General features: G+C 39.2%; 2 protein-coding genes across 7 annotated transcripts; one reads left to right on the forward strand and one right to left on the reverse strand.

Annotated features, from left to right (window-relative positions):
• Positions 1-16,840: 16,840 nt before the first annotated feature.
• Positions 16,841-26,467, forward strand: HNRNPA3 (heterogeneous nuclear ribonucleoprotein A3). 3 transcript variants are annotated; one of them, XM_063091792.1, is made up of 11 exons: positions 16,841-16,966; positions 18,993-19,115; positions 19,210-19,356; positions 19,432-19,642; positions 19,973-20,062; positions 20,146-20,241; positions 20,332-20,412; positions 20,873-21,016; positions 21,961-22,083; positions 22,174-22,241; positions 25,012-26,467. In XM_063091792.1, the coding sequence occupies exons 1-10, from the start codon at positions 16,895-16,897 to the stop codon at positions 22,224-22,226; spliced, it is 1,140 nt and encodes a 379-aa protein (XP_062947862.1). In that variant the 5' UTR covers positions 16,841-16,894; the 3' UTR covers positions 22,227-22,241; positions 25,012-26,467. The 3 variants fall into 3 exon arrangements, with proteins under 3 accessions (XP_062947862.1, XP_062947854.1, XP_062947868.1); XM_063091784.1 differs by lacking the exon at positions 25,012-26,467 and adding an exon at positions 22,334-24,280; XM_063091798.1 differs by lacking the exon at positions 25,012-26,467 and adding an exon at positions 22,334-24,280 and having other exon boundaries at positions 20,332-20,406.
• A 4,901-nt stretch (positions 26,468-31,368) lies between these two features.
• NFE2L2 (NFE2 like bZIP transcription factor 2) lies at positions 31,369-59,635 on the reverse strand. Of its 4 annotated transcripts, none has more exons than XM_063107573.1 (5): positions 59,411-59,635; positions 35,030-35,296; positions 34,472-34,561; positions 33,511-33,699; positions 31,369-33,080 (listed from the first exon to the last, which is right to left on the reverse strand). In XM_063107573.1, exons 1-5 carry the CDS (start codon positions 59,453-59,455, stop codon positions 31,851-31,853), a joined length of 1,821 nt encoding a protein of 606 aa, XP_062963643.1. In that variant the 5' UTR covers positions 59,456-59,635; the 3' UTR covers positions 31,369-31,850. The 4 variants fall into 4 exon arrangements, with proteins under 4 accessions (XP_062963643.1, XP_062963662.1, XP_062963653.1 ...); XM_063107592.1 differs by lacking the exon at positions 59,411-59,635 and adding an exon at positions 59,240-59,366; XM_063107583.1 differs by lacking the exon at positions 59,411-59,635 and adding an exon at positions 58,724-58,884.
• Positions 59,636-72,089: the final 12,454 nt, after the last annotated feature.

A 72,089-nucleotide genomic window follows, 5' to 3' on the forward strand; every position in this document is an offset into this window, starting at 1 on the left:
AGGCAAATTACTTAGCTTCCCTAAACCCATAGCGTCCTGGTCTGAGATGGAGATAATAAACCTACGCTATGGTCAATAAAAGGATTAATTGAAACAATGCATGTAAACACTTTTGACAACTAGTGGGCTCAATCTATCTAAATTTCTACACAACCTCCTGCCTTTTACTTTTGGGGGGAAGCAGGTGTGGCTGGTGGGTACGGGGATCCGAACCCATGACATTTTTGTTCTAAGTTTGCTCTAACCAACTGAGCTAACCGGCCAGCCCCTCTGCCTTTTAAATATAGGTGGAAATGGGAAGCCACACTGTTCCTACCTTATAATCTTTGTTGCCTAGAAATTCACAGTCACAGCACGGGAAATAGCATAGAATCTAATTGTCAGAGAGTTGGAATTGTCAGAGAGCCCAGAATGGGAAGATGGCTGTACTGTTCTTATCTGAGAATTGCTTAACAACAGCAAAACAGGTTCTCAAAGGAATGAGAAAGAATTATTTTATTTTTTATTTTTTGGCAGTTGGCCAGTACAGGGATCCGAACCCTTGACCTCAGTGTTATCAACACTATGCTCTAACCAACTGAGAAACCAGCCATCCAAGAATTTTTTTTTTTAATTTTAGATATCTATTTTTTACTATTTAGGAATTCAACTTGTTTAACACTTTTTAGAAATACTCTTCATTCCACATATTAAGGGATTCTTTAATGATACCCTAAGATTTGGCTCATACTATCATGTAAAAAAAATGCATTGGCTAGAATGAGATGTTCTTGGCAACTAAAAATAGACTTGTTTCTGTACTTTCCATGACTATGCTGAAAGACTTCTTTCAGTTCTCAAAGGTGTGTGGTCACTAAAACATGAACAAAACGGAAGCGTTTGACCTAGAACTTTAGCTAGAGGACTTTAGAACACATATTTCTTATAGTTGTGATGGTGTTTTGTTCATGACAGCACTGTATTTAATGAATACACTATAAAAATATCAAACAGCATAAAGAATGTTCAAAACTTAGTGTAAAAATTAAGATTTTTCTACAAGAGAAAAATCTCAACATCAATGATATATTTAACATCTACGTATATTTGATGCTCTACTAATTATGAATATGACACTCACCTAAAAGTTGGTTTTATTTTTGTGATAGAAATCATAAACATATCCACCTTATTTCATATATGTGAATATTATGATTCAAGTATGCAAATTAAAACAAAAATCTATCCTGCATAAATATTCAGGTAATAATTATGATGTAAATGAATAAAGCTTCGTTAAGATAAGTTTCATTCCATCTCCAAAAAATGCTTCATTTCATGTAGTCCCAGATTTTTCTTATTCCTTTTTGCCATGTCAGTAGTATGTTATATCAATAATTATAAGAACAAAATATGGTATAAATTAATGAGAGAGTTGGACTACATAATTTCTAATGTTTCTTCCAGATTTAATATTCTAAATTCTATTATAATAAAATTTCATAAATAATATAAAGAGAATTAGAGGAGAAAAACATCGTCATAGCAACAATGAACTAATTGAAATACCAGAGATATAGAATTCTTTCTGGTAATCCAATCAGGCAATTCTTCTTTGATGGGTTTGAATCTACATGGACCTTCATTTTTGCAGAGGGAATTATGGTAATGCAAAAAGAACTTAGGTCCCTAGAGAGTAAGCAATACATACCAATTATTACATGTCAATCTAGTGAAAATTTGCATATATCAAGAGAGAAAAAATCTTTCAATAACCTTAGATTTTATTTGTCCCTTCTATTAATGTGAGCTGTTTTGCTAAGTAATGTTTTTGAGAAATATGTGAACTTAGAAGTACAGTGACAGAAAGTGGAGTCCAGCTCCATTTCCAACGAGCTGTGTGGGCTTGCGTCACTAACTTCCCTTGTCTGTTCCTCCATTTACTCGTCTGTAAAATTATTTGAATTGAACTAAATGAGCTGTAAAGCCCCTTCCTGCTCTAAAATGCTATAATCACCACTAATGAGGGTTGGATCCTTTTGAAAGTTCTAAATATTTTCAAAAGTTTTGGTTTATCAAATGCCTCTAGCAGATCGGAGGAATTCAGTGTTTACATTTGGTTGAGTAAAAATAAAATGAAGAAATTAGGAATTCAGTTTATATTTGGTTGAGTAAAAATAAAATGAAGAAAAAGACATACAAGGGAACAGATACATAGTATGAGAAAGTGACAGTCCATTCCCCAACTCCATCCACACTGCAACATTGCTCCTACAAATTATTTTAAGCTCTTGCCAACTGAATATTATAAAATCTAGCTAACATACTAAGAGAAAATGTCAGGGAGTATGAAAATGGAGTAATTGTTACTATTTCCAAATACCATTAATCTTCCTGTTTGTTGGTTTTGCTTTTATTTTCCATTTTCTTTGTTGTTGATGAACAAGATTGATCTTTAACACCTTGCAGCCCTACTACCAAGGTTGACTGGATAAGATGGACACCTGAGCTAAAACTAGTCCATCCATTGACTTTCCTGTATCAAATTATATTCATTCACTGTCACTCTCTCTCTCGAAGACTTTAAACAGACACCTAAAGCCTGAAGGTAGCTATGCTAAAAGGTCATATAGACTTGAAGTCTGTATGACATTTTGGGAACAGTACATTAATCTCCAGCTAAATCAAAGAGGAATATGGACTAGATGTGCTAAGAGAAAGGAAGGGAGACACCACTTGGCTCCAGTGAGACAGAAAAAGGGAGAATGTAGATTCATTGGTCCCTGACAACTTCATACTCATGAAGCCTCATTTCCCACGAAGCTTGACTGTGTTTGATTTTATGAGATCTTTATTACCACACATCTCCATCCCCTTTACTTAAACTAATTTGAGTAGATTTCTGTTCCTTACTTACAAAAAGAGCTGAGGCTAAAATGGCTGGGAATATACTCCAGGTACTGTCTGTTGAGCTGGAATGATCTATGGTAGCCAGTGAATAGAAAGCAGCACTTGAAAGAACTTGATGGAAATGTCTAAGGTCTTGGTTCACAAGGCTCTGTGTTGCTAGTTTACTAGGAACAATGATATGAGTGCCTAGCTTGGACTTGATTGACCGAAAATGCTCCCTGAAAGGAAGACTGGAGACCCGAGGAGACTGATGGATCTAGTGCAGCAGTGAACACCCACCACCTGAAGGAGTGCTTACCTGCCCCATCAGCCACACCATGTAACATTGTTTTGTCCTTCAGTAAAGAGCAGCATTCATTGAAGGGGAATCCGTTTTCTAAATTTTAGAAACATCCCAGATTAAATGTCTGATATATGAGGAGGCTTCAAAAAGTTCATGGAAAGATTTGTGTTATCTTTCAATTCCATTTTTCCACAAACTTTTTGAAGTACCCTCATTGCGCTTATTTCAGCAGTTACCCCAGTACATGGTCAGTTTGTTACTTATTCACTTTAGATTAAGGACTGTGTAATTTCAGGGCTGGCTAGTTAGCTCAGTTGGTTAGAGCATGGTGTTGTAACACCAAAGTCAAGAGTTCAGATCCCTGTACTGGCCAGCTGCAAAACAAACAAAAACAAACAAGGAATTTGCAATCAAGGAAGGTCATTTTTTTAGCCAAAAGAAGAAAAAACTCAAAATTGTTTCAAGCATGGTTCCATTTCTGTTGCTTATAACAAAATACCTGAAACTGGGTGATTTATATAGAAAACAAAATTATTGCTTACAGCTTCTGAGGCTGGAAGTCTAAAGTCCATCTGGTGGTGGCAACAGTGATCCAGGGGTCTCACGTTGCAAGATGGTGGAAGCAGAGAGAGCAGAGAGAGAGTAACCTAATTCACTCTCTTTTTAAACCACTCAGAACTGGGGCCAGCCCCTGGCTCACTCGGGAGAGTGTGGAGCTGATAACACCAAGGCCACGGGTTCGGATCCCATATAGGGATGGCCAGTTAGCTCACTGGGTGAGCATGGTGCTGACAACACCAAGTCAAGGGTTAAGACCCCCTTACCGGTCATCTTTTAAAAACAAAACAAAAAACCACTCAGAACCATGCCCATGACCATCATTTTTAATCCATTCACTATGGCATGGTCCACAATCTAATCACCTCTTTCAAGGTTCTTATGCGTTTCTCAGAACACAATTTTTGTTTTAATTGGCAGAGGGGTTGATCTGGCTGGCAGAACTGGGAAATTAGAATTTGAAATGGAAAGGATGCAAAAAAAGCTACATGACATTCAGCTTCTGAAAGCAAAATAGTACTATGAATGTCAACAGCTGAGTTTTTATCTTAAGAGAGGATGATTCTTCCAAATTTCTTTTCCCCCTTTAATATATCATTGGCTAAATCAGGATGGACAAATTCATAAAGTTCTGTGGTATAGAGAGGATATTCTTCTGTTTATGCTAGCAAAGACACAAGTCTTGCTGCTCAGTAATAGAAAGAGGATAAGGGCCGCCCCGTGGCTTACTCGGGAGAGTGTGGTGCTGATAACACCAAGGCCACGGGTTCGGATCCTATATAGGGATGGCCAGTTGGCTCACTGGCTGAGCGTGGTGCTGACAACACCAAGCCAAGGGTTGAGATTCCCTTACCGGTCATCTTAAAAAAAAAAAAAGAAGAAGAAAAGAAAAGAAAGAGGATGAATAGTTAGATTAGGTTTGTTTGCAAGCAACAAAAATACTCCAGATAATAGTAGCTTAACAAGGTAGAAGTTTGTTTCTCTGTCATATTCCAGAAGTCTTTTTAGTCTATGAGGTTGTCAGTCCAAGTCTGGTATGGCATTCCATGGTGTTAGAGACTTAGGTTCCTTGTATCTTGCTGTCTGCTGTGCTTCACACCAGAGATTAAATCTACATTCCAGCCAGCAGGAAGGAGAAAGGGGGAAAGAAGGGTACATCACCTTCCTTTAAGGATACATCTTGTAAACTGTATTACAATGTATTATAGGGGAGAAAAGATTTCTTTCCTTACCCATTGCTTGCTTCATGAGTGAGGAACCTATCACAAAAGACAGATTAACAAGAGAAAAGAATGCAAATCTTTTTAACAAAAGTTTTATGTGACACAGGAGCCTTCATAAAGAAATAAAGACCAAAGAAACAGGTAAACTTGGGTATTTTTATGCTTAGGTTTGATGAACAGGTGGTTAGTTGTAGAGAAGAATGATTGGACAAAGAGAGTATAATCTAATGGTAATAAATTGGGGGGAACTTAGCAAGGCCTGCTTGTTCAGAATCTGCTCTGTGTCTTCAGACGTAAGAATGCTCCTTTTTTTCTGAGTATAGGGAAGGTACCTCTCAGATGAGGGTCTTATGATCTGCTTCAGGGGAGAGGGGCAGGAGATGAGAAGGACCTTCCTGCTTCCACTGTTTTCTCAAATGCTAAGGTGCTATATCGTACCAAATGGAGATTGTTTGCCTATATCCTACAAAAAAAAAAAAAAAAAGACATTTAGGTTTCTATCTCCTTTGTCCCTACAGCCCTGTAGGCTGTCTCTCTTATTATGTCAGATTTCTAGCTAGTGGTTCTGTTTTGTTTTGTTTTGTTTTGTTTTGGTTTTGCTTTGTTTTTTACAAAGTTTTTATAAGGTTCTTATAAAGATTAATTACAACATGACACAGTAAAAACTAAAGTTAGCTATTATATATTAATATTATTATTATGACTCATAGAACAAAATGTAGAAAATGACTAAAAAAAATGGAAATATAAAGAGTCTACTTAGGCTCAGAAAATAGGCATTTACTGATCTTTGTAGATATAGATGTAGCATGATATGGATAGTGATAACCTATAATCCTTTCAAAAGTGAATAGATGAATAAATACTCCTGGCTTTCAGTTGTGTTATCAATTCATGCAATGAAAATAACCTTAAATTTATAGGAAATAACAGACAAAAATGGGGTGAAGGCTGAGTTAATGAATTATTTTAATGGTTGAGCAATACTAAATCCAAACAATTCTGTTGTTTATATGCTTTTGGTTAATTCCTTGCAGCAATTATGACGATAACAAAACTACAAGTAGACACAAAGTGCAATTCAGATTGTTCTTAGGAGTTAACATATGAGAACAAAGCAGGACCACTGGACCACTAGTAAGAAATCTGACATAAGAGGGACAATATAAAGGGTTATAGGGACAAAGTAGATTTGTTTGTTTTTGAAAGATACAGGCAAACAATCTCTGTTTGGTAGGATTAACCATGTTAAATTTACAATGGTAATACATTACTAGCCTTGTTCATATCCTATGTAGCTTATTCATAGAGCATGCTAACTAGCATGTGCTGTATGTTTACTTCAAGCTTACAATATCACTGTGAATTCAGTTCAGTCCAATTCTACCATGGTCCTTTAAAGATGTAGTTACAGTACCTTTTTTTTTTTAACTGCTGCAGTCAACAAGACTGAAATAGGCCAAAAGAAAGGGGTAACAGGTCCCGAACAAGTCTGAAACGCAGCACTACAGGCATCAAATCTCAAACCTGGTAAATCATAGATCTTGACTCCATGTTTGGCATTCTCCACACACTGGCATGGGAGATGGGTCCCCAAGTCCTTGGGCAGCTCTGCTCCGGTGGCTTTCCTGGTCTCAGACCATGCCTCAGCTCCTGTAGGCTGGTGTTATATGCTGATAGCTTCACAATTCTGGGGTTTCCATGGCAGTCCCGCTCCCACAGCTCCACTAGGTATGGCCTTGAAGGGGATTCTCTGCTGCAACCTCAACCTCACATTTCTGCTTGGCATTGCTTTAGTGAAGGTCATCTGTGGTGACTCTGCCCCTGAGACAGATCTCTTCCTGGGCCCCCAGGCTTTTCCATACATTCTTTGAAATCCAGGTGGAGGCTGCTAAGCCTTCACAGCTCTGTCATTCTTTGAGCCTGCAAACTTAACACCATGTGGATGCCACCAAGGCTTTTCGCTTGTATCTTCCAAAGCTGTGGGTCCAGTCATACTTGGGCCAATTTAGCCATAACTGGAGCAACTGGGATGCAGGGTAGAAGCAACCGGGTCTATCCCTGTGAACAATTTGGTCTTTCTAGGCCTCTGGGCCTCTAATGGGAGGGGAGACCTGGAAGACTTGTGAAATGCCTTCAAGGCTTTTTCCCTGTTGTCTTGGCTATTAGCTCATGGCTACCTCATAGCTATGCTAATCTCTCTAGCAACAAATCCCTGTGCTGTACCCTTGAACTTTTCTCCTGAAAATGTTCTCTCATTCTCTACCACAGGGTCAGGCTGATAATTCTCTAATTTTTTGCCCTCTGGCTTCTTTTGACTTATAAATTCTGGCTTTCTGTCAAGCCTTTTCTGCCATAACTCAGGGTAAGCTGTTGCAAGGACCCATGCAGCTTCCTGAATGCTTTGCTGCCTAGAAATTTCTTCCACCAGATACCCTGGTTGAACACCTTTAAGTTCCACATTCCATAAAACTTTTGGGCAGGAACAGAATGTAGCCAAATTCCTTGTAAGCTCATAGCAAGGGTGATCTTTGCCCCACTTTCCAAAAAACTTGTTTCTATCTGAGACATCCTTAGAATGGTCTTTACAGTCCATATATCAACATTCTGGTCACCCCCATTTAACCAGTCCCGAAGACACTCCAAACCTTCCTTGGTTTTCTTGTCTTCTAAACTCTCACCAAGGGCCGGCCCGAGGCTCACTTGGGAGAGTGTGGTGCTGCTAACACCAAGGCCACGGGTTCAGATCCCTATATAGGAATGGCCAGTTAGCTCACTTGGGAGAGGGTGGTGCTGACAACACCAAGTCAAGGGTTAAGATCCCCTTACCAGTCATCTTTTAAAAAATAAAAATAAAGATAAATAAATAAACTCCTACCAGCAGCTAGGCTTTTTCTAGCCTGTTCCTCCAAATTTCCAGCCTCTCCCCAATACCCAGTTCCAAAGACACTTACACATTTTTCAACTATTTGTTATAAGCAACATCACACTTCTCTGGTACCAATTTTCTGTATTATTTGCTTTCTGTTGCTTATAACAAAGTACTTGGAACTAGGTAATTTGTAGAGAAACAATATTTATTGCTTACAGTTTCAGAGGCTGGGAAGTCCAAAGTCCAGGGAACACATGTGGTGAGAGCCTTTTCTTGGTGGTAACACTACAGTTACGCAGTTATGGCAAAATGGCAAAAACATAGAGAGCTAACTCCTTGCTCCTTCTCCTTTTAAAGGCCTTAAAACCATATCCATGACCACCATTAAACCATCAATGGATTAATCCATTTACTTGGGCATGTTCCTCACCTCATCAAAGCCCCACCTTTCAATTAACATAATAGGATTTCCCACCTTCTTAACACTGTCACAATGGGGGTTAAGTTTCTAATACATGGACTTTGGGTGACACAATTCAATCCACAGCAACACAGATCTCCCTGGTAGAGCTAAGACAACCCAAAGCTCTGGGATTCATTTGTCAATGTGAGCTCAGAAGGGCATGAAAGAACAAGGCACAGGACAGCAAAGTTTCTGTGTGTAGAGGGCCCCATGGGTCTGCTGTCTCCCGTACCTTAGTCACTATACACATTAATGAGTTTTCCTTATTTAATATCCCATATTGCTCCTCATGAGTATTTATTTTTAATTTGATTAATTATATTTGGATAACAGTTATGTTCACTCTTCCTACACAGATAAGCAGGCAGTATCTAATTTACAAACAAGCCAAACATTCATACAGTAATTTTGGCTTCCCATTGCCAATATGTTGTGGAAAACAATGGAGCTTCTGGTGAAGGTGGGGCTCAAAAGTGAAGAAAGAGAAGACTCCCCAGGTCAAGATGACCCCAAGAACAATCCGGCTGGCAATGATAGCCTACCCATACTGAGTTTGCTCTCCTCATCTCAAATCTTTTCCATATATTGTTCCACCGTGAGAGAGAATTCAAAAGGACACAGAAGCCAAATTTGGGGCAATTTAAATATCAAAAGGAATAATGACTGCACTTGATTATAACAAAATGAATTAAAACCCATGAATAGTAATACCCAAACAGAGAGAAAGAGAAAGCAAGAGACAGAGAAAGAGAAAGAAGCTAATTTGCCACCACTAAAGGTGACTATTACACTATAACTTCATACTATGAAAATTGGAAATTAAAGCATTTACCCTGCCTTTTGAAGAGGAAGTGTAGTTTATTACCAGGTGGTGAGGGAAAATTGTTTTTCGTTCTATACTCACAAATGATAGCTAATAACTGTAGAAGGAATGACATAATTATATAGACAAAAGCACCACCCCACAAATTACTTGCTACTTACAAGGAGACCTTTGCCAATAGAGATGTGGCAGTCACCACCTTAACTAAGTTATTAAATTCAGCATTGCAAGTAGTGGGACAATCTGATATTGTGTGCCTCCTAATGAGATGCAATCTGAAGTACACATCACCACCTCTCATATTCTTGCCAAACATGTTTAATTTCAATCCAACCAAGCTTTTGAATTTACCTTTCAGTTTGTAGGAAATGCAGAACACAGAGATTCAAATTAAATGGCACCTGGAGAAAATAGTCAAACAATCCCAAAACGGAGAACACTCTAATTTATTTGGCCTGATCTCTTCAAAAGGTCAATTTTGAAGAGGAAAAAAAAGTGGGGACTGTTCTAGGTTAAAAAGGGTTGAAGAGACATAACAAATTCTGTTTGTAACTCTTATATGGATCCTGGATTAATCAGTTATAAAAGAAATTTGGGGTATGATTGGGGAACTTTAAGTATGGACTGAATGAATATTATATAATATTAGGAAAATATTGTTAATTTGCTCAGGAGTGATAATGGTAATGTGATTATGTCAGAAAATGCCCTTATTTTTAGGTTATGCAGGCTATTATGTACTAGGGAGAAAGTGTCAAGATGTTTGCAATGTATTTCCATACAGAAAGATAAAATATATATGGTAAATAGTTGTCAATTGTTGAATCTAGTTAGTGGGTATAAAGGTAATTCTTACACAATTCTTTCAACTTTTCTGTATTTTAAAAAAATTCTAAGGGCTGGCCTGTTAGCTCAGTTGGTTAGACTGCTGTGTTATAACACTAGGGTCAAGAGTTTGGACCCCACACAGCCAGGTGCAAAAAAATAAAATAGAAAAATTCTATAATAAACATATGGAAAAAAATACCCCTTAACAAGATTAAAGGTCTCTCAATTAATTTAGATATTAGTCTAATTTATATTCCTATCAGGTTACTTTCTTCCTTACTATAGCTGAGACCAACTGTATTGACAGCCACCTCTACCAAAATTCTTTTTCTTTATACTCTTATATTTCATATTCTTTTTTTTTTTTTTTTTTTTAAAGATGACCGGTAAGGGGATCTCAACCCTTGGCTTGGTGTTGTCAGCACCACGCTCAGCCAGTGAGCAAACCGGCCATCCCTATATAGGATCCGAACCCGTGGCCTTGGTGTTATCAGCACCGCACTCTACTGAGTGAGCCACGGGCCGGCCCTATATTTCATATTCTTTTCATACACTGTGTGCACTAATCTTTCTCAGCCACACAGAAGACAGGTTGCTGCATTATGTCATCACCAATGTAAAAGTAAATCAAAATAAGGGTGATGGGAATAGTGCTAGTGGTAGTGGAAAACCATGGTTGAGAAATGAAGATAAAACTAAGAGCTAGTTAATGAGAACTACCTCCACCTGAACTATATGGTCTAAGAAAGAGGAGAAGTACATGGTTCCATATGAAAATCAAGAGCACAATTACTATAAGGAAACTATGCTAAACAGGCAAAATCATAGTTATGCATCCCAAAAAGTGTAACTAGGGAAATACAGGGAAGTCATTTGTAAGGAACTTAATATAAATATGAGGGTCTTTGCAGTGGATTGAATTATGTCCCCCCCAAAACTCATTGAAGCTTAGCCTCCACTGTGACTGTTAAGGTGGTGGGAAATCCTACTAAGGTAATTGAAAGGTGGAGCCTTGATGAGGTGATTGGATTGTAGGACTGTGCAGTAGTGAATGGATTAAAAATGGTGGTCAGGGGTGTGGTTCTGAGAGCTTTAAAAGAAGAGGAGAGTCTGTCTTGCTCTCTCTGCTTCCACTATCTTGCAGTGTGAGACCGCTGGGTCACTGTCACCACCACCACATGGACTTTGGACTTCCCAGCCTCAGAAACTGTAAGCAATAAATTTTGTTTTCTTTATAAATTACCCAGTTTGAGGTTATTTTGTTAGAAGCAACAAAAACAGACTAATACAATCTTCAAAAAAGTTCAGGGAAAGATTTGTATAATCTTTTAATTCCATTTTTCCATGAACTTTTTGAAGTGCCCTCATATTTTAGCCTTTTCAGACTTCCAAGTTGGAACCTGTCCGAAAAAGAGCATAGTCATTGTGAATGATTTATCAATACTTCCAGTATCAAATTACTTCCTCATCCTCTAAATCACCCACCCATGGAGTGTGTGTGTTGGGAGGAGACAGTGACATATCTCATTATCTCAACACACCAATCAGACTTAACCACCACTTCAGCCTTGTGGGAAGCATGTACAAATTCCCTGAGGTTTCTCAGGTGTGAATGCTACTTCACACCTTCTTTCCCAGGATACACAAATGGCTGCATTTCACAAAGTCCCTCAGGAAATTCCATACCTCAGTGTTACAAAACCTGTGGAATCAGACTGTGGAGGAAATGAAAGAGGTTAGGATTCAGAAGGAAGCAGAGACAACACTGAAGGGGAGAATCAATGTCCTCAATAAAGAGAAGGAAGTCATCATAAAGGAGGAATATGCAGTAATGTTAATCTCTGGGTTAGGGAGGATTAACACTAAGAATAGAGAAAGTAATTTGATAGATAATCATTTGTGACATTGGAGAAAAAATGCCCATAGCCTGGGGCAGAAACCAAGTTATGAACACTTAAGAAATGAGTGGCTGATGAGGGAGTGGAGGTAAATCACTAAATGATAAACAAATGAATTGCTCAAAAGAGACCAAGAGCCTGCTCTAGACACAGCACTATACTGGGCTCTGGGCTGGCTTCATGGGCATTTGCAATCACACAGGGCCTCACACTCAGAAAGGTCCTTGCTTGGCTTAATGCTCTGCTGTCACTTCTGTGAAATTCTTAATGATTTTTGAACAAGGGGCCCTGCATTTTTACTTTGTACTAGGCCCCACAAATTAAGCAGTGGGTCCTGCAGGACACTGAAGGGGACCCAAAATATTTCATTCACTGTTCATTCACTTACTTATTATTGAATAAGTAGAATTATTGAATAAATACAACTGCCTACTATGGGGCCAGGCACTGTAGCAGTCTCTGGGGACATGATAAAAAAGGCAGTGAACGAGACAAACGGACATGAAAGAAAATCTTTTAAGAAAATGTTGTTACTCTCAAGAATATTAAAATATAAATACAGCTATGACCTGACAGTCTACTTCAGTGCCTTCATCATAAGGCCAAATGACCTTGGTCAATTTATTCAACTTCCCTAAGCCCTAGTTTACTTTAAAAAAGAATAATAGGGCTGGCCAGTTAGCTTAGAGGACAGTGTTGTAACACCAAGGTCAGGAGTTTGGATCCCCATACTGGCAAGCCATCAAAAAAAACACAGGAAATGAGAATAATAATAGGACCTACCTAAGGTTGTTAGGTAAATTAAATGAGATCAAGAACATAACGTGCTTAGCACAGTACAAGGTACGTGGTAAGTGTTCAATAATGAGGGACAGTGATAAATTTCCAGCACCTAGCAGTGCTTGGTACATAGTAAGAGTTCCACAGATGACTTTAAGTGGGAGCAATAGGAAAATTTCAGATCAATCTTAATAGTTAGACATACTTTTGCAAAAATGAAACATATACTTTTGTAAAAATGAAACAATATTTGTTTCATATAAATGAAACATACAAATATGTCTGTTCGTTTCATATTTACTTAAAGCATTGATTAAGCCATTAAGAAAATGTAAAAGGATATACTAGGTCGTTGACTGTGGTCAAATCTGTGTAATAGGATTTTGGGGAGAGATTTTTGTTTTGTGTTTTACTTTATATACTCCTCTTTTAAAAACCAAGCTTTCTAAAAAATGAAGCTATTGGCATGTTCTGAATATAGTGGCAGATAACAGAGCTTATAGTTTATTAAAATCCTCCCCTTCTAAGAATTACCTTTTTCCTGTACAAAATATTTTCATTCCATTTCCATTCTACTTCAGTTGTGACTCTACCATAATTTGCTATTAATCTTGGAAAAATCAACTCCTTACTCTGCATAACAGCTTCATCATTCATAAAACGAGGTGCACACAATCCAGACAGTGCTTCCCAACTGGCAGACCTTGGCATGCTAGTGTGCTGAACGGCAGTGCTCCTTCCTGCAATGGGGCAGCCAGAGCCCCTTGGGCCAGTACCGCTGGTCATGAGCAGTCTTATTTAGGGCTCCTCAGGGCAGCCTGTACAGAGTGGTCTGGGGTGTACGCCAAGCAAGCAGCAAGCACTGTGGACAACTGCATTTGCAGTTCTACTGTGCGTGACCAAGGAGATGACTGCCACATAGGCAATTATACACAAAGCACGCCACTGCCCATCATGGACCAGAGACTCTGGAGCCAATGTATGAGTTTGTGATCCAAGTGCCAAGGGATACAGCACACGGCCCCATGGATAGTCTGTCAGGGAGTGAGAGAGGAGCCTGGCCAGAGTGGTGTTCCTGATGGGATAAGCTCCAGGCAATGCCCTTTACATCTGTCTTAAATTAGAGTGGCTGTTTCTATCCCTTTGCAGCCAATGCCCTTTTAATGGCATCCAGGCTATCTATTGACAGTGCATGCATGTTCTGAAAGCTAGAGTTTCAATGTGGAAATCTTGATATTAAAATGTACTACTAAGTTTGAAATCTATTTGCATTATCACATGAAATTTCAACATTACATTTGTCAATAAAAGAAGAGTTGTTAGATTCTTCAAGTATAATTACAATTGTAAATTTTAAACTGTTGTATAAAATGGTTTTAAATATTTTATTACCCACTTTTTTTTTTTTTTTTTTTTTAAAAGATGACCGGTAAGGGGATCTTAACCCTTGACTTGGTGTTGTGAGCACCACGCTCAGCCAGTGAGCGAACGGGCCATCCGTATATGGGATCCGAACCCGAGGCCTTGGTGTTCTCAGCACCGTACTCTCCTGAGTGAGCCACGGGCCGGCCCTTTATTACCCACTTATGTGAGCAGAGTCCCTCAATGATAATGCCTATTCAGAATATGAGGAGTTCATGATTAAAAAGTCTGGATCAGAAACTGCATAAAGCCAGGCCGGCCTGTGGCTCACTTGGGAGAGCGTGGTGCTGATAACACCAAGTCAAGGGTTAAGATCCCCTTACCGGTCATCTTTAAAAAAGAAACTGCATAAAGCCATTTCAACCGTAAAACCTAATATCAAAATATATTCACAGGAACAAGTTCAAGTCAATCATTAAAAAACAAGGAAAATTATTTGAAAGTTTTGTGCAAACTTAATATTTAATATGTTCTCTAATACTTTTCATTTTATTTTTTATCAAAATTATATACTTTTAAAAAGTTACAATTTTTTTAAACCATCATTTAGATGCCTCCAAATCTCTTCCAGTTTAACCTAGTGTGTGGAAAAAATTATCTTTTTCTGTGTGTCATGATATGAAAGAAATTGAGAGGCACTGATAAAGTCTATCTGCCACCCATCCCACCCTTGGACCCCTGTTCCCTCCTTCCCACCTATTCTGTCTCTCTCTCTCTCTCTTTCTCTCTCTCATTTCAAAGAGAGTCAGTGCTGGAAGAGTAGACAGCAGCCAGAGTTCAAGTCTGTGTCCCACATGGTCAAGAACTGAAGCAGTGATGTTTGTATCTGAGATACCACGTCTAAACTTAGACAAAAAGAGGTAATGTCTAAAAACCACATACAGGCAGGATGAATACCAAATCCATACAAATCCAGAGGGAGGAATCCACATTTTACTGAAAGACAGAAAGACCTGAATAAATGGACTGACATATCATGTTCCTGGATGAAAGAATTCAATACCCCATCCCACACTGTTTCTCAAATTAACATAAAAATTTAATACAATTCAAAGAAAGAAATAATAACAGTCAGTGATTAGAAGTACCTTGATTAGAAAACACCTGCACAAACACGCTGTAAAGTGAAGCCAAGTGATCACTCTTCATCACCTTTGCAATGTCTCATAGGATACCTTGGTGTACATACGTTCTTCCCAGGGTCTTTAACTTTGCGTTTTTCTAAGTACCCAGAATTGATCAAGTTATCAGGACTATTTCATAGTAATCAGACTCACAAAATCTTTACAGTAACCAGATAGTAAGACCATAAATGTTTCTTATGTCTCAAGTCTGTTGTTAGCTGTTAGAACTACCTGATAAGCAGAATATATAAACAAAAGTTTACTTGTAATAATAGAATCAGCATCAGGAGGAAGCTAGTTTGGAGCCTGCTTTCTGCCTCACAAGAGTTTCCTTGTTCATGTTTCCCAAATATAAGGTCTGTCCTCTTGCCCAGTGCTAGATAAGTAACGAATTCTTACTTTCTGTGCCCCAGCTTTTCCAAACCCCAAGCCGACCAATCCTCATTTGCTAACACAAACGTTTTTTCAGACAATTTACAACATAATTTTTTAGATTTCTAACCTCTGCAAGGAAAGGCCAGATGAATTTTAAAGGAGTTGGTCGTACGGATTGCTAAATTAAAATACTAGGAATTTCCTAGCAGGTAACGGAGGCTTGTCGATTGTGGTCATTTTTATCAGTAACTTTGCTTAAATACGGATCCATAAATTATTCATTCACGTCTGTCATGGGTTCTGGGAGCGTATCTAATTCCATCCCCCATTTGCATTAAAAAAAAACTAAACCATAGCTAAGGTCAATGATTTAAAGTCACTTGACTAGGCCAAGAAAGGACTAGATTTGTAGTCTTCTAACGCTTTAATTCATCCCCTTCATTGTACTTCACAACACAATTGGAAACAGGTTATCGCATTAAGGTAAAAATCACTCGCGTATATCTGGCGACCCTGGTTTTTAACAAATCTTGTAAACCACTGAATTCCTAAAATTCCATCCCCTAGAACAGATTCTTCAGCTCTTTTCATACTAACTAAAAGAGCATTTAAAATAACAGTCCTGACATATTCCTTGACATCAGTAAGTAACTGACCTCCACTAGCCCTGCTTCAGGTCGTTAAGGATAAAAATTCAGTATGTCAGCCGCGTTTTGAGGCCTGTCCAAGGTGCCCATGATTCACACATGTCAGTGTCGCAGGGATTTTCAACACGGGTCCTCAGGTGGGCGCTGCACTCACAGACATTTGTCACTGGCATTCGGAAACGGGAAAGGTGATCCAAGGGACCAAAAGGGCTTTCTTACGACCTTAAAGTACAAGAAAGAAAAGTGTAGTTTTATTTCGGACACGGGAACGAAATGAATTCGGTAATGGAGACCGAGAAGCCTGCGTGGGTGAAGACGAAAAGGCGCGAGAAGAAAGGAAAAATCCTTTCTCTCCGCTGACGCGCGGTCACGAGGTGTTCTCCCGACGTGGGCGCTCGCCATTGGCGGATCCGGAGCCGACGTCCTGGCAGCCGCCCTGGCGCGATCGGCGGCAAGGCCTGCGCTGCGCTAGAAGTTGGCGAGGCGCGCTCGCTCCCGCGGCTCTCCACGCCTCCGCCCTCCGCCCTCCGCCCGCCAATCCGCTCGTCCAGTCCCTCTTCGCGACCGCTTGGCCCCGCCCCTTTCCCGGACAGCCCCTCCCCCACTAGGCCGACGGCGCGCGGAAATCACGTCACGTGACGGCTAGCCCCGCCTCTTCCTCTCGGTCCCATATTGAACTCGAGTTGGAAGAGGCGAGTCCGGTCTCAAAATGGAGGTAAAACCGCCGCCTGGTCGCCCCCAGCCCGACTCCGGCCGCCGCCGCCGCCGCCGGGGGGAGGAGGTATTAGGGGGAGAGTGGGGGATTGGTGGGTAGTGGCCGGAGTGGGGGGCCTGGCTCGGTGGGTGCGGGGAGGCCGGGTGGACTGGGTCGGCCATCCCGCGCTCTGCGTTGAAACGGGTGGTTGGAGGGGGAGGGGAGCAGGTCTCGGAGGCCTCCTGGGGGCCCTTCACCCGCCTCACCTTTATCTTCGGCCCCACAGGTGGCCCGTCTGAGGCACGGCGTGGCTGGGGAGGTTTCAGGAGGGGAGCCGGCCCGCCGGCCGCGCGGCCTCGGATGCGAGGCCGAGGGTGGCATGGCGGGCCTCGGCGGGAGCGGTTGGGAGGAGGCGGTGGGGGAGGGGACGAGCAGGCACATCCGGGCGAGCGAGCAGGCGGGCGGCGGCCACATTGACATTGATCCGCTGCCGCGTTACGAAATGGCGCATTGGTCCGCAATGGCCGACGCCTCGCTCCGCCGCCGGGCAAGCGAGCGCGGGATTGGAGGGAAGAACGAGGAGGCGGCCCGGCAGAAAATGCCGCAAATGGCCTCGAAGCTCGGGGCGTAGTGCTTTCGCTGAAGGTCTGCCGGCGCGTTTCTAGGCCTTTACAGATCCTCTTCGGCGACAAATGTTCTTTAATTCTCTGGCCTGTTCTTTTCTTCGCAGCACCCAGTTGGAAATACGAGGTTTTTCAAAAGTTTGCTGCTCTAAAATACTTCCTAATCTGCTATTCTTGCTAAAGCACTTAGAATTATACTTCTCAAATCGCCATGTGGGTGAAGTACTCTTACTATTTTAGAATTTGAGGGTAGATGTTAAGTAGGTACTCCAAAATATTTTTGATCTCCATGTTTTCCCATTCTTTGGGTCGGCTCCGGTTATAGTTTCGTGGGGTTTTGTTTTAGAGAACTGCATCCACAGTTGAAATTTTCACGTGTGCGATAATTTTTTGTGGGTTGTAACTCTTGTTGACTTAGTGTATTAATCAAATGCATCTATCCAAAACTTGAAAAATTGACACTAAGTAAATTAATGCTTTAATTAAAGCTGTTATTCATTTAACATTTTTTTCTAGCATGTGACAGTCTCTTCACATTAAATGCCTTAATATCTCTACTTCTAGAAGACAAGGAAGAAATTAGAATGTAAATGTGAGCCGCTTTATTTAAGGATTTTGCATGAACAAAATTTTAATGCATGCATTAAATGGCAGTTCATGTAATTTATTTGTAAAGTATAAAACAATTTCAGGCCACATCTAACTTTTTTTTAGAAAACTGAATTTGTGTCCTGTTGTGCTCCATTCTTCTGGTCAGGCAACATTTACTAATTTAAGTCCGACTTGCCAGTTTGTCTTGACTTTTAAAACGTGTTGTTTTCGAAGTTGCTAGTCATGTGATACAAATGCAAATAGGTAATTTTTGCAGTATATAACAAAAATTTGTTACAGAAAGCTATCTAATATTTGTATTTGGTGTTTTTTTGTTTTAGGATTTTGGGGGGGAGATGCTGGCTTAGCTTAAGAATGCCTAGTTTGACATTGATTTGCTTGAAACAGATGGATATCTCTAAATTTACCGGTCAAAACTTAGGTTATATACTTCAGTTTTGTGGTTTAAAATTAAATGCTTGTTGAGGTGTAGACTGTCTAGAGAAAACTTGAGATGGCATGGATGGAACACCGTCTGCAACACTTTGGTTTCTCAGAAAATGACTTCTCATTAACGACTTCTAAAATAACCCCACCAGATACTTTTAGTTGTAGCTTTAAGAAATTAAGGGATTTTTGATTCTGGAATTTTCTTGGACTTAAGTGTAATTAAAGTGATGTTGGCACTTGAAAAGCTGGTTATAAGTATTTTTGGCACCATTTTAGTTCCTTTGATGTTAACAGTTGAAGTTTATAATCTTAGTCAAATTTTTAACTGGACACTGTCAATATTACAGAAATATGTTGATTTTATTTTTTGTAGTAGATTAAAGGTTCTTACATCTTTCTTAGCAGTTCATCTATTATAAGAAATAAAATGTATTGCTTCTTTTTCTCAGGGCCATGATCCAAAGGAACCAGAGCAGTTGAGAAAACTGTTTATTGGTGGACTGAGCTTTGAAACTACAGATGATAGTTTAAGAGAACATTTTGAGAAATGGGGCACACTCACAGACTGTGTGGTAAGTTACTGAGGAAACAAAAACGTTCTTAGGAAGGGGTAGAAGACCTATGGAGGGAGGTATGTTTTAATGCTGTAAAATTTCTATTTTGTAGGTAATGAGAGACCCTCAGACAAAGCGTTCCAGGGGCTTTGGTTTTGTGACTTATTCTTGTGTTGAAGAGGTGGATGCAGCAATGTGTGCTCGACCTCACAAGGTTGATGGGCGTGTAGTGGAACCAAAGAGAGCTGTTTCTAGAGAGGTACTTTAAAAATATGTTGTATAATATGTGAAACTGTTGTGAGCGTTTGTTTTACTTACTATGTTTTATTTGTAGGATTCGGTAAAGCCTGGTGCCCATCTAACAGTGAAGAAAATTTTTGTTGGTGGTATTAAAGAAGATACAGAAGAATATAATTTGAGAGACTACTTTGAAAAATATGGCAAGATTGAAACCATAGAAGTTATGGAAGACAGGCAGAGTGGAAAAAAGAGGGGATTTGCTTTTGTAACTTTTGATGATCATGATACAGTTGATAAAATTGTTGGTAAGTAGCAATTTATTGGAACTTGAATAAGGAAGCAGAAATGGCTTCTCTGTTTTGAACTAGATTTGATAAGTTGCTTGTAATTTTGTGTTGTGCATCATGAATGTATGAAGTGTATAGTTTGGTTTTCATAAAGCAGTTATACCTATGTAACCAACACCTAGATCAAGAAAGAAACATTAACATCCCAGAACACTCCCTTATCCCCACCCACTCAGTCACTACCTGATAATGTTTTAACGGGTTACATAATGACAGAGGATATCATTTATATGTGCTTTTCCAAACATAAAATAACTTTGTTTTGTTTGTTTGATTAAAAAATTTTAGTTCAGAAATACCACACTATTAATGGGCATAATTGTGAAGTGAAAAAAGCTCTTTCTAAACAAGAGATGCAGTCTGCTGGATCACAAAGAGGTAAGTAGGACCATACACCAATGTACAATGTATGTGTGTGGTGTTTGTAATGTTCTTAAAAATCTTTCTTTCCTGCATTTAAGGTCGTGGAGGTGGAGCTGGCAACTTTATGGGTCGTGGAGGAAATTTTGGAGGTGGTGGAGGTAATTTTGGCCGTGGTGGAAACTTTGGTGGAAGAGGTAGGATATTCTATCTCTAAGTATGTGCGTACCGACAATTTAATGGTGAGTTGAATGTGTAATTTTAATTTATATCTTATTTTTACTTAGGAGGCTATGGTGGTGGAGGTGGTGGCAGCCGAGGTAGTTATGGAGGAGGTGATGGTGGATATAATGGATTTGGAGGTGAGGGTAAGTGTTTTTAGTCAAAACTTGAGTGGCTTGATGGTTTAAAGTATAGTTCTAAAATAGTTCCAAGGAAGGGTAGATCTTTTTTCTCCTAGAGATTTAACATTATCTAGTCTTTTTGGATCAGTGAGATTTATTGTACTAGTAGTTGAGCTACAATCGTTTTAAGTCTGAGGCTGTATTTTCCATAGTGAAGTATTTAAAAGTGAAAACAATGACTTTCCCGTTCATATCAAGAGATAGTTAAACAAACTCATCTTAATCTTATTAGCAGATTCTTGCTGTTCTAGTAACCAAATATACCAAGCTTCAACATGTTAACTTACTGGCTTATTTGCCAATGGTTTAAATGTAATATAAAATCAGAATTCGGTATCTTGACCTGCTATATGTTTATGATGTTTTTGTGTGGGCTCATGGTTTTTTTGTGGGGGGGGTTGTTTTTGTTTGTTTGTTTTTTTAGGTGGCAACTATGGAGGTGGTCCTGGTTATAGTAGTAGAGGGGGCTATGGTGGTGGTGGACCAGGATATGGAAACCAAGGTGGTGGATATGGTGGCGGTGGTGGAGGATATGACGGTTACAATGAAGGAGGAAATTTTGGCGGTGGTAAGCTTTCACTTGTACTTAAGTGTAGTAAATACTTAGTGTTTGTAATTCCATTACAGATGTTTGAAAAAAAATTAAAAGTTAGCATCTGATGGAATTTTATATAGTATAATAGAAAATACTCAATGGTGGGTAAACTGAATTTTTTTTAACTTTGCTCACTATATAGTAAATTGGTAAAATGTACTCAAATCTTTTGTGTAATTAGAAATTTATTATGTAATAGATGTTTTTACATGTAAGAAATTAGTAATGTATTTAGTGTCAGAATTTTACTTAATTCTTGGGCACTTTAAAACTGGACAAATGGAAACTAAATTGTTAGAGGTTGAAGTACTTAGACTTATCAAAATGAATATGGTACTGTATGGGGTCTAGGTTAACAAAAGTACTTTGGGTCACAGGTGCATTGCAGACTGTAAGCAGGTCTGAGTCATTTCACCATGATACTATAAGGAGCTTTGTTGTGAACTCACTGTTTTGCTGGACCTTATTATTAACATCAGTGACAAATGAGGTTTTTCTTAACAATTGAGAATACCTTCCCTGTTACTGTTTTAAAAATTACACTGCATCAGAATCAGTGAATCAAACACTGTTCATTTTAATGCTATTAGTGGTATGAAGGAGAGAACATGTGTTGTCTAGGTTATTGAATCTAATATAAACAAAATATTGATGTTCATCTAATATTCTGACTTCTGGGTTATCTAGAAACATGCCCTTCTGGCTATCTTCCACTCCTTTGTTTTCTCCTCTCCTACTTATACTTCTGCTTCTGGTGGAGGGAGTTTGAAAGTAGCTCTGTAAAATCTGTTTTCAAAGATTGAATGTAAGTATGGTAGAGCATGCTACCATAACTGTTAAGAAGATAATAGTTACATACATTAAAAGGGGGAAATAATTATGTAGTTAAACCACAAATAAAACCTTTCTGATTTCAGGTAACTATGGTGGTGGTGGGAACTATAATGATTTTGGAAATTATAGTGGACAACAGCAATCAAATTATGGACCCATGAAAGGGGGTAGTTTTGGTGGAAGAAGCTCGGGCAGTCCCTATGGTGGTAAGTTTTTTTCCATCAAAATTCCTCAGAACATTTTTAATTTAAAAACTTGAATGCATATTTCTTTTAAAACTATATGTATATTTTCAGGTGGTTATGGATCTGGTGGTGGAAGTGGTGGATATGGTAGCAGAAGGTTCTAAAAACAGCAGAAAAGGGTAGGTATCTTTAAGTTTTTATCATGATGATAAAGAACATGTGGAACTGTTCACTGAGTGTAATAATTTTTTTATCCTGTATTATTCAACAGGCTACAGTTCTTAGCAGGAGAGAGAGCGAGGAGTTGTCAGGAAAGCTGCAGGTTACTTTGAGACAGTCGTCCCAAATGCATTAGAGGAACTGTAAAAATCTGCCACAGAAGGAACGATGATCCATAGTCAGAAAAGTTACTGCAGCTTAAACAGGAAACCCTTCTTGTTCAGGACTGTCATAGCCACAGTTTGCAAAAAGTGCAGCTATTGATTAATGCAATGTAGTGTCAATTAGATGTACATTCCTGAGGTCTTTTATCTGTTGTAGCTTTGTCTTTTTCTTTTTCTTTTCATTACATCAGGTATATTGCCCTGTAAATTGTGGTAGTGGTACCAGGAATAAAAAATTAAGGAATTTTTAACTTTTCAATATTTGTGTAGTTCAGTTTTTCTACATTTTAGTACAGAAACTTTAACAAAATGCAGTTTTGAAGGTGTTTCCTTGTGAGTTAACAAGTAAAGAAGATCATTGTTAATTACTATTTTGTATGAATTTTGCTAAAGTTAACTGTAAAGAAACACCTGCTGACTTGCAGTTTAAGGGGAATCTATTCTCCCCATTTCCAAACCATGATATGAATGGGCGCTGACATGTGGAGAGAATAGATATTTGTATGTTTGCAATGTGTGTTTTAGATAAATAGGATTGGGTATTTAAATTAGCATATTTGTGAATTTAATAGCGTTAAGATTACCTTCAAATGAAAAATTTCAAAATTCCTACTTGGTTTTTGTGCATTTTCTTTCAAAATGTAATCATGATTTTAGTGTGTTAGATTTGCTGAGTCCTAGCTGTGTTTAGAACATCTCCATTCTGCATTTACTTTGTTCACATTTGAATTGCTGCCATAGTTACTGAGTGTAAAGAATACCCTCTATGTAAATTCTGAAAAAGGGTAGTGGATGTTTTCCCTTTCTCCCTACCTTAAAAACTCTTCAAAATACAGGACCACTAAGTCCTGTATTTGAGCAAATTAGTGGATACCTTTTTTTTTTTTCTTTTTCTTTTTTTTTTTTTTCTTTCTTTTTTGAGCACAGGAGGCCCATAAATCTTCAGTTATTTTCCTTGGTTTAATTTTTTTTTAGATATATATAAGCTCTCAAAGCAAGAGAATAAAAAATCATGCATATTGAACCCTTAACTGGCTGGCATGCTTTCCTGTTTGTACCCTATACATTTTGCTGGATGAAACCAAGGATGATCTAGGTATAATTGTCCAGAATAACTTACTGCAGCTGAAATGTAGCACATTTGCTTAGTACAAGCTTCTCACTTCTCAAAGACCTGAATTCAAATTTAGATAGGCTGAATTCTTAAATTTCCAAAAGACACATTGTTATTCCTTGTGTATATTTCAACATAAATCATGTTGGTGTGATTTATCAATTTGTTCAGAAGACCCTGGTTCAGAAGAGTTTTAGATAATGTCATATTTATAAAAACCAATGTCTACTGTTTGCGCCAGCTAGTGCTTACAATTTCATTTGAGCCCTAAGTATGTGCCCTGCTGTTATTCTTTCATTGGCAGTTGAACGTCGAATTCAAGATGATTTTTGTTTTAAGAAGTACTAAGCAAAACAAGCAATAAAAAGGGGGGTGGGGCGTGCTAGTGTTTGAATATGCTCTCTTGTTGCTCTAATTCTGTGCCTCTGTGCATTATTAATATTTGGATGCATGCAATGCCAGCATGGAAATCGGTCTTCACAGATAACTGCAGTTTTCCAGAAAACACTCACAAATCAATAAATGTAACAGACAACATTCCATTTGTCAATGGGCATATGTGAATAAGCAGTGTAGAAAATAGGCTAATATTAGAAAATGGTTAAGTCCTTAACAATTTCAACTGTGGTTATATAAGTGGACACTGTCAATGTTCATAACTTAAACCTGGGTACCTGGTCAAAATAATGCTTGGGAAACATTAAAATTGAGCTAAATTGTCTCAAGTTCTTTTATTCATATAATAAAGGTTGAAGGAATGGGGAGATTAACTATATTTCCTGTTTTTTATGTTTGTGAAATTGTTTGATACAACCTTGACAGTATCCTTTAATGGCATATGAGGTTAATTGTACTGTTAACCAACTTTTCTGTGTTCTGGAATTAGTTTAATAGTGAAAACATTTTCAGTAAGTTGATGTTTGCAACCTATAAGCAGGTGAAATCTGTATGTTACCTGTTTATAAGTTGTATTAGCTTAGCTCTTGTGAACAGTGTGGAAAAGTAAGCCATGAGGAGAGCGATTTAACCAGCTTTAAAGGACCTAAGATGCTTTTTAAGCACAGTGTGGATCAAAGGAAACTCACTAAGACAGGACTTCAGCAGCCTTTTGAGTATGGACAAGTCAGCATAAATAAAGAATGACAAGGCAGCAGCAAGAGCTTCAACTACAGAGAAGTGAAGGCATAAGATACTATGATGATAGTGAGCAACTTTCCAAAAGCTAGTTAAATCTGCTAATTACAACTGAAATATCGAAGAAAGTCTAGCAGGAAGGAGCTCTTCGCCTTTTGGAACATCAATGAGGGATAGTTGCTACAGTCACTAGGTCTAGCATTTAGACCTGCAAGGAAGGGCAATAAGCATTTAGGTAAGGCTCGAATTTGAATTTTTTCACTAATTAAAGAGTAATTTTTTGTAAAGCAAGGTAAGAGTAATCTTTTTGATTTGCAGGTTGAATGAGAACACTACTTGCCTAAATGAGGAATGTCTTTCCTACCATCTTAAATACGAAGGTTTCTGGCTGGGTAAGGTTTGTAGCTCACAGTAAAACCTGATCACAATTTGTTTCCCTACAAATCTATATTACATATCTTAAAACTTCATCCCTCTCTAGTAGGTACATTGACAAAATTCTTCAGCTGTAAACTTTATCTTGGAACCACATCCAGCACGTTTTAAAGCTTAGACAGTTTTAAAAATTCCCCTGCAATATCCATGAGTGTTATAACAAGCTTGACTTAGAACAGATACGAGATTGCCAATCATGGTTCTAGGAAAAACACCTTCAAATGAACTTTCAAAATTATCAGATGATACAGATTTTAAAAAGGTCTGAATTAAAGCAGCTTCATAAGTTTGTGTATAAATTTAGGTACTTACTTGGGACAGTTGTTTTAGTTAACATGTTAACCAGAAGCAGTGGGGGCATAACTACACTAATGCTCATTTTTAAAAAGACACCTTTTTCCAAAGAATAATTACTCGGTTACTATTCACATCAGTTGGTGATTGTTCATAAGGGCTATTTTTGCTACCCCAAAAGGGCTTGTTAAAAATTGAGGTTTCATGTTAATTCACTTTTAAAAAACACTTTTGGGGGGGACACATGTTCAAAATAGACAAACTAGTTTCTTAATTAAGAATAAATTTCCTCCATGAATAGGAATAGTCAGTTTGTCATTTTCAGAAAATGACTGGTTGGCTCTATCTAAATCAGGACTGAATTTCTACACAGCTTAGAATGAAGGGTTGAGTAATAAGGTAGCCTTTTAATTAAAACTTTCCTTCACTGTTTTAGTGAAGCAAATTTCCTAAGATAGGAAACATTTTTCTTTTTTAAAAGGCATTGTTCTTTCCACCTTTCATTTCTTTATGAAATAAAATGATTTTATTCAAATGTAGTTCCATTGTCATTTCTGAAAAATACAATGTTCTCTTAAACTGTAGCATCAGTAAACCAAGGAAAATCATTATGTAAGGGAGAAATGCAACTTGTATGTTCCTGCTTCCACTATTAAACTTTTCTTAAAAAGCTGAATTTACACTCATGTCCTAAAGGAGAATGTGTGTGGTAATAAAATATTTTGGTAAGGAACTTAATGAAACACACTTGGTTTTAAGAGTTCCAGTATGTCACAATTCGAAACATTTCTAATCAATGACAGTATCTAGGAGTTTCAGTAATGTCACAGAGTTAGTAAATAAGCATGCTAAATAATGTGCAGGGGTAATGTAAGGATTGTTAGCCAATCTAAATATTCACAATTACCTTTAAAACTTTGATATGTTTTATTCTGATTTTTGAGACTTCAGAGGTGGTCTGTAATGGATTTAAATGTTTCATTTGTAGTACAATGGAATGTTTACAGAAAGATAACTTTTTCATTAAAATATTTTTAGAAATGTGTGTGTGGTTTTGTCACTTCACGATATTCATGACTTAAATCCTATAGGTGATGAATAGTACAACTTCACTACTAAGTAATAAAATAATAAGAAACTTGAAGTGAGTTTATTATACTAGTTATGTGTATTCTATTAAATGGAAAACAACAGCCATGGGAAATAGGCATCGAAGAAAAACTTTAAAATGGTAAAAGTTTATTGTCACATATTTTGTTGCTTAAAAGCACTTCAGTCTTGAAGGACAATGCAATGAGGTACTTGGGTAATATCTAAGGAATCTATGAGCTCTTGTGAAAAAAAAGAATAGGCAAGTGTATTAGTGAAAAGAAAACCTGGAAGAAAGATGAAGGGGGTTCCAGATGTTGGAAGAATCTGGGTTTCTTGTGAGTGGACTGGTTGAACAAAATTTTATAGTGAGGATGAGTTGGGATAAATATTCATGAAAGTAACTTTAATCTACACTGGTGCAGTTTAACTCAAGTAAAAAACTATTTGTGGGATGGGGTTTTGATAATTTAAACGTGTGCTTTAAAAAATTTTTGTAGCATGTGTTTTTGGATTTCTATCTTTAACATTTTAAAAATATATTTTCAAGTGAAATACTTTGTGAATTGAAGCCAGGTGAGGATTCTAGCTTTTATTAACAGGATTGCAACATATTTTGCTTGTGTTCAAACGCTAGTTTTATTGTTTATGCAGTTTCTTATCCTATGCAGTTAATCTTAAAGGCTTGCCTTATGATTTCATTTTAATACTTGAGTCCTGAGAGAATTCAGGACAACAGTGGGCTTTTCCAACAAAATATGCTCACCTTCACTTTCTCAAAATGAAAATGCATTGTAACAAACTGCAAAATATTTAGGAAACGATAAAATTCTCATGTACCTATTACAGACAGCTATTAAGTTTTCTAAGGTTAGTGTTCTTTTGCCAAAGTGGTATCTTGTTATACTTTAGGTTGATTTGAATTGAATATACAGTGCCAAGGTTTGGGAGAAGTAAAGTAACAGGTAAAATGCACCATTTCTGTTTATCACATGGAACTGTACATTCATGTAAATGGACAGTTCTGAAAGCTAGTTAGGAAATCAGCTTACAGAATTTATTGGTAAAGAAATAGTAAATGTGGATGACTACTGTTATGCACGAGAGTGTTGACAGCTTTAAAGTATTTTAAAAGATATGGTTAAATTATATCCATGTATATAGCCATTAATAGGTAAATATGTTTAAAATATTCACAGATGAAGGAATATCAAATGTTAACCAGCTTTATCTGGAGGGTGCAATACAAGTAATTTTCATTTTTAATTGTATTATTCCATGTATTCTGTAAATGGAAATGTTGAGTAAGCTTACATCTTTTAAAATATACACTTATACCAAAAGAATTCTGGTTGGTTTTCTGTTTGGAGTTAACTGTCTTATGCCTTCATTGAGTAGGTACTGGAAGAAAATGGAATTAATAGGGTTTTATTAGTCTGATTTTTTTGCCTATCAATAAGAAATTAAAAATACAAAACGTAGTTATGTTCCCCTTGACAGACTGGTAATGCCAATGGACCCCTTAGTGTTGAGGATTTTAAATACATGAAGTTTGTAGAGTCAAAGTTACCAAGATACTAAGCTTGTGAATAGGTAATATGTGCTTTAAATATTAAATGAGCTCTAGGGGTGGGTCTGACATCTGACTGAAGTTGTGACATGTAAGTGATATTTTGAGATTTGCAACAGTAATCTTATTAAACTTGTAATTTGGGACTGGCCAGTTAGCTCAAGTTGGTTAGAGCGAGGTATGCTGATAACACCAAGGTCGCAGGTGTGATCCCTGTACCGGCCAGCCCTCCCCCCCAAAAAATTGATTTAAACTAATAAAGTCACAAACACTGTAAATACCATTGTGTTTTGTTGCTTAGAATACTGGGGGAAATGTTAACTTTCATTAAATGTTAGCAAAAACAACTTTCTCCCATCACACTTAGACCTAAATTCTATCCAAGTTAAAAACTCTTTAACCTACATTTTTCATAGAATGAAGATAAATAATATCCACAATTCAATAAATATGGAAGTTAAAACATGATAATGGGGGTTAAGAACTTAACCTAGAACCTACCTCATGATCCCTAAGGATAGTAATATTGGTAATAAATGGGTGACAAGGTAGTTAATGCCAATGTCTAGTGTTTTTACTCACATAGAATTGAAGTTTTATAGTCTTTAGATTATTTCCCCAGTTCACAAGTAATAGTAAATACTATCGACTGGAAAACTGGCCTGATAAATGTCTTTAAAGTAGGAATGAGAATTTTGTGTATATTCTAAGGCTTAGTCAGAAATATGAGTATGGCAAGTACGTCTGAGCTGCCAGCCCTCCCTTCTCTCAAGAACATGGGCTTGAGAAATTCTGGCAAGAAAATGGGTTTTTATATAAACAGGTTGTCATGCAGTTGAGATTTGTAATACGCTTGGCACTAGCACCTCAATGTACAACATAAATGTATACATTTTAAACTACATAACTGAATTTGTAGGAACTGAATTCAAGTAAGGTTAATAGCCAAATCTAATCAGGATTGTCAGGTATAAAGCTCTAGTATTTTAAATGCAGATCGAGAAAATTTTTTTAAGTCATGGTAAAGTTAGGATTTGGTACATTTGAAATTTATAATTCTGCATAATGGCAATATGTTTATTACTTCAATGTAGTGTTTTAGGTACTGTAAGGTTCTATGGTCAGTTATGTGAACTAGGCAAAATATTTTGAAATTTGACTAACTCAAAAGAGAGCAGATGACTGAAGTCTGTTTTGGTCTGCCCAGCAGTGCTCTTCACCTTTCCAGCAAAGTATCGGTCAATTCCAGGTGCTTCCAGGTGGGGCTGCTGCTGAGATTATTGCCACCATCCCCACTCAGTATTGTCGGTGGGGGGCACTTTATTTAAAGAGCTGAGATTGTGTTCTGAGGTGAGGTTGAAAAGTGATTTTTCTTCCATTACCACCAGTGGAAATTCCTTGACAACATGAGAAAAATATTCAGGACACAGTCTTCACGTTTGAGTCCCTGGATCCATTAGTCCAAGCTTCCCAGTTATCTGAGCCAAATTCTCTTACTTAGATAATTTGTTTTCTTTTCACTTGTAACCAAAAAAGCATCCCAACAGAACGCCAAAGAGAATGGACAAGAGGACTTATCAGGTAGACACAGTGCTTTTTGTGGAGTGACTCAGTACTTACCTGTGCATCACAGATGAGGAAACAAGCCTGAGAGTGCTTAAGTGCAGTGCTGGAGGTCATTCTAAGAATTGGCAGCAGTCTGGCTCCACGGCCACTGGCCCTCTACATTTGCTCCTAATGGAACTCTTCAGTGAATAATTCACATGTATTACTTATTCTAAACACTTTAAGATGAATCTCCATTTGCTTTTTTTTTTCTGGCAGTTGGGATTTTTTCCCCAGTTAGGGGAATCGAACCTTTGACCCTGGTGTTACCCAGATCACACTCTGAGCTAACCTTGCCAGCCCCCATTTACCCTTTAAAAAAGCAAAACATGACAAAGACACGCTAAATTGATGCTCTGTGAGGGATTTATTAAAAAGCATGCGAAATTTCAAAGGATTTTGAGGGCGCTTTTTGTACACTCCAGATCTCAATTTGTCCAAAAGTGAACTGATTTTCCCACCTGGTTCTCCCTCTATCCAGTCTCCTCCATCTCTGAGCAACTCAGTTCCTAAAAGATATTCAAGTCCTTGACTGTTTCCACTCCACATTCATTCCATTAGAAACTTTTTAGTTCTACTTTTGAAACATGCAGAATCCAGTACCTCCTGACTACCCCTGCCTCCTGTCACCATAGACCAAGCCACCATCATAATGCATAAGCCTCCCAGTTGGTCCCCCTGCTCCCACCCTTAGCCTCTAGACTTTACAAAACACAACACAAGCCAGGCTAGCCAGTTAGCTCAGTTAGCATAGTACTAAATAACATCCAGGTCCATGGTACAATCTATGTACCTGCTAGCTGCCAAAAAAACCCCCGTTATTTTTAAAAACCAGATGTTACTCTTGCCTACCACCAATAGCTTCCCACTTAAGCAGAAGTCCTTATGAAGGCCCTAACACCTGCCCCCATCTCTCCTTACGCTCACCCTCCACTAAATGTATTGTCCTTGGTTTTCCTCAGAAGCCTGTCTTTAGACTTGCTGTTTGCCTGCAATGCTCTTAGCTAGCAGAATCACTTACTCTCCACACTTTCAGATGTTGCCACTTCAATAAGGCTCTTCCAACCCTACTTTCAGTTTTGATGCTTTCTACTGGTGTAACCAATCCTTTTCTTTCTAATGTAGTGTAGTATGCTTGTTATCTCCCCTTAACTAGAATTTAAGTTCCAAGAGGGGTTTTGTCCTTTATACTTTAAACAATACCTAGCACATAGCAGGCATACATGTATTGACATGAATAAATGAATCAATGTTTTCATATTCAATGTATACATTTCCCTTGGTTGAAATGTACTTGATGTTGTAGAAGAGTTAAAATCTTCATATACTTTATTTCTCCATAACCCTGGTACCAGAAATTTAATAGAAAATGTTTTGTTTTTTTTTTTTTTTTTTTAAATAAAGATGACCGGTAAGGGGATCTTAACCCTTGACTTGGTGTTGTCAGCACCACACTCAGCCAGTGAGCTAACCAGCCATCCCTATATGGGATCCGAACCCGGGGCCTTGGTGTTATCAGCACCGCACTCTCCCGAGTGAGCCACAGGCCGGCCTAAAAATGCTTTTTATATTTTCAAAGAAAACATTCTGAAAATGCAGAACATCTAAATGTGTTAAATGGATGACTGTCTTATGGAAAACACTACTGTGGGAAGAAAGTCAAATGAATCCTGAAGAAATAATTTAACAGTCATATAATTCCTTTATTAGTACCAGCTCTTTAAATTTTTTTTTTTTTTTTTGCCACAGCTGAACAATTTAATATAAAAAAAGCCATTCTTTGTTGTTCATACAGTATTTATAAAAAAAGTACATAGTGGTTAGTTTTGCAACAATTTACTTTTAGCCAGATGTATTATATAAATCTATGAATATAACAAATGAGAACAGTATAAATAAAAAGGTTTTGTATTTACACTTATACAGAAACTAGCCGAAATGGTGTCCTAAGAAATTAAGTTTACAGTTAAAGTGAAACTAGTGATTGAACATACTGATACTTTAATGCTTTTTAAAATTTCATATTATGTATATGCTAATTTTCGCTAAAATTTTGCATAGAATTATAAAGTATATTTCTGCATTTCACATCACAGTAGGAGCTTTTAGTATAACAGTACAAAAAAAAAAAACCTAGTTCAGAAAAGGTCAGATCCTCCCAAATCTAGTTTTTCTTAACATCTGGCTTCTTACTTTTGGGAACAAGGAATACATTGCCATCTCTTGTTTGCTGCAGAGAGTATTCACTAGGAGAATAAGGTTTTCCATCTTCATCACGAAGCATGCTGAAGACTTCGAGATATAAGGTGCTGAGTTGTTTTTTCAGTAGATGTAGGCTTTTGTCATTTTCTCCTTTTTCTTTAAGCAATTTTTCTTTTTCATCTTTTAAATGATCTAAGTCTTGCTCTAGCTCTACTATATTTTCCAGTTTTCTTTTTCTGCAATTCTGAGCAGCCACTTTATTCTTACCCCTCCTACGTATATCTCGAATAAGTGCAAGTTGAGCCTCATTGAACTGCTCCTTGGACATCATTTCATTGAAGTCATCAACAGGGAGGTTAATGATTTTTTCTACAGGGAAGGGGATATGGAGAGCTTTTGCCCTAAGCTCATCTCTTGTGAGATGAGCCTCCAAGCGGCTTGAATGTTTGTCTTTTGTGAATGGGGTTTTTCGATGACCAGGACTTACAGGCAATTCTTTCTTTGGTGTGCTTTCACACTGGGCATCAGGCACTGGAGCACTGTGCCCCCGAGATGGTGACAGGGGTTGCACTGTATCCTTAGAAGAATGTGTTGGCTGTGTTTTAGTACCATTCTGTTTGACACTTCCAGGGGCACTATCTAGCTCTTCCATTTCAGAATCACTGAAGCCAAGTGGTGTGTCTCCATAGATGGAAGATTCCACTGAGTGTTCTGGTGATGCCATGCTGGGACTTGTGTTCAGTGAAATGCCAGAGTCAGAATCATTGAATTCTGCTATGCTTTCAGGGTGGTTCTGATTGAAAGCTTTACAAAGTGACAGATCAGAAACATCAATGGGCCCATTTAGAAGTTCAGAGAGTGACTGGCTTAAAGTAGCAGAGGAGGGCATGCTGTTGCTGATACTGGGCTCTGCTATGAAAGCAGAATAAAATTCATCACCAAAATCTGTGTTTACTGTGGCATCTGAATTTAATGAGTTCACTGTTAACTGGCTGGGGTCTTCTGCGGAGAGAATGCTGCTGAAGGAATCCTCAAAAGCATTAAGAAAATGTGGACTGCAGTTACCTACTTCTTTTTCCAGTGAGGGGATCGATGAGTAGAAATGATAATTGTTGTCAATTTCTGTCAGTTTGGCTTCTGGACTTGGAACCATGGCAGTCTCAACAAGCTTGTCATTTTCAATATTAAGACACTGCATGGAAAAGAAGTTTATGTTATATAAATCAAGGTTAAATATTTTTAATAGCTGATAATCCATACCCAGTGGTAAACCAGATATTATCAGCTATTAAATTCAGTCTTTACCCCCATTCTCTCCAAGCTGTTCTCTTCTATAATTCAGAGATAATTCCCATCCTCAATAGATATTTACACCTAAGCATATGTATTACTTTAAGAATTCCTATATCAGATTTAAGGTTTATAACAATCTATCCTCAGACACCCAGACCATTTAACGAAAAGTACATGCTGCGTGAGCATGGGCAGCTCTCATGACTTAATTTAAATGCACCTTCCAATCCTTCCTATAAGTAGGTGGCATGTAAATATTAGATAATTAGAATGACTAAAGGCCCTAAATATAAAATAGCATCTTCAGTATTACATTAGATTTTAGTTACCTGTAATTCTGGAATGGATAATAGCTCCTCCCAAACTTGCTCAATGTCCTGCGGCATATTGTCTAAATCAGCAGCAAGCACCTGAACAGAAGTTTCAGGTGACTGAGCCTGATTGGGAGAACTGAAGACTGGGCTCTCAATGTGGCTGGGAATATCAGGAACAAGTGACTGAAATGGAGCCGAAGAAACCTAAAATTGACAAGGCATTTATCTACATGAGTTTGCCACCATCACTGGATGAGTAAGCTTGCAAGCACCATCAAAACACATTACAGTCAAATCAGCTGCAGTTCTGTATTTTTCTACTTATTGAATGAGTCCTATTTGTATATAATGAAACTTTTTCATACGCAGCTGCTTGAAATTTACTCTTTACTGACTTGTTTCATCCTATGCATTTGAAGATTAACTTCAATTAGGATTTAATTTGTGTGTGTGTGTATATATATATAAAATATGTAGTACAGTGCTTCAAAACACAATAGATTTAGTAAAATTAATTAAACAAGTCTTGGTTTATTACCCAGCTTGCTCTTTACTCACCAAAATTTTTAGATCCCTATAACAAATGAGTTGTTTCAATGGTTATGCTGTTCCATGTGACTGGTTATGCGGTAGTACAGGTTTTTGGTTTTGTACAGGTTGAGTATCCCTAATCAGGAAATCCAAAATCCGAAATGCTCCAGTGAGCATTTCCTTTGAGTATCATGTTGGCACTCAAAAAGTTTTGGATTTTGGACTTTTAATTAGGGGTGATCAACCAATATTGTGTGAGGGTCTTTTTTTAAAAATTTTTGTAAAGTTATCTATAGGCTAAGGTTTCCTTGACAAAATATTTCCTTCATAAAAAATTTCCTAAATCTTTTTATTCCTTCTTTTAAATGGAGACACATTAAGAGGACTTATACTGGGTATATTTGATATAGCTATTGTGTTTTGCTGTTAACCAAATGTTTTATACCTCATTGTCATCTACAAATGGGAATGTCTCTGCCAAAAGCTGCATGCAGTCATCAAAGTACAAAGCATCTGGTTTGGGAATGTGGGCAACCTGGATAAAAGGGAAAAGCATAAAGGAAGAAAAAAATTGTTATATATTGCACTGCCAAACTAAAGATTCATGATTGATGTTCAAAAATGTTTACAATCCAGTTAAATACTTGTCTTATTTCAGAAATCAGTTTGGTGCACAGAGTTGAACCATACTACCTGGATTCAAATCTTAGCTCCCCCAATTTCTTGAGTGATCTGGGAAAATTTGTTAGTTAAGCATATTTGCTTCAACTGCCCAGCTGGAGATAAAATGGGGATAATGGTACCTAATTTATATACTTGTGTATATTAAAATCAGTTAATATGAGGGATCTTCAAAAAGTTTATGGAAAGATTCGTATAAAAAGTTCATGGAAAGATTTGCTATAAAAGGCAAAGGTGGAACTCAAATCCATATGTTTTCATTTTTCAGTCAAAGTTTTCTTAGGCCTGCCATACACTTTTCCAAGAACTGAGCACTCTGTACCTGGGAGTAGTTGGCTGATCCACTGGTTTCTGACTGGATGTGTTGGGCTGGCTGAATTGGGAGGAATTCACCTGTCTCTTCATCTAGTTGTAACTGAGCAAAAAAGGCTTTCTCTTGCTCCTTTTGGAGTTGTTCTTGTCTTTCCTTTTCAAGTTTTTTCTGTTTTTCCAGCTCATACTCCTTCCGCCGCTGACTGAAGTCAAATACTTCTCGACTTACCCCAAGATCTATATCTTGCCTCCAAAGTATGTCAATCAAATCCATGTCCTGTGTTTAAAACAAAAAAGGAAGGAGAGAGACCGTGCACGGTTAAGATGGTTTTTAAATGGCAGATACCATATAAGTTAATTCTCACCTTTTGCCATTGTAGATGTTGAGGAGAGGGGAGATTATAAAACAAAATCTGAAGGCGAACATAGATCCAGTGTTACAGAAGAGCAATTAATTCCATTCAGTGAAAATTTATTCATTTAAAATAACAAGCAACCTACAAACACACAGCCATCCATTCTAGTCACTTAAAAACTTGGATCATTAATGATTGGGTGATGGTAGAGGTCGCTAAAGGGCAAAGTTACTAATGTTGCACTCTGGTGTTTGAATTTAAAGAAATCCCACAAGTGTTTAAAAGAAAGTAGAGGGACCGGCCCGTGGCTCACTCGGGAGAGTATGGTGCTGATAACACCAAGGCCACGGGTTCGGATCCCATATAGGGATGACCGGTTAGCTCACTGGGTGAGCTTGGTGCTGACAATACCAAGTCAAGGGTTAAGATCCCCTTACTGGTCATCTTTAAAAAAAAAAAAAAAAGAAAGTAGAAATTAGAGTAAACACTCTTAAGTCACTGGCTTTTTTAGAAATGGGGTTTGGAGAAGCATGACTGAATGGAGTTTTCTTCAAACTTGCTCAGCAAATACCCAGTTTATAGAGAGAAAAACTCCAAGTTAAATGGTCAATATAGTAATTGTGAAATATCGCCATTCTTTTGGTCTTCCTACACTGGACTAATTATCTCTTCCCTCTTGCTACTCTGTCATTGGCTCCCCATTAAATAATTTCCTTTCGACTTGAGTTTTAGTTCCTGAGGCGTGAACAAGTTGATAAAGAGAAGGTTGTCCATTGCCAACCAAAAAGTTGGGAAAGGGATAGTGGGCACCCACCAGGTTCCTTCTTGAGAAGTCGTAAATAACCCTCTTAAAAAAAAAAAAACAAAATCACTCCAGGGAAAGTGTTAAGATATGGGAAGGATCTTATAAAGTGGGAATGGTTATTCTGATTTAGTAAAAGATACATGGGAGAGAATTTATATGATCAGGCTAGGCCTAGAAACCACTTTCAATTTTTCCCAACCAAAAATATGTCAAAAACAGTTTTTCTGATTTGTAACTTTAGTTTTTAGAAAAGTCTAAACAAGAAGTTTAAATCAGTTTCCACTTAACAAATCATCTATATTAAAAATAATGAAATTGAGACTGGAAAAATCAAGACATAGGAGGAATGGGAGTTGGGACCAGACAGCCAATGGATACAGTGTGCACAAACATCAGACTTTGTATTTCAGTTCTGCTGACAGTTGGCGGCAGCGCTGGACTGACTACCTGGTAGGTCTAGACCTCTACTACTTTCAGCCTCTCAAGTACAAAAATAACATGGTTGTGGCTTCATTGAGCAGTCAAGCTTTTACCCAACAAAGGAGCAGGCCGCCAAACTTGGAGGCAGCACAGCTGGCTGGATGGCACAGGCAACCTCTACCCTTGATTGAAGTTTGGTATGGGAATCTTAAAAGGCTATGAAACCCTGCTTATGCAGTTCATCCTCACTCTAGCCTTGAACAATAATATACAGTATAGTGTAAAGCACAAACACTAGGTACAGTTAAAACAATACCCATAGCTATTTAAAACTGGCTAGGGCATACCTAATTGTTTTTAAGCCAACATCTATTAAGGGCTTCCTTTGTGCCAAGCACTGTTCTAAGTACTTTACATGTACAAAGTAATCCTCAAAACAACCATATAAAGATAAAATACTACCCCTACTTTACAAATAAGAATACTGAGGTTTAGAAAGAATTACAGTATGGTGCTGATAACACCAAGGTCCATGGTTCTATCCCTGTCAGCCACCAAAAAATAAAAAAAATTTTTAAAAATAAAGGAAAGAAAGAAAGAAGTGATACTAGTAGAAAGTGGCTGAACAGGGATACATACCTAGGCAGCCTCACTCAAGTGTTCATGCTTTTCTAACCACTAGCCTATACTAAAAATACAAAATCTAATCATTGGCCAGTGGTTCCTAAATTAGACAAGAAATAAAATCCATTGCAGTATATATTCTTTGCTTTAATATCTTGGTGGTGTGAAGTGGCCAGTTTACAGAAGGATGGATTAAGCACCTGTGACCTGGATCAATTTCCTGGCCAAGAGCAACAAAATAGCAACCATAGAGCACTCAGTCATATACAGCTATATAATCTCAAGAGGTTCCCCACTAAAATAAGCATAATTCCCACTCTGAAAAAGGATTTGTTTCCATTTTAATGGAAGTGTTACCCAAAGGTCATCATGTGAAAAAGATGAAACCTACTTTAAAATTCTGTTTAGGTTGGGACATTTCTTCTCAGTGAATCTAGATAAAGCACGGTATGCAAACTGGAGCTATCTGACCAAGGCATTAAGGCATTCAGTATATTCACATCTACTAAATGCTAGCACTTTAAAGGAATGCATGATCATGCAATCTTCATTGAACTCTATAATCTTAATATGTCTCTAAAAAATAAGCAGTACCGATTCCTGCCCCTCTCAAGAACTAATGTGTAAAAAGTGTGCTGGGCTGTTTAGAAGATCAGTAAAAGAAACCCAAATACTTGTCCCTGCACCTGGGGACCACTCTGACACATTCCTCCCTCAGTTCCCCCAGACTGCCTGGGCTTAGGACTCTTCATGTTAAGAGATCCCAGGATAAAAACCAGTATCCAGTTGTGGCCTTTTCGTACAAGAACCAAAGCAGCGCTAAAGCAATTTATGTTGGAGACACCTGTTCATGAATCTGACTTCCAAAGTATCCCTAGAATTCAGCCCTCATGGACTGGAGGAAAATCTCTAATGGAATTTACACTAAAATTATCAGTAGAAATCATTCCAAGAGTTGATATAACTCTGTTATTTCTTTTTTCCCGTTTCCCTTCCCACCAAATAATGTCAGAGGTTTAGATGGTTTTAGCTATACTTTTATTTTATTTATTTTATTTTTTTGTGACCGGTAAGGGGATCGCAACCCTTGGTGTGGTGTCGCCCGCACTGCATTCACTGAGCACACCGGCCATCCCTATATAGGATCCGAACCTGCGGCCTCGGTGCTCCCAGCGCAGCTGCGCTCCCAGCATCACACTCTCCCGAGTGAGCCACGGGGTCGGCCCCTACATTTAGTTTATTATTCCATCCTACCCTAGCATACAGATGTTGCTGGATCAAATGAGACGTGAAAGAGATCTACGGAAGTGTTCTGCATGTTGACAGTGATAGGCTCTACTACTTGCTATACGCAACACCAAACTCCAAGCCAGTGGATAATAAGTTGTGGACCTAACTAGTGGGAGCCTAAGAATGAACTAATTCACTTTTTCCACAATCATGGATAGCTTCATTGAAGCAATGAAGCTGCTTGGTTCTTCCTCAGGGCAGGTCTGAAATTGACTACTAGCATTATGCCACTTGTGAAGAGAAAAAGATTTTTCTTTTTTCAAACCTACCACCCAACAGTTAGTATACTTGAAACACCCTCTCTGAGGGCAATAGGGTTTCATCTGAGTCCTGTGAGAAAATAAAAAAGGCAAGGCTTCAGAAGGAAGCATCTATTGTTATGCTAGTATACCCTGAGCTGGTGTGAGTAGTCACTTCTGTTGACCTAAAAAGAAACTAAGACTAAATACAAATAGCAAGGATTTATTGAGCCAACATGATGACTGCAACCAGGGAGACACATAGATCAGGTAGCCCTGAAAATGTGTTCCCTGAAAAAGAATTTTTATTTGAGAGATTCTGAGTTATTTATAGGCACCTTAATAAGCAAATTAGATGATGTAAATTTAGTGAATGGTGGTGGTGGTTTTGTTGTTGGTGACTGTGTGGTGATGGCAGTGGGTACCTCATATACATTTACATACACTTTTACACATACTTTTATGTTTACACATACACCCACTCAGGTGCCACTCAGTTCCAGCTATTACTACTTTTCAATGCACAAGCTCCAATCAATGTGTTTTTGTTTTTATTTTTCCACAGTATGATCAAAAAACACTTTGATGGATCATTATCAACAAACAGGAAAAATGAAACATAAAGCATTATTTGGATCAGCTCTTGAGCATCCTGTTCTCATTATCTGATCTGAAACAATGCTGGACCCTGGAAGACTAAGCAGGTCCTACAGCACTAGCTTACTGTCTCCAGCAGGAATGCCACCAAAAGGTGTTTCAAGTAACAAAATCTAATCGTTCTTAATCAGACTGGGAAGCATTCAATGCAATAATGGGACCAAAACAGGTTTCAAAGTGTTCTGAAAGATTTTCCTCTGTATTTTTAAGTTTATGTAATATTTATTCTTGTTATGACACATCTCTAAAAGAAAACTGCTTTAAAAAGAGAAAAAAAAAAGCTGAGTTTTAAGCAACTACTTTAGATTCCTAAAAACAGATGTTCTGATCAAATTTAGAATGCAGCAATAGGTATCTTGTCATGGTCTTAGTATGTCATACTCTGTTACTCAGATTTTCATGTAAGTTTCAGAAGGAAAAAAACCTGCAGAGATTTGATACTACAGGAAACATTCAAAGCTTTATGTTGAAAAAGAACAGCAGAAGTTTGTTAACGCAAAACTCAGTTGGGGAGGCCCACAGGCTCAGTACTGTGTTCTGTGCTAACCTTATATGCAGTGAGCATTTCCTGAAACGAGCCTTGTGACTGGGCATATGACTTTTCCACAAATGACCCATCTTTCTGCAAACTCGCACATCATCTAAGAGGAAATAATAGTCTGGGTGGAACCCATAACAAACACAAACATGACACCGGCAATGGGGAAGATAAGTGCCTAGGGAAGAGAAGTGCCTAAGGAAGAATTAAAACTGCTCTTGTGCACATAAATGCAAGGCTTTGAGGAAGTGGAGCTGCCTGATTCCCTGCAGTCCCCCAAGGAGGAAGGCCACAGTGCAAAATGTCAGATCAGTAGGCCTTGGGGAGGTATGGCATTTCAACAGGCATTTCCTTACAACTGGTCTTCCCAAGGGCAATGCAAGCACTGCTGTGAGCCTTCACACGGCATATGCCACCTGCCACATAGTGCCTGAATTTTTATGGTGGTGTCCTCTAGTGATGCCTAGTGTGTTCCACATTATGTTGCTAGCTTGGCTTAGACAAAAGAAGACAATTTAATAAGAAACAAAAATATTGGACGATTCATGTTAAATCACCATCTGGCCTCACGGAAATACTCATATTTAAAATGTATATATCATCATTTGCCATCTGGGTAATTTGTTATACGTTTTACAGGAAATCTTAAGTTGGACAATTATCTCATACCACTTTAAAACAAACATCTCTATACCAAGATAAACAAAGAAAAGTCTCAAACACAGAATCTATACTAAATATGTCTTTGGCAAGCCAATTTTAATGCCTTGAACAAACCAGCATTTATAAAAAACAAGAAAAGATAAAGCAAAGATACATAGTCACTTTCCTACATTAAAGCTATTCAGGCGACCGGCCCTGGCTCACTTGAGAGAGTGTGGTGCTGACAACACCAAGGCCAAGGGTTTGGGTCTCTATATAGGAATGGCCAGTTAGCTCACTTGGGAGAGGGTGGTGCTGACAACACCAAGTCAAGGGTTAAGATCCCCTTTCCGGTCATCTTTTAAAAAAAGCTATTCAGTAAACTGAGACTTTGGGAAAGTATTTGAAATGAAAAAAATGGCTTCTTTTACACACTCAGATGTATAAATGAGGCATGCACTTAACAATCCCTTTCTTCCCTTCCTGCTCCCACCCTCTATTTTGCCCTGAGAATGTTGGGAAGGTGGTAGGTTTCCTTCTAAAAATAAATTTCACCAATAAACTGTTAAATTGTGCATATTACCAACTCTGTAAAAGAAGATAAAAACATCCTTGCTTCCAATTTTATGGTATAAGGGTAGTGTCTTAAGTTACTCTCTTAAAATCATGTACTTCTATTAAAAAAATAATAAGTCTTATTTTAAAGTTTATTCACCTAAGATCTTTCCTCTACCCAAATATTACTTACTAGTATTTAGAATTTATGGTACACCTGGTTATGTTTTGTTTCATACATTTTATTCCTTATATTATGCCCAGGTAATTATATTATTCACCTAAAAACTAAATCTCGTTTAGTATTTTTTTCCATGGATGTTGCCCAAATATTTTTGAGCAAAACTATATGGAACATGAATTATATCCCCGTCTGGGTGACTATAAGCCAAATCAAGAGCTATAGGAGGCTACAAAAACAATTGAGGGCATGCTTGAATTTTGAAGGATTGATAAAACAGCAACAAAAAACATTTCCTTGATTTACAAGACAGTATTGTGCAGTCATAATCTTTATTAAAGTAAAATGACACCAAGCAGACAGATGTGCTTTTTAAAATATATCTTATGACTATTATATTTCATATTTATTTACTTCTCTATGGCTCTCTCCTACACTGCATTACAAGAAGATATACGAAGGATATAGAATGATATGTAATTAAAAGTTAGTGCAAATTTACCCATGAACTTTTTTTTTTTTTTTTTGGTGGCTGGCCAGACCAGGATCTGAACCCTTGGTGTCATAACACCACTCTCTTACCAACTGAGCTAACTGGCCAGCCCTCCCATGAACTTTCTGAAGACCCTGGTACAATACAATGCCAATTATATTCTTCACTGAGAATTCTAGAGAAGGCAGACGACAGGTCATTCTTTACAATGTGCCCACATTCAAGTCCTTTTGGTTTTACTGAATTGATTTGCTAACTCTTGATTGTGTTGCTGCAATAATTGTGAAGTGGTGGTTAAAAACATAGAATCACAGAATGTTGGAGATGAAAGGGACCTTACAGCCACCTAAGCCAAGTGTAAATGTTGCCAGGTTTATTTCTGTGTAACTACAGTGCCATTTAAAAAAATAACTGGCCTAGCAACCAGTTATACACATCAGTAGAGACTCTTAATAAGTAGTAATAGTTACCACTAATCTAAGATTTCCTTCTAGAGAAATCTAAGGATTATTTCCCCAATCTTCAACTACTAGAGATTTTTAACAGCATAAAATCCCCAAATATACACTGAGAAGAATTACTAAACAAATTAAAACCCTAGATCACAAATTTACCATTCACTGAGTAGTAGAACCATCCTTCTAACCCTTTTATCTTTCAACTAGAAAGTGGTCCAGTTTTCTCAGTCTGGCATGTTACTGTGTACAGAGAGACATTTTCATGGGCTGCTTCCTGTTCATAAACAAGTTTCTCAGCAATGACTCAATCTAAGAAATACGATCCAGCCAGTTTACTGGAACTCTCACCCATTATGCTTGTCTGTAAACTGCAAAGCATGATGGAAGGATAAATCAAAACTGGAAAGTGAAAAGAGTGAGAAGTTAGGCTATTCTCTCAAGAGACACATATATAGTTCGGTCAGAAAGGACGGTTAATTTCCAAAACAATAGATGATCCCATTTGCTATAGAGTGCATGGCTCTGACTTTTCCATGAGGTTTCACACCTGGGTCCCCACAGTTATTTTCTGGTGGTTTTGTATTTGAGCAGGACGCTGCTATTAGGCTTCAAAAGATTTATGCAAGGGTTATCACTACTTTGCCAAGAATGGCTTGGTTTGACAAGCAAACTGTAGGATACATTTTTCTATTAGAATGACAGGAAGACGCACACACAAACACACACACTCATATTACCAACAGACCTTTAGGAGTATTTGATCCAACCCCCTACTTATTTTACCTAACCTACATGGAAATTAAGTGGGCATGGTCTAATCAGGTAGCTCAGATATCCACCCTGAGGTCAAACAGCTCTGCTGCCCATCTTCATGTACCCTCCTCGTACAGGGAAGTCCCCCATGTGGGTGGGCACAAGCACTCAAACTGCAGGGGCTCTTTACAGACACTTCTGCCACTCCTACTCTCCCTTAGTTATCCTTTACCCTCTCTCTGGGTCCTGCCTTTGTAAAAAGAAATTTAGTTCAATTATCATGGTCCTTTTCAGATTTAACTACCTATAATTAGCTAACAGTAATAAGAATCAAGACCAGTCACCCAGGCTTGGCGGCTGAGTAGGTAACTAAATGCTGTATGTTGCTGCTAGCCAGAGACCCTGTGTGCCCATAGTGGTGGTGATGAATTATAGATACATGTATAATATATCATATACTATTATATATAGACTATATAAAACTTAGCTTGCTTTTTTTTTTTTTTAACTGCAGAACCTGTTAAACTGCAGACCAAGGGGTCTGTTTAATATTTTTTGGTGTGGGTATGAAATATTTCTTGAAATAAGCTACTAATGGCTGAAACTTCATTTTACCAGAGTGCTGGTAGTTATAAAGGTGGTGGTCAAAAATCAACAATATTAGTTGTTGATCTTGATCCACTACCCTAAGTGGATCCTTGATCCATCTGCTTTTCTAGTATGCACATACAGACCACCTCTCAGGTGCCAGGAACTGCGCTAGGCGCCAGGAATACAAAAATAAATTAGACACTGTCTGGTCTTAGATATGAGGCAACAGGATGAGAAGCATGTCACGGCATGTCACAGCACGGAGGAAGTACCACTAAATCTGCACAGGAAGACCTCACAGAGGAGGTGACAACTGCCATAAGTTATGAACATCCTACCCAATAAACAAGGTTAAACTTAGTTTCCCAAGGCCTAGCCCAAGTAAACATTGAAAGCAAAGGAGGCTTTGGAAGTGGTGAGAATGCACAAAAATAGATACTTCACTCCTTCCCTTCTTGGTGGTGGCAATGTTTTCCCTTGTTTCCCTCCAGAGGCTCTGATTCTCCAATGCAAGGAAAACTGTCATACACAGAGACTTCCTCCTTGCATTTGGACTTTTCATTTAGTATGACTCATCTCACTTGAGTTGGGAATTACTATTAATGTCATACTCACACAGAATGCTGCAACTGGAAGGAGCCCTAGGAATCACCTACACAGACCCTCACATTTTGCAAACAGGGAGACAGGTCTAGAGGGTGCAATAATTTGCCCAAGGCCAGAAGCCAAAGGATTACAAAACACCTATGGTCCACTTTTCTAATACTACAACTCTTGCCAAGTTATTTGACACAGGGAAAAAGATATATCTTTGCTTTTTCAGTTGGCATCTTTTGCTCTAGCCTACTGGCCTTGCAGGTCCCTAACAGCTTCTATTACAGCTGGTGTTTGCACACTTCACGGTCTCCGGGAGTGGTCTCCAGGAGTGGTCTCCAAGAGTGTTCATGGGTGGCAGTAACACGAGGAAGGTGGGCCAGGAGCACATTGAGGCTTTGGGGATCAAATCCCACATCTCGGCAGAGCCCACATCTGGAGCAGAGCCAAGACTCTGGCCCAGAACTTCTGACTGCAAACTTGGGAGGCTCGTCTGCATGCTCATGGCTACTTGGCATTCACACCACAGCAGGACAAGATCTGGAAACTGCTTTAGCCCTGTGCCCTCTCCCCAGGCGCAAAACCAAGACTTGGAAACCTGCCCTTTGGACACTCAGACCTGCCTGACCCAGATGACTTACAGGCAAATCAGGCCAGCTTACCTACATAAGGAGAATTTAACATTGAAATCAATCTTCCCATAAGCCAGTATCTACCCCATACCTTATATGTCTTATTGGGGTTTTCTTAACAATGGTCTGACTAGACTGTAAACTCCTTTAGGACATGACAGTGTCTTTTTTTTAATAGATAACATATGTATATTGTATAAAATTTGAAAGTTGCAAAAGTAATTTCCCGGTTACCCTCCCCAAAGCAACCACTGGCATCAGTTTTTTGTGTTTTCTTAGAAAGATATTCTATTAAATACACACATAGATATACACAAAATAGCTTATGATTATAAAGTATATAGTCATCTAGTCAACCTAACACAGATTTCAAACTAGACTTTCCTATTACAATTTCTGTTACTTAAAAACTCACTGAATATTAGGAATTACTTTAAAAACAGACCTTTACAAAACTGTTGTGTGGAGTTCAATCCTGCAGCCAAATTAATGGCCTGTGAAGCTCTATTAGAAAACCTCTCAATGTCTGACTTACACTCTTCTGCAGAGGACTTTCCTTTCCCCACCGGTAAGCTCTGAATACTTACTGTGTGGTTTTCTAAGACTATGCCCTTGCTTAATACAATGGGAATAAGAGCCTTCCAGTTCTAAGCCCCTGCAGGCAGATACTCTCCACTGCCTGGCCTCCAGTGTTACATTACCAAGAGCAAAAGTGGCTAAAAATTAGTCTGGACCCCTGAAAACCTCCAAATCACGGGGTCAAGACCATGTACCCACTAAATGCACATTACAAACCTGACTCATCCAAGGACTCACCAAGACCTAAGTGTATCCCAAGAAATAGTTCCATACCCCCTTGGAGAAAAAGCCCTTGGAGATGCCAGCCCTTACATCTTTAGTGCTTTAAGGGCACAAAACACTTTCACTTGTATTGTTAAGTCATTTAATTCTCATGCTACTTTGTGTGAAGGTCAGTGACATGAAGAAACTGAGATGGAGGTCAGGTATCAAAGATCACACAGCTCATTAACTGCACGTGAGGCAGAAGCAGCATCCGCTGCCCCCCCAAATCTGACAAACATACCTGTAAATCAAATCCCCATTCAGTAAATTGTAATGCCTCCCCTTCCTCCTCCACTCCTCAAAAAATAAAATTCTGGTTTGCTCTCAGGGTGTTCGTTGTAGTTGTGGGTGGCTTCTTCCTTTAAATCAGTTTTGCTACTCTCATAAGAAAATACTATAAAACTTTTAAATAATCTCAGTCAACCTTGACTAAATAAAAAACACATGAAGTCAAGCTCTGAGTCTTTTCCTCAAGGAAAAAAGCCATGGGTCTGGTTAAAAATTTCTGGCTTTGAGAAAAGAAAAAAGAAAAAAGAAAAAAAAAAAACACTTAAGTTAAAATATGAAAGCCAGCTGTATGAAGTTTTCCAAAGTAAATGCTCACACCAAGTGTAGGATTATTTTTATCTCACTACTATTCCCCATGGAAATATCATTATACTGCCCAACACAAATGTGTCAAACACCTAAATGATCAATCACACTGTCCACTGGTAGGCACAGGATGAAAATGCTTTTTCTTTACCACCTAAAATTATTTATTTTTAAAAGCATTTTCTTTAGTCTGGATCTGGTAGAAGTCTAAGTATTTTGCAGCTGTGATATCCACTACATTTCCAATGCAAAGTAAACCCAGGACCCAAAGCAGTAGGCTATAAACAATACCAGCTTCCAGTCCCCAACTGGGATTAGGTCACATCACTTTACAGTAATCCTTGGCCTCAGTTTCATCATTTGGGGGTGGGTTAGGTGATCTCTAAGATCCCTTCCTCTAAATGCCTCTGATTCTATGAATTCCAAAATATAAGTCTGAAAACTAATTTTCAATTTTAAAAAATAGGCTAATTTCAGCCTATTTTACTTGTAAGATTCTCTAAAGCAGCACTAACAGAAATATAATGCAAGCCACATACATAATTGTAATTTTTTTAGTAGCCAAGCCTCACAAAAAAATTACATTTAATTTTAACAATATTTTTAATACAGTATCCAAAAATTATTTTTGCATGTAACCAAAATTTAAAAATTGAGATATTAGAAGTGACAAATACGCTCAGCAGACTACAACAAATCTTATCCAACATAAGATGAAATGTAGTCCAACCAAAACAATTAAGGTATATTTAAGAAAAAAAATTTTATACTGCTGTTTTTAAATTTAAATCTAAATTCATTAAAATAAAAAATGAATTTAGTTCCTCAGTTGTACTAGCCACATTTCAAGTGCTTAGAAGCGACAAGTGGCTGGTGGCTGTGTTGCTGGACTGGAAGCTCTGCATGAGTGTGAGCCCTCCACACTCTTCAGGGGCAAATTTAAAGGTAGTATTTATATTGTTAGCAATTATTTGTAAAAAGCTACTTCAATGCCCTGAAAGATCTGGTGTGAGTCTGAATTACTAAGAGGACTTATATTCAGCAATGTTATGGTCCAGATTATACACAATTACCATGATTACTGCAAAGGTCACCTGAAGAATGGATAGAAATAAGGGGCCTTAGAAGATAGGAGAGTACTATCTGTTCCAACTAAGGATAAAAATTAACGCCGAGTTCAGAAATTATATTTCAACTGCTTTCAGATGTAAACTTGAAAATGAACAGCACCCACTGTCATTGCCAATTGCCAGGCAGCAATTTGGACCTCTTAAAAAGGAAATTATCATTAGCATATGTATCACACTTCATTCTCTTAAAACCAACACAGGAACATTTTCCTTAATGTAAATATTTTCAATTAACCCACTAAATAATTATGCAGGAACAGCAGTTACCTGGTGAGCCTTCACATTAAGATTTGAGAATGAAAGATCACAGTATCAAGATTCTAAGTCCAGACAAAGACAGGTATGACACAGTCTAAGAAGTAGTATTGGCTACCATTTATAACACACTTTCTATGTACCCTGCACTATTCCAAGCACTCCTATCAATTACCTTATTTACACAAATACCAATCCTGCTGGTGGACAGTATTATCATCACTGCCATTTTGGAGTAAGGAAACTGAAGCACGGAGATGTTAAGTATTTTTGCCTGAAGATACCCACCCAATAAATGTGACAGTGAGATCCAACCCATATTTTTCTTACAGAACCAGAGTTCTTATCCTCTTACTTTAGAATAAAGCCAGGCTTCCCTAGGGAGGCTGACGGTGCAGTGCAAAGCACTCTGGCTTACAAAGACATGTAGCGGACAGTTGGGTACGCTGCTGCTAACTAGCTATATGGGATGACTGTGCCCTAGCCACCTAATCTCACTGTGCTGTTCCTGTAAGGGAAAACCAAGACAATACCAGTCCTCACAGAATTCTTTTTCATATGAAAAAAAGCTATATGAATACCCTGAAAAACATAAAGAACAACCCAAGGGTGAAGTATTAATGCTATTAATAAACTCAACTCCTGTTGCAGATGTCAAATGACCATGAGAGACATCTTTTGAGGCTTCTGGGTCTAACCACTATATATGAAAAATAGAACGTGAGGTCATAACTTGTTTATGTGTCAGACATTTGCATGGCAACAACAAAGACTGGTAAATGCAAAAAAATCTTCAATTGTGTCATCTCCCTCAAGGGTTGCCTTAGAAGGTTTTCTTTCCCTTCACCACTCTGCCCTTTTTTTCAAGGCTGAAGTTACTTAGGGGTAGTTATTACAAAAGAAATATTTTAAAGCCTTTAAAGAAGGGGTGGCGGAAAGGAAGAGGACAAGGCCACATGGGTCAGCTCAGTTTGTGTTTGGATTTGGCCTTACATTAATGCACTTCCATAACCCAAATTCTTTCTGCTACATACATAACTTGCCTGTGGATACACCGTGTTGCTGGGTCTACAAACCCAGTGTAAGAAATCTGCCTACAAGTGAAGGAGTGGGCCTGAGAAGGAGTTCTATGAGATGGCTTAACAGTCCTTCTAAAGTACAGGGAACCCAGTGGACAGGCTAGAGGGTCCCCCAAAGGAGCATGGGCAGTGTGGGGGGACTCTGCTGTTTCAGGACACATGCAAGGCCTTGCCGTGGGGTGGTTTTCTGTCTCAGGAGGCCTCAGTCTCCACAACAACCAGGCCCTTGCAATAAGACCAGGACATGCATAGGGAAAACCACGGGAGAACAAATAGTTTATAGCAGAGAGCAAAAAACAGCATTATGCCATTATGCAGCTAGAATTCAAGGAAGAACTTTTCCCAAGTGGGCCAAGGAAATCACAGATCCCCACACATTCAAACATTCCTTACAAAGAAGAAATATAATTACGATAATAATCATAGCCACCACTTGTTGAATGTGTACCATGTGCTAGATCCTGTGTCCAGTTCTTTATCTTATTTAATTCTAAGAATACTATGCCACAGGTACAATCCACAATCTAAAGAGGATGAAACTGAAGCACACCTTCACCTATACAACAGGGAGAATGCTCCCTATATCACCAGGTGTAATAAGGAATGCACAGGACAAAAACCATTGGTTAAACACTTAACACCATGCCCAGCATGGGGAGAGTCCAAGAGACTGCAGCTGCATCATCAATACTGCTAGACCACACATCTGTTTGCCTGGGGGCTCACAAGCAAAGCCCATAGGAGAGAGAAGAGAGGATATTGTCCCTGTTTTTTCTTTTCTTGAGTGAATGCTGCTAATCATAGTGCCTGGAAGCCAAGAGTCAACCTGTTACAGTTGACTGAAGACAGTAAATCGATCTTAGAGAAGGACAAAAAGAGAGAAGCTCCCTCTGTGCCACCTTGGGGAGGAAAACAATCCATTCTTAAAGCAAAACAGCAACTTCTGGCTGGTTTTTTCTCTCCTTTCATCAATGGAATGAATACACTGCCAGATGAGTTTCTGTTTAAACCCAGGAACAGCAGAGTGTGCAAGCTTCAGCATGAGTGGTTTCATGGTGGGACCAACAGAAAAGAGAAAATCCATTCCCCTCCTTTTAAAAAAAGGCTTTAACAAATTCTTTTTAAATAGCTAGCAAAGTTACGATTTAAGAGTTGCAATGACAGATCCTCAATATGTGTGCTGATGCCAAACTGACTAAGCCATCATCATAGTGCTCACACCCACACCACAGCAGGAACCCCCTCACCACCTCCCTGCCTCCAACCTGTCCATTTTCCAACTCACCCGCCATAATAACTTCCTATCCACACACAGCTCATGTGCCTTGCCCTTTCCAAAACCTTCCCTGGTTTCCAGATGCCTTGTATAAATTTGAAATGCTGTGCATGAGCACCAAAGGACCTCTACAGCCACCCCCAAGTTAACCTTTCCAGACTTACCAACTCATCTGCCACAGTCTAGCTCATACCTGCACCTTTCCTGGGGCTTCCAATTGAAGCCTGAGCCAAATGAAATCTACTAACTTAAAAAAGTCCGGTTAAAATGACACTGCCTCCAAGGAAATCCTCTCTGAGCACCCCAGTTGGAAGTGACTTTTATTTATTTATTTATTTATTTATTTATTTTTGGCAGCTGGCTGATACAGGGATCAAACCCCAGATCTTGGGGAAATGACATATTCTCATCTGCACTGTCATATATCATAGACTAGCTTGTATTAAATACGAAGCTCTTAGAGAGCAGTTAACTGACACACCCTCACATTTACTGAGCAACTATTAAGTAAGAACCAGGCATGGTGCTAGACATCAGTTACCAAAATAATAAAGTACCATCCCTACCCTAAAGCAGAGCAGACAAGAGACATTAACTAATTTATGTTAATTATGATATGAAACACCCTAAAATTCAGGTGTACAAAGAGCAAAAAGGATCAAATAGGAGGGACAGTTTGAAAAACATGTCCTTCAAGGAGTACATTTGCTGCATTACCTCAGTAGATTAAAACAACTTCATATCCTAAAAGTTCTCTAGAGTATGTAGATACCTAATAAATATTTGTGGAATAAATAAGTGTACATATTTAGGCTTAGAATTCAATATTTCCATTGTATACCTAAGGTGTCTACTAAGATTAAAGAATTAAAATTACTTAGGTAATAAAGATATCATGTTTTATCGTTTACGATCCAAATACTAGTCATAGAAAAATTACTTAACTTCATCCCCAGTAATGATACTTCAAAATTATTCTTTGGGTAATCTACTATAAATAAAGTATTATATCTTAAGAACTATGAATACACAATAAAATTAACAATAAAGTTAACAATAAAATTGATTTTTTGAGAGAATGAGATAGCATCTTCAAATATCTATTAAAGAATTTTACAATCTGAATAATACAACAATCAACATAATTGTTATTTAAGTGTATTTTCTTAGAGGATACTAGTTGTTTCTCTTAGGCTGATGGTCACAAAAAGGACAAGAAACAGGCAAACTCATTTTGCCCCCCACATTTTAGACTTTTTCCCTAAAGCATTTTCCTATTCTACAGCTTCCCAGACTCTTATCCTCACTACTCAGACTTCTTCAGAAAGTGCCACATAGAAAAGTGGTAAAGACAGAGAGAGATGGCACATGACTTTTACCTCATCTCCTTGAAAAAGAAAATAATAGTAATGTTTAGTTTATCTTTTTAGGATCAATTCCTTGCAGCTATAGGCCCGAAAAATGGCAAATACCAGCAACCAGCAGTAACAATCACCTTATCAAATAACATTGCTCTCTGTGTTAAGGGATCTGAACAAGTCACCGTGCCTGAGTAAATAAAATATACCTAGTCCCTCTGGCTTCTAGAGCTTTCATTACTTTCTATGATCTCTCTCCTACTACCCCCTTTCCTTCAGAATAAAAGGTATGAACAGGCTGCTATCTGGAGAGATGACAGGCTTCCCTACAAAGAACAAGAAAGTAATATTCTGAGACTTCCTGAGGACAAGCAGTAATATACTGGCTTCAAATTGTCTCTAGAAGTCCATGTTCCACAGTGCTTCCACTGAGCCTTCTGCCACCATCTAAGGAGCATTTGGAATTATATAGAGGTGGGAGTGGGACAATACTCCACTCCAAAGAGAAGTCCAGCACATGCACCAACAGCACGTCCACGTTGGTAAACACTGAATGAGCTCCCTTGAGGTAAGAACACTTATTTTTGTAAGGGAGTTCCTCATTATTTAGCATCTAACAAAAAGCCCATAGTCATTAGACAAGGAAAGAAAGAAGAAAGAGAGGGAAGGAGCAAAACAAGCAATGGAGAGTAGAGATTATGGATATTCAAAACCCCTGTTCTGCCACCCCTGGATTTAACCTCTTTGGATAGCCTTCCTTGTCCATAAAATGGAGATAATACCCCCATCTCTATAGATTTATCATCCGGATCAAGTAAAAGAACATGTCTAGGGCCTCGTATAGTGCTAGTAGGTTTTCAGTAAATGTTAGTTTCTTCACCCTTTTCTTCCCCATGAAATTGCCAGTTCTGTCTGTATTCAAAAGTCTTGTAACACCAAAGGCTGGTTCTTTTCACAAGTTAGTAACATGCACCAAAATAAAAGACTAATTGTTTCCTTGGTCTCCATTATCATCTTTCTCCAGCACACAATCACTGGAGCTTTATAGCACAATGCACTGTTATCAAGTGAACTTTGGAAACAAGGCAAGAGCACGTGCTACAAGAATCCTACAGAGGCAGAAGGGAGGGAGGTGAGTGAGTTTCTACCTAGGGGCGTCCTTTCTACCCACATCTCTCTGGGGAGGAAACACTAACAGGATCAATGAGAAGAGATATGTATGATGAGGTTCCCCCAGTTCTTTTTTTTTTTTTTGGCAGCAGTTGGTAATAGGGATCAAATCTGGGATCTTGGTGTTATCAATACCTAGCTGTAACCAACTGAGCTTATGAGCCAGCCCATCACTCCCACACTTTCTGACTCTCCCAAGGGGGTAGCCCCTGAATCACAGTTTGGAAGCCACTGCCCCAAGGATTCCCCCCAAACGTACAGCCTAGTAAGAAAGTTTCTAGCAGAGGATGAAGCTGTCTCTGGAGAAGAAAGAACCTGAACCTGCAGGATGGTCCTCATTCTTAGTCCTGGTCTCAGCTTGAGAACCAGCAGGAAAATAGCATCTTGGCTGGTGGGGTAGACTCTAGATAGCACAAAGTAAACCAGTCCTGTTCCAGTCCTTTTGGGTTGGTTTTTCAATGTATATTTTAATTGTGTTTCATTGAGAATTACCAAGAACAAAAACAACTTCCTCAAAAATTGGCAATTTTTCCTATTACAAGTTAAAAAGTGACAGTTTTTATTTTTAGTGGTTTTTATTGCCAGGATTTAATAGTTTGTTTTTTGCTTTTTTCCTTTTTTTTTTTTTCCTTTTTGCTAGGTAAAAAAATTCTAGACACAGCAGCAAGGCTCCCTGGCTCCAGTACTGCAAAACAAACCAACAAAAAGTACAGGTCCTTAGTTCACCCAAGCATGTGAAGAAGCAGTATAGTCCCATCTTGCATCATACTCTCTGTGCCTGTTCCCTTCACAGGAGGCAACAAAGCACTATAATCATTCCCTCTATTCTAATCCCTTAGGCTGGGAATAGGTTGGGTTCTGCATCTATGTGTGATATTATAATTTTGTGCTGAAGCACAGCAGACAAAAGTCCAAAATTGCAAAGCAAAATTCCATACCCTTTACCAGTGGGCCACCTACACAGAGTCAATATTGCCCCAAAATTCGTGTCATTTCTCTCACACAGACATTGGAGGTACTAACCCACCCTGAATGTCAGCTACATTCCTGCAAAGAAAGGAAAGGTCATTTAATGGAAAAAAATGATTCAAGAAAATACAAGAAATATACATTGCGTATAGCCTAAATGTTAACACTGAAACCCTTCCATTTTGAGGTGCTTTAAACATATGTACATCATTCAGCACAAAACTCATTAAGAACAGGTAAAAGAAAGGGATACCATTTTTTAAATCTTAAAGCAATAGGAGGGACATATTTAAAAAATTGCAAACTACTGACGACTAGAATTAGAAAAGCATGCAGCTTCCCAAGAGGTGACTAAATCCACCCTACCAAAGGGGCAAGGGTCAGGGTGAGATGAGTTGGGCCGCAGAAGCTCTATTTGGCAGCACTAGGGAGGGAGGCCATGGGGTACATGCAGGTGCCCACTCCCTTCCTGTTCCCACCCTGTCTGCAATGTAGGTATACAGGGCAGAGGCTAAACCAGCTTCAGAAGGCCCCACACCACACTCGCAAGTCTCACAAGTGGGACTGCTGTGCCATAGCATGTGCACACACATATAGACACACACACCCCTCTTGCAAACAGTCTGGAAGTTGGCCCCCGTTTCCAAATATGTAAACCAGAAAGTCATAGAGGTAAGTACAAGTGGTAGTCACTGTGGTCAGGTATAAAGTTGGACCTCATCAGGCAGATATAGAGAACCAAAAATTGGAGTTGCTAAAAGTTGCCTTGGAAATTTAAGCTGTTTGTTTTTAATGGAGGAAGAAATAAAGCCCGGGAACAAAGCACAGAGCTTCCTAGGGTAAGGCAGTGTTCTGTCCTAGCCTCCAACACGATGGGATCCCAAGCTTCTGAGCACTCTATCCTCGCTGCCTTGTCTATATGCTATTCCCAAATAGTCTAGATTGCAGGTTATCCCAGGCCACATTCCTGAAAAAGCATGGAGAAATTCTACTGACCCACTTGGGGAAAGCCTTTTGGTGTGTGTGTGTGTGTGTATGGTTGGCCAGTACGAGGATGGAACCCTGAACGTTGGTGTAAGGAAAACCTTTTGATAACAAAGTTATCACCCAAATCTTCATGAAGGACTTAAAGAGCCGATATTATACTTACTGGGTTTCAAACATTTGCCAGGCACCTTGAAACACAGTTCCCAGATTTAGGTGTTAAGTGTAAAGCTGTGAAGGTCAGAGATCATATATAAAAACACTTCCTTTCATGATTTAAGTAAGACATCCTCATCAGATTTTCTAAATCACTTTATAGAAAACTTCAGTGGGTCCGAGCACTGGGCTAGGTCCCCTAGGGCACTGGCTCTCAAACCTGACTGCACCCTGAAATCCCTTCAGAAGCTTCTATTTTATTTTTTGGGCAGCTGGCCAGTACAGGAATCCAAACCCCTGACCTTGGTGTTATAACACTGCACTCTAACCAACTGAGCTAACTGACCAGCCCCCTTCAGAAGCTTTTAAAAAACAGTGATGCCCGGGTCCCACCCCTGGAGATTTTGATTTAATGAAGGATTCAGCCTGGGCATCAGTATTTTAAATACTGATGGTGAGGTCTAATATAAGGCGATGTTTGAGAACTATTGCTGTAGGAAACAAAAAGAAATATAAAAAGTGCAAACAACTCAAATGTCCATCAACTGATGAGTGGATAAATAAAATATGGTCTATCCATACAATGGGATAGTATTCAGCAGTAAAAACGAAGTACTGATACATAGTATAACATAGCTGAACCTTGAAAACGTCCTGCTAAGTGAAAGCCAGTCACAAAAGGACAAATACTGTATGATTCCATGTATATGAAATATCCAGAATAAGCAAATCCATAGAGACAGAAATTAATAGAGCGGTTACCAACCCCTTAAAGAAATGGGAAGTGACTGCTAAGCGGTATGGGTTTTTTTCTTGTTTTTGTTTTCTATGGGATTTCTTTTGGGGGTGATAAAAACTGATTCTAGTTGCATAACTCTGAATACACTAAACCACTGAACTGGTTTAAATGAGTAAATTATGGTATGTGAGTTGCATCTCACTTAAATATGCATATCTATAATTTTTAAATACACTATTCTCAAAGCCCCAAGTGAGCTTCAACTAGACAGACTTGAGCCCTTATGCCTGCTTCAATTCAAAAGCGCCAAAACAGGGGATTAGTGATTAAATTGAGCCAAGAGGTTTCTGCTAGCTGTTTTCAACTCAAATTCTTCCCATTCTACCACTTTCCTTCAATGTAGTTTAACCCTGTCTTATTCTTACCACATCCTTACTACCAAACTTATTTTTGATCACTACTTAAGATAAACAGCCAGTGGAACAGGACAATGCACCAACAAGGCAAAAAGACCCCAATAGCTAAGAAGTTTAATTAAGAAAAGAGGAAAAAAAGTCCCTGAAAAAAGTGAGGTAGAATCTCAGACACAGCTGAAATCCCCAAAATTTTAAAAACTATTATTATATTAAGAAATAGTTCTGCCTACCTAAATTAAACCCTCCTAGGCCTCTGTGTCTTAAAAGAACCACAAGTGGTAATCCCATTGATGAACTGTAGTTAATCTCACTGTATTTAACATGGCCCACCTCCCCCTCACATACAGTTATTGTCTTGGTAAGCAGAAAAGGTGCCAACATTAATCTTTTCATTCTTGCCTCCCCTCCCCCCAGTTTTTTGCAATTTATCCACTTTTTAAAGTGTGAGCTTTTCCTCGTGTTTAAAGTTTAACTAGTCTTGGCTCACTTTGGAACTGGTGTTTAGGAGCCTATGGAGTCACACTACATAGGTTTGAATTCTATCTGAGCCACTCAATAGCTGGGTCACTTGAGCAGGACTCTTGGCTTCTCTATGCTTCTTTACTAACCTGGAAACAGGAGACGATAGTACTTCCTGTGGGGTTCAGGCAAAATTATGCATGTGAAGCAATCAGCATATTGCATGGCCACAGGGAAGTGCCCAATAACTTACCTATTATCATATCAGTGCCAAATTCTTCCTGCGCACTGAAAAGTTAACCTACATTCAAGGAAAAATCAAAGAGGAAATTTTTTTAATGCAAAACCCCCTTTAATCATGTTCAGTCAGGACAGAGGAAATTCCCAGGAAAAAAAATGTGCCGATAGTCCAAAAGAGTTCCTTTTCTCATGCAGCTTTAAGTATAATATATCCTTAAATAAAAACAAATATTAAGAAAAATGATGTATTTGGCTATCAACTCTTCTTGGTAATCCTAAGAAAAGAGGGTTGTTGTTTTTTTTCTTTTCAGCACTGTTTATAAGGACCCAAGTTAGTAAGAACGATTTCAAAATGCCCAAGTTATTTTTAATGCAGAAAGACTGTGCGAGTATTGCATTTATCCTCCTACATGTTGCATCCATAATCTTTCAAAAGATTTTTCACGTATCTAAAAAGTCAAGCTGTTTTTTGCTTAACATTCATTCAGGAGATGAGAGGCTCATCCTAATTTTGTCATCTTATTTTCTTGACTTTTAAAAAATAATCTTACCTGTCTAGTCCAAGATGAACTTCATCCCACATATACAAAAGTACTTTTATCTCTCCAAGACACCTTTGAAAAGAGTAATGGATAGCTGCTTCCACTTAACAGAGATACAGAATCTAAGGCTCTCCTTGCTGCTCTGCTCATCAACACATCCTCTACACAGAGGGTGAAACCTGTTCTAGTACCACTTCACATGTGGACAGTTTCTTTGACCTTTTGTCTCTGTTCAAATTTGACTCTGTTCAAATCTTTCTGTATTACAAATAATGATTTAATAAGAGTCATAGTTATTAGACATGAAATCAAATCTAAATTCTACTCCATTTTTTAATAGTCTTCAAATATGCAAATTGATACCTGATTACAAAGGCGGAAAAGCTGTTATTTTTATCAAACACAATTGCAAAATTCACATTCAAGAGAAAGTAGTACACATGTCTTAAGCACTTTTGTACATGGAATGTTATATTATACAGTAAAGAAAGAAAACATTTTAAAATAACAGGGGGCTCTAGACTACAACTCCTGAAATTAGGAAAACTAAAGTTCCCTTGCATTATATATCCTTTTGTCAAACAAGCATTCCTATAGATTACTCTTTAACAACAGCTAAGTCGGAAAGTACGATTTACTTCTTCAGTGGGAACCAGGGTGTATACAATTCCAATCATTACTGGGGGAAAGCTTAAGACAAAGAACTTTAAAGAAAAAAGCGCAATTAATACACTGTCAACAACTTAAAACCTTATATTAGATCCTTGGAATCAACCTAAAACTTTATATTTAAGAACATAAACACATTTACAGTACCCATCAAGTTACACGTTTCCTTGAGCCAAATTTTTTTTAAAAACCCAGTCACAAAAAAAATTAGAAATATAAATACCTGTTCTTTTAAAACGTCTTAGAAAGTATGAACGAACAGAAAACTGGTTCTCACTTTTATAACAATTTACAGAACTTATTAGCAAAGTATTAAACACAAATGTCCCACCCTCTGCCTTTGCAAGAAATTGAAGCAAATTCTCAAACAGAAAAGGAAAAATATATAAAGCCATCCAAGGGGGAAGTAACAGCTGAAAGCAAGAAATTTAGTCAGCTTAAAAGCCATCCAAATTCTAATCTACACTCACAACTCTTACCCTTGACAGCACAGAACAGAATATCCTGCCTTACACATTTTGGAATTGCAATTCCGAAACGCAAAATCCAAAGACAAAGCCGCCCTGGGGAAAATAACAATTGCGCAACAGATCAACAGCTCCAACTTGTCCCTTGGCCCCGGCGCGGCGAGGTTTGCACGCTATAAAGCAGGAAAGGGCCAACCGAGGGCCCCCGTGACAGCCAACCGGCCGCTGTCGCGGAGGCCGAGGCCATGCACAAGCGGTGCGCCCCCGGGAGGCACCGCGCCCGGAAAAAGCAGCCCCAGGCGCGGAGGACTCTGACCTCAGCCCTCGCCTGTACTTCCCGACGCGTTGCGAGGAGCCACCCCGGGTCCCCGAGCTCAAACCTCTCCCCCGGCCAGAGGGAGCGCGCTGGGCCCGGCTCAGCTGCCGCACGTCGGGGCCTCCGAGCACGCTAGCCACTTCATGACCTCTCCCACTCCCGGGGGCTGGGCTTTCTAGCTCAAGGCCGCCAAAGAGTGCGCCGATAGACTGACCGATTAATTACTTCGCAAAGAAGCACCCACAGACGGCCCCGCGGGGTGGGCCCAGCGCGCCGCAGCCCGCGCCCGCGGAGGTCGCGGGGCCCGGGGTCGACTGCGGCGGCAGAGGAGGGGTTCGGGATCCCAGCCCGGAGGAGACCTCAGCTCCCCCGAGAGCGGCCCCGTGACTAGGCACATTTTTGCCGGCTCCGAGGCGGGGGAACCGCGCAGCCCCGGAAGGGCCGGGCCGCGCCGGCTCAGACCGCCAGCGTCCGCCCCCTCCTGCCCGGCCGCCTCCGGGGCAGCTCAAACTCCGGGGGCTGGCCGGGGGTCTCGCGTCCTAGCTGCGTGGGCCTGGGGCGCGGGCAGCGACGCCCCCTCATCCCACGCGCGCGGGGTCCCGGTCCTCCCCTCACACCCCCACCCAGTCGCCTTCGGGGGCCGTGGGCACGTTGTCGGTCGGACTCCCCCGCCGCCTCCCCACTCCGTCGCTGCCCCTTGGGTCCCCGCTGTCTCTCCTCCCCCACCCACCTCCCAACACCGGCGCAAGCGCGGCGGTTACGGTGCGCTGCCGCTGCAGTCCTGGCTCCGGGCACAGACGGCAAGAAGAGGTGGCTTCGGCGGTCCCTCCCGGCCGCGGCCCCCTCGCGCCCCAGTCCCCGTCCCGGCGCCACCATGGGGCCCTGAGGGCCGGGGCAGCACCTGCTGGGACGGTAGTCCCGGCGGCGGCAGCTCCAAGTCCATCATGCTGATCTGGGGGCCGTGCGTTGAGGCTCCTCGACGGCGGCCCTGTCCCGACTGCCGAGGCGCGGCACGGACAGGGCGGCCAGGCGACAGCGGCGGATCCTCTAGGCTTCCCGGCGCTCGCAGCTCGGCGACACGGCCCGAGGTGCCAGGCCGGGCTCTGGCCCGCCCCCCCGAGGGCGGGGCAAGAGCCTGGGCCTTTCCTTTCCCCGCCGGCTGCGCTGGCCGCGCTTCCGAAAATCCCCCACCCCCGCCCCGGCTGACGCAAGAAGTTCGCGGCCGGGAGCGGGAAGGGGCGGCGGGCGGGGGTCTCGGCGGGAGGGGTGTCGAGAGGAGGCCCCGCGCTCAGTTTGCTCTCCCCCGCCCGAGAGATTAGGAGTTGTTTGCCGAAGGTCGCGGGGTTCGGGCGCTTTGAAACAATTTAAACAGTTGGAACAAACACACCCGGAGACTCCGTAAAGGCGCTGGTATCCGAGCTGCGTCTCCCTCATTCGGAGTCACAGAACCTTGCCCCCTTTATCTTACTGCACCGCCCGAGAGTGGCGCCAGCTAGGTGGCCGGGGCTAAAGGCTTGGACCCAGGCCCTGTGCACCGCCAACTGCTCTTGAGCCCTCGGTTCCCAACGGGGCTGGGGCCAGTGGGCCCTGCGCGGGGGAGAAACGGACCGCGCCTGGAGCTCGTGCTCAGAGTCACCTCTAACGCCCTCCGCCTGGTCCCTCGCGCTCCTACTCTGTAGGCGCTGGTCGCCAAGGGCAAACGAAGTCTCTTTGGGTCGGAGATAGGTTAGTGTTTCCCACGAAGAGCTGGGCGAAAACGGGAAAACCAAGAGCTTTCTCTTCCCACCAAAGCGCGCACCACACCACAGGTGGCGTCCTTCGACAGGGTGTAATACCACAGCGTGCTCTGATCTTTACAGATTTCTTTTTCATATACTCAAAATATGGAGGGGGAGACCAAGTTATAAAATTATACAGTAGGGCCCGTCTTGTAAACAACATGTGCCTAGGAAAAAAAAAATGGAAGGATGGTCACCAATACGAAGGTACTTCAAAAAGTTCATGGAAAATTTTGAAGTGCGTTGTATTTAATAGTTGTAAGATCATGAATGAGTCTTACCTTTCTCCCTTACTTTGTTTTAAATCTACAATAAGTATTTATTATGTCTTACATTTAAGACAATTATTTAAAAGTTATTGCCCATAGATAACTTACAGTATTTGAAAACAGGAATACTGTGAACTCATTTACAAGATTTAAAGATTTAGATAAATGGTTTTGTTTTGTTTTTTCTTTTGTATATTAACTTTCTAAGTCCTTAACAAGCCTGGTTTTTAGTTTCTAGCTTCTTGGAAGTATTGAAAGCCAAATAAAGGAGATAGCAGCAGCAGTGTTTTTTACTATTTTGTTAGAAAACCTGACGGGGTGGGGGAGCGGGCAGCAAAGCCGGAAAAACTGGAAAGAACTCACTTTCTCTTGGTTGCATAAATTTGACACTCCCAGGATTTAGGTATGAATGTATATGTTCAAATATTCCTTGAGATAAGTAAAACTTTAATTATTTGTAACTGAAGCAAACTTCGACTTCTGTTAAATCCTTTCGACTGTTATGTGCATACCTCCAAAATGATCTACATGCTGAAAACAAGCTTAGGAGAAAGTGTTTACAAAGAACCTAACATGAAAGATGCAGAGACATAATAAAGAAATGACATTTCTGTGTCAAAGAAGGAAACAAGAGTATATTGTTAACAATTGAAGTTACTTATTAAAACTACTACATCAGAGAAGGTAAACAATGAGCCCAGGAAACAGGAGATACAAAAGTCGTATATGACAGGGCTACTGCCTACAAGGGGTTTATAAAGTATTTAGAATTTCTTTGTTAAGCATCAAAATTTCCATTGAGTTTAGATGGAATGAAATAACCTTTACTATTACAAAACTGCAATTTGATGGAAATATATTATTTCAGGCACCTGCAGAGTAAATATTTTCAAAGGGAAGGGAGCAATATGATAAGAGTCTGAACATGTTTAAGAAAAATAAACACTAAGGAAAAGCTGTTGGCATTGAATGGTGTTTCAGCACCAGAAAAGGGAACCCCAGTCTCAGACCACCCATGTTAGGGAGGTTCCCAGTCTTTGTAGATACTGAAGGGCCATTGTCTTCGTGTGAAATCCCAAGCCCTTGCCTTAAACTTGCATGTTGTGCTAGAGGGGCATAGACACTGCATGTTGAAAAGCTCCAGGGGAACAGAAAAGAGGAGGTACTGGGGTTTTGTTTTTGTTTTGTTTTGTCTTGTCTTGTTTGTAGGTGCTGCCTGGTACCATGGGAGCCTTTTTTACTGCCAGGCTTTCCTAGCTACTATTTTATTTTTCCCCCAATTGGTTTGACATTCTACTCACCCTTGTACCTTTTCATTGATGTCTGAATTCTTTGCTGTCTTTAGAAAGACAGTACTCCATACATGCTTGAGATATGTCAGAATTGTGATACCTTGCTCCAGAGAGAGTTGTCATAAAAAATAAGCACCTTCAAGTAAGCCTTGTGTGTACACAAAGTTTAGATAATGATGATTCACTGATTTATTTGTTCCACCTTCTTCTCTGTACTCTAATTTGCCAAGTTGCAAGGCCCAAGAAAGTACCAACTGTTTCATAATCCTCCATCACTTTGAGCCTTCTTCCTCTTACTATCACTTCCCCTCTCTTGTGTTTCGTGTTGGAGCTGGAAAATATTCAGACTGTTTTGGAATTATAGTTGAAATTCTACTTTGTCCAGCATGTTGGATAGCAAGTTTCCAAAGATGGCTCTCAATAAACCACCCTTCCTGATACTGAGGCTCTTGTGCAGTACCCCCACGGTGACCCAAGGCTGTCCCTGCAACTTGCTTTGGAATAAGGCCAGAAGTGATACTATGCCAGGTCTCAGCCTGAGACTGAAAAAGGCCTGACAGCTTTTAATTTTATACTCTTGGAAGTCAGCTTCTGTTGATGGACAGAGAGGCCATGGGGAGAAGCCATGGAGGATGAGACTCTAAGTCTAACCAAGTGGAAAGAGAGGCTGTATGAACCAAGGCACCAGACATGTGAATGAAGAAGCCGTCTTGGACTTTGCAACCCACCTACTCAAGCCCCCAGAGGACTCCAGCGCCAACTGCTATCTGACTGCAACCACATATGAGAGTCTCCAAGCAAGATCAGCAGAAGACTACCCAGCTGAGCCCAGTCAACATGAAGAAGTAAGAAAGATTATAATTAATTGTTTTCAGCCACTAAATTTTGGGGTGGTTTGCTACACAGCAATAGATAACCAAAACAGCATATATTGACTATCAAAGGCAAGCTTTCTCCTGGCTGCTTTGTTTTTTACCATCGTTAGGATGGTACTTTGTGATTTAATAGAGTCTCAGACTCTCAGAAGAGAATTGACTTCCCTGGAAATGAGGAAGGTATCTTTCCCATAATATATACTTGTTGCTACATATAAAGGAAATGACCTCATCACAGCGTGCATCAGTTCCATGTCATTAGACAGATGATGGTGAGATGCTCTCCTTATCAAAATACACTTCAGGAATACAGACATTTCATCAGTGAAGTAGATGTAAATACAAACGCATACAAAGTTTCTGACCCTGACATGACCTCACTTATATCAGTTATGTAAGATACTTGCCAAATATCTGCCAAGGGAATTTGAAGTTGAGGAGCAACCTGCCCAGTGGATAAAATGAACTCCAGTACAGTAGTGTTCAGAGTAATTGGTGTATTAATTTAAAAACATACCCGTAACATTGGTTCCTTGGCATGCACACCTAACTTGCAAACTACCGGAACAAAAAACTGTACATCTCCAAAGCCAGTTTTAACTTGTATAGTTTCCTTCTCATAATAGAAACAATGCCCTGCAGGAACAGCAATGCAGTGAGTAAAGGGGGGGGGAACAGATTAAAAGGATCCTTTTGAATTATATGTGTTGATATATATAAATATTATAAATATAAATATCTGTGCATAGAAAAAAAAAGACTGAACTTATATATTCCAAAATGTTAACCGTAATTATTCTGATTAGTTAGAGAATAAGGATTTTACTTTTCTCATTTTTGCCTGTCTATGTTTTCCTAAATAAATATGCATTACTTTTATAATAGAGAAAAAAGGTGGGGGTGGGGTGTGTAGGGGTGAGGAAGGAACACTTGCTTTTCTCCCAAGCTACTGGGTCCATTATATTTTCAAAAAATTTTAACCACAAGCTTTGCACATCTTTTCATTCTGTATTTACTTTAATGGAACCTGGAGAATTCAACCACATCTTTAAGTGTGGTTGTGGTAAACGTCTAAAGATCCTTTTCACTTTCGATTTACTGCCATATTTGCAAAGTTTTACTCAGCAGAGTAGGAGTTCCCAGGCAAGGACAGAATTTTATAAGTAGAGACTAAGACTGCAGCTTTGGAGTGATACGCAAAGTTGCTCGTAGATAACATTGCTGTGTGGGAAAAATAAAATACAGAATAACGCCGATGCCTAGAGCTATGTCTTCAAGGCTCGTTCCCAAATATTAATAATGGAGGGAGAATACCAGATAATTTTCACATTCGTCTTTGTATTTTTCTGTATTGTTCATTATCTTTACAGAAGACATTTTTAGAGTTGGGGGAAAAAACAGTTTTCATTTTGGACAAACAAAAAGCAGAATGCAATGAGTGGAAGAGCAGAGCATCCTCATAAACAGGCTTGCAGACAAAGTCTATAACATTCTTGGAGGCTGGAAAGTGAAAAAAGGAAATAATATTTGCCAAGGTGTTTGTCTTCTGGCATTTTCTATTCCATGGTCTCTCGTGCTGCCATTTGAATAATATTAGAGTTAAACCTTAGACATCTTCTGGCCCAGAGATGGGAAGTAAGTTTAACTTTGGTTGCTAACTCTGATTGCTTGGTAGTGGCTGCCTGCAACGCTTTGCTGAGAAGTATTTAGAAGTAGCAATTTGGTAGAAAAAATTCAGCGATCAATTAACAATGTCTGCCATGGGCACAGAATTATGGGAATGGTGGCACATATCTGGTAGTTTTCCTCCCTGATCTAGCTCAACCTTCTATTTTTACATTTGAGGAAATTGAGGTGTTAGGTGGTTACTGATGATCACTGAGCTAGGTATTGGCAGAACCAGAAAAAGAATAACAGTTCCTGACTCTTGGTACTATGTTTTTCCCACACAGCAAATTGACTTGGACTTTTGAAAGCAAATCTAGTACTGGGCCAGACCTAAAGGGTCAGGTATAAATTTTATTTACATGTTAGCATGTTGTTTTTGAAGGAGACTAATAATCCAGTTTATTAATGATAATAATTATTACATATATTTTATGAATATTCCCTACAAATCAGGGAAATGTGTTTAGGCCCACTATTATAAATCAGAAGGTGACAGAATAATTATATGACTGGCTCAAATCTCAAGAAAATTATTATCTGAAAATGGCTGGTTCCAAAGCCCAGGCTTAGTCCACTTTAGGTCAGGTCTCTGTAGAGTATCTCAGCTTGTGCTGTATTTACTGAGAGTACTCACAGCAAAGCTCCCTGAAGATTAAATTTTTCCACATTCTGTTTAATTGATTCCCCATAGACAGAATTATAAAGTATTTTTCACCAGAGAGAAAACTTGCAAACAAATATGAGAACAGGATACCTACATTTAAGAACTTCAAAATGAAGGGTAGGGAGAAAGTAAATGGGCTGTTTGCAACTTTAGCCTCTCTACCTAATGGCTGTGGTTTTTTTATTCTGTTTTAATGAAAATGTCTAAGAATAAGGTATAAAAGGTACTGACAAGACTATAAGCTATTGCAACCCCTGCACTTCTTCCAATAAATCAAATTCCTCTAGCTGTATGCTTTTAAAAAGCCTAACATGCAGGTCACTTTAATGTAGGTTTAGAACTGTCCCTCCTGGTAAGATTCAGGTGATTGTTCATCAGGTTTTCTCTCTCTTGATGAAAGATGAAATATTTCAGTCTTTGGAGTTCATAAGCTTTCAAAAATTTGTGATGATAAATTTATGAATTCACTTGCCTTTTTTTTCCTGCTAACATTTATTATGTGCTTCCTATGTATTATAACCATAATTTTTTGATTCTTTATTTCTCTACAACATACTAGGGATATGAACAGCAATAGCAACAAAACAAAAACAACAAATATTTATTGAGAGCTGACTATGGACCACGTACTTTATATGGGTTATTTTATTTAATCCTCTCAGAAAACCAAACACATAGGTTACATCTTTACGCCACTTTAGAAATGAGGAAACTGATGCCTGAAGAGGCTAGATAATTTTATCTATGGTCAAGCAGTTAGTAAGTAGCTGAACATGTCACTGACTTTAAAATTCTTAAGCGTGAAGATATAGTGCCTCTCATGGATGTTTCAAAAAATCACAAGGATTAATTATGGAATTCAGATTGAAATATTTTCTGAAAGGTTTTGCCAAAAAATCCAATTTATTATTCGTTTAATAAGTAATAGTTGGATACTCAGTGAAGGCACCATGCTGGAGGTTTGAGGAAAGACTAAGTTGAGTTAAATATGGATTCTACCCTTAAGGTCCTTACAGTCTGGTAATAAAACATCATAATTGCCCACAGACAGAAGTAGCTAATGGCACAGAAGAGGCAAGCAGTTGATCTGTCCAACCTAATGGCAAAGGGTCAGAGTTTTCTCTTTTCATTTTATGCAAAGTCAACACAACTTTTAAAAAAGCTTTATTGAGTTATCATTGACATAAAATAAATGACATATATTTAAAATATACAGTTTGATAAGTACACAAACACACACCTATGAAGCCATCACCACAATTAAGATAATGAACACATTCATCATTCCCAAAAATTCCCTTGTGCCTCAATTAATTATTTATTTATTTATTTTGGGGCAGCTGGTATGTACAGGGATCTGAACCCATGACCTTTGTGTTATAAGGCTGCACTCTAACCAACTAAGCTAAACAGCCAGCCCCCCTTGTGGGTCAATTTTAATCCTGCTTCTCCCTGTTTCCACTTTCCATCCCCAGGCAACCACTGACCTACATTCTGTAAATATGGATTAGTTTGCATACACTGGAATATTATAAATGGAGTCATATACTATGTACTCTTTTTTATCTGGCTTCTTTCACTCAGCATAATTGAGATTCATCTATGTTGTTGCATAAAGTCATATCTTTAGTTAATTCCTTTCTATTGTTGAGTAGTATTCCATTATCTGGCTATACCATAATTTCTTTATCCATTCACATGTTGATAGACATTGAGTTGTTTTTATTTTTTAGCTATTACAAATAAAGTGGCTGAACATTCATGTACAAGTCTTCATATGAACAAACATTTCAGTTCTCTTGGGTAAATACCTAGAAGTAGAATGGCTGGGTCATATGGTAGGAGTATGCTTAACTTTATAAGAATCTGCCATACCTTTTTCCTGGTTGGTTGTGCCATTTTACATTCTCCCCAGCAATCTATTAGAGTTCAAGTTCCTCCTCAACCTTGCCAAAACTACCTGGTTGTTTTAGTCCATTTCTGTTGCTTATAACAAAATACACAGAACTGGTTATTTTATAAAGAAAACAAAATTTATTGCTTACAGTTTCAGGGGCTGGGAAGTCCAAAGTCCAGGGAACACAGCTGGTGAAGGTCTTAGTGGTGACTTCAGTGATGGCAGGGTATCACATTGCAAAAATGGCAGAGCAGAGAGAGAGCAAGAGACAGACTCTCCTCTTCCTTTAAAGCCCTCAGAACCACACCCCTGACCACCATTTTTAATCCATTCACTACTACATAGTCCTACAATCTAATCACCTCTTCAAGGCTCCACCTTTCAATTACCTTAATAGGATTTCCCACCCTCTTAACAGTCACAGTGGGGGCTAAGTTTCTAATACATAAAACTTAGGGCACACAATTCAAGCTTCAATGAGTTTTGGGGGGGATATAATTCAATCCAATAATCGTGCCCCCAAACTCATGTCCTTTTCACACACAAATACATTCATTTCATCCCCGAAGTCTTAACGTATTTCAGCTCAAAAGTCCAAAGTCCCATCTGTGAAATTCAAAACAAGTTATCTACTTCCAAGATACAATGGTGGGACAAACATAGGGTACATACTCCCATTCCAAAAGAAAGAAATAGGCCAAAAGTAAGGGGTAACAGGTCCCAAACAAGTCCAAAACCCAGCAGGGCAGGCATTAAATCTCAGAGCTGATAAATCATGTACCTTGTCTCCATGTTCAACGTCATCTACACATTGGTGTGGGGTTGGGTCTCCAAGTCCTCAGGCAGTTCCACTCCTATGGACTTCCTGGTCTCAGTTGATGCTTTACCTGTCACAAGCTAGTATTCCACTCTGGTATATCCACAGGTCTGGGGTCTCTGTGGCAGTCCTGCGCTCACAACTCCACTAGACATGGTGCTGTTGGGGTTTCTCTGCTGAAACTCCAACCCCATTCTTTGGCTCGGCATTGATCTAACTAATGCTGTCTAGAATGACTCTGCCCCCATGACAGATCTCTTCCTGGGCCCCCAGGCTTTTCCATACATCATCTGAAATCAGGGTGGAGATTCCCAAGCCTTCCCAGCTCTGTCATTCTGCCAGCCTGCAGACCTAACACAACATGGTCTCTGCCAAGGCTTCTGGCTTGTATTTTCCAAAGCTGCGCATCCGGTCACAGCTGGAGCCAATTTAGCCACAGCTGGGGCAGCCAAAGCAGCTGGGGTGCTAGTGTGGGGAGCAGCATCCCAAGGTGGCCCTGGGCAGTGAGCCAATGGAGGGCACCTCAGGCCTGTTCCCCAAGACCATTCTGCCTCCCTAGGCCTTTGGCCATGGAATGGAAGGGTTGGCCCCAGAGACTTCTGCAATGCCTTCCGGACCTTTTCCTCCTTTTCTTGATATTCTCTTTCCTTTTCACTAATCTTCTTAGCTAGGGGTCACTGGGATGCACCCTTGCATGCTCTCTGCTTCTCTACCACATGGCCAGGATGCAAATTTTCTAAATTTTTACACTCTGCTTCCCATTTAAATTCTGGCTTTACATTATGCCTTTGCCACCATAACTCAGCATAGGTTGTTACAAGTAGCCATGCAGCTTCCTGAATGCTTTGCTGCTTAGAAATTTCTTCCACCAAATACTTTGGTTCACAACTCTTGGGTTTCAACTTCCACAAAATCCTAGGGCATGGACAAAATGCAGCCAAACTTCTTGCCAATTCATAGCAAAGGTGATCTTTGCCCCAGATTCCAATAAATTCCTTCTCATTTCTGTCTGAGACCTCTTTAGAATGGTCTTTACAGTCCATATTTCATAAGCATTCTAGTCACCACCATTTAACCAGTCTCTAAAACATTCCAAACTTTCCCTGGTTTTCCTGCCTTCTAAACTTTCACCAGCATCTAGGTTTTTTTCTAGCCTGTTCCTCCAAATTCCTCTAGCCTCTCCTCAACACCCAGTTCCAAATCCATTTCCACATTTTCAAGTATTTGTTACAAGAACACCCCACTTCTCTGGTACCCATTTTCTGTATTAATCTGTTTGTGTTGCTATAGATGAATACCCAAGACTGAATAATTTATAAAGAACAGAGGTTTATGTGGCTTATGATTCTGGGACAGCTGCATCTGACACAGGCCTCAGGCTGCTTCTACTCATGATGGAAAGCAGTTGGCAGCCAGTGGGTACAAGCAGATCACATGGTGAGAAGAAGCAAGGGAAAGAGAGAGAGGGGAAGTGCCGGGGTCCTATAAACAACCAGCTCTCCTGGGAATTAAAAGGGCGAGAACTCACTACCCCCACCTAGGGAGAGCATTAATCGATTCATGAGGGATCCACTCCCTGAGACTCAAACAGCTTCCAGCACTGCCACATTGGGGATCAGATTTCCACATGAGTTTTGCGGGGACAATAACATCCAAATTCTATCACTGGTATAGTCATTCCTTTATATACATACATACATATATATTCACACACATAAACATATATATACACATAATTGTGGTTTTAATTTGCATTTCCCTAATAACTAAAGTTGTTTTAATGTAAATTTAATGTTTTCAATACCTGGACTGAGATGAGGGGACACATCCCTTCGGTATGCTTCATTGTTAGAAACTTTGCTATTAGACAACCTACAGAATAGGTGAAAGTGTTAGCAAACTACACATCAGACAAGGGGCTAATATGCAGAATATATAAGGAACTCAATTCAACAGCAAAAAAAAAAAAATACCCCAATTAAAAAATGGACAAAAGACCCAAACAGACATTTTTCAAAAGAAGACATATAAATGGCCAACAGGCACAAGAAAAAAATGCTAAACATCACTAATCATCAGCAAAATGCAAATTAAAACTGCAATGAGATATCATCTCATTCCAATTAGAATGGCTATTATCAACAAGACAAAAAATTAATTCTGGCAAGAGGCAAAGAAAAAGGAACTCTACTACATTGCTGGTGAGGGTGTAAATTGGTGCAGCCACTGTGGAAAACAGTATGAAGTTTCCTCAGAGAACTAAAAACAGATCTACCTTAGACCCAGCTATCCCACTACTGGGTATGTACCTGAAGGAAATGAAAACAATTTATCAAAAAGAAGCCTGCACTCCAGTGTTCATTGCAGCACTATTCACAATAGCCAAGAGATGGAATCAACCTAAATGTCCATCAATGAATGAATGGATAAAAAACTGTGGTATATATACACAGTGGAATACTACTCAGCTATAAAAAGAATAGTATGCTATCATTTGCAGCAACGTGGATGGAACTGGAAACCATCATGTTGAGTGAAGTAAGACAGGCACAGAAAGACAAATACCATGTGATATCACTCATATGTGGAATCTAAAAAAAAAAAAGTGGTTCTCATAGAAGTAAAGAGTAGAATAATGGTTACCAGAGAGCAGTGGGGGGTGGTGGGAGGAGATAAACTGGTGGACTGACAAGTACAAAATTATGCTATCTACCCTATGTGAATTGTTGCGCATGTATTGAAACAACATATATCCTACAAATATACACAAATAAATGTTAAAATACTTTGGAAAAAAAAAGGGAAACTTTGCTGTTAGATATTCAAAGAGGAGCTGTGGTAAGAAAATATCATTAACTATTGATAAAATGACATAAAAATTCCAGAAAACACAAAATATATACCTTAACACAAATTCGAATTCTTAAAAAAAGAAACTACAAAATACTAAGCTTTTGTTTTTGACTGATGCCTCAGAATTTCCTCTGCTACCGTGCATTGACGGATCCACTCGTGTTTCCTGAACTACGTTGAGAAGCAACAATTATTACCTGTTTCTTTTTCCTTCCTACTTGATTGTTCTCTTTGAAATCCTACTTGTTACTATAAACAGTTTTAATTAAATAAATTGGTCAGAACCATCTATTAATTACACTAACAAGGTCACTACAGTTTTTTTGTGTGTGTGTTTTTAAAGGCCCTAAACACTAAATAGATAAATGTTTGTAGCAATATTGATTCATAAGATAGAGGGAGATTTTTCTGTGCACTGTAGATGTCTCCATAAAGAAGCATTATAGAGACAGTTTTTGCTAAATATTGCATGATCTAGCCTCCTGGGGAAGTACACATTGTATTGTCAGCAGCAGGGCATAGTTATTTTCAATTGCCCACTGCAGTTGGAAGATCAGATCATACCAACACTTGATCTCCTTATACTCAATTCAATTTAATATAAAAAACACTTTGTGTACCCATGTGAAACTTGAGTATGCTGAGCATGACTGTACAAAGCTCTACCTCCAGACACCTTACACATGTCATTACCAGTCCTCACAACAACCATTTTACAGGTGACAAAGCTGAGTTTAATCTGAGTTAGTAACTTGGACATGGTCAAATAGCTCCATGATTCAGTAACTTAGCCAAGTTTCCATGGCAGAGCTCATGTGAAATCCTAAGTTTAGCTCATTCCAAAACCTTTGTTCTTTTCACTGGGCCAAGCTAAGGCCCAAGATACCTCCCAATGCTTCGTGAATGATTAAACATTTATGGGATGATGATCTATACTATAATTTTTGCCATGGACTTCTTTTAAATGTATGACATAATTTGATGCTACTGGAATGTAACAAAGCTATATAAACTGTGCCATAATTTTCATGTTGAAATTCAATTTAGGATTTCCATGTATTTTTTTTTTCTTGATTGCTGCTTACCAATCCTTTACTATTGATCCAAATCTGTAAATACATAAAAAAGAAATTATAAGGGCCCCCAGAAAGCTGTATCTGATTGCTAGTGGCTCATGCGTGAATTTGAAAACTATTCCTCTGAGGAACATGATTCAGATTTTATGATCTGATTCCATAGTCCAAGGTCTTCAAAGTTAACCACCAATCAGTGCCAGATTCAATTATGGGACTTTACCCAAATTATCTATTACTACAGATCACCTTCATAATTTCAAAAAGTTGTACCCTGCCTCGAGTGAGCTATGCATTGATCATTCTCTATAGGGTAAATGTCTTGCTTCTCAGAAAGCTTAAATAGAAGAATATTAGGAGAGTCACACCAATGTGGCTAAAAGAAGAAAGATAA

Source organism: Cynocephalus volans, chromosome 1 (assembly GCF_027409185.1).
Source record: "Cynocephalus volans isolate mCynVol1 chromosome 1, mCynVol1.pri, whole genome shotgun sequence".
Taxonomy (NCBI): domain Eukaryota; kingdom Metazoa; phylum Chordata; class Mammalia; order Dermoptera; family Cynocephalidae; genus Cynocephalus; species Cynocephalus volans.

What these genes read in the sequence shown, in the direction of transcription:
- HNRNPA3 (XM_063091792.1), top strand. Translation starts at nt 16,895, where the DNA reads ATGGAGGTAAAACCGCCGCCTGGTCGCCCCCAGCCCGACTCCGGCCGC. An exon ending in GCCGCCGCCGGGGGGAGGAG is followed by an intron (nt 16,967 to 18,992) that starts GTATTAGGGGGA and finishes TCTTTTTCTCAG; the next exon opens with GGCCATGATCCAAAGGAACC. An exon ending in TACAGTTGATAAAATTGTTG is followed by an intron (nt 19,643 to 19,972) that starts GTAAGTAGCAAT and finishes AAAAAATTTTAG; the next exon opens with TTCAGAAATACCACACTATT.
- NFE2L2 (XM_063107573.1), bottom strand. Translation starts at nt 59,455, where the DNA reads ATGATGGACTTGGAGCTGCCGCCGCCGGGACTACCGTCCCAGCAG. An exon ending in GATCAGCCAACTACTCCCAG is followed by an intron (nt 34,562 to 35,029) that starts GTACAGAGTGCT and finishes CCTTTTATCCAG; the next exon opens with GTTGCCCACATTCCCAAACC. An exon ending in CATTTGTAGATGACAATGAG is followed by an intron (nt 33,700 to 34,471) that starts GTATAAAACATT and finishes TGTCAATTTTAG; the next exon opens with GTTTCTTCGGCTCCATTTCA.